Genomic DNA, 72089 nt, shown 5'->3' on the forward strand with positions numbered 1-72089 from the left:
GAAAGCTCCCTTTTGTTTGTTTATTTTGATTCATGTATATGTACATATTTGTAACTTATCAGAGATATCAATAAATAAGCTTTGCTTCATTTCAACGTATTGTGTTAATTACACCAAGGCCTTCTTCACTAAGTTCTTTGAATTTTTCTTTTGTTGAAGCTTGTATGTTGAGGCTTTGTGAGTGAAGCATGTAGGTTGAGGTAATGCTCCCTTAATTTCCCGAGTGAGGAAAACTTCTCGGTTGGAGACTTGAAAGATCCAAGTCACTGAGTAATCGTGAAACTTCCAAGTACCGAGGTGTAGTAGCATATGGTAGGAGTCTCCCAAGTCTCCGGTCGAGGAAGTTAACGAATGAGGTGTCTTGCTAGTAGCCAAGTTTCCAAAGTAACAAAACTTCACCACTTTCCTTTCTAAGTGGTAGCTCAAAACTCCTCTTTCATGTACATTTGTTATGAAAGTTGTTAGGCCCAAAGAAGGGGAGGCCTAGGCTCTCCTTTTTTCTTTTTTCTTTTTTTTTTTCGAAATTTTGAATATATATATATATATTTTTTTTGAAGCTTTGTAGGTGAAGCTTTTGTAGGTGAAGCTTTGGTGTTGAAGCTTTTGTAGGTGAAGCTTTGGAGTTGAAGCTTTGTAGGTGAACCTTTTGTGTTGAAACTTTGTAGGTGAAGCTTTTGTAGGTGAAGTTTTGGAGTTGAAGCTTTGTTGGTGAAGCTTTGATGTTGAAGCTTTGTAGGTGAAGCTTTGGTGTTGAAGCTTTGTAGGTGAAGCTTTGGTGTTGAAGCTTTTGTAGGTGAAGCTTTGATGTTGAAGCTTTTGTAGGTGAAGCTTTGTAGGTGAAGCTTTGATGTTGAAGCTTTGTATGTGAATTTAATGTTGAAGCGTTGTAGGTGAAGCTTTAGTGTTGAAGCTTTTGTAGGTGAAGCTTTGGAGTTGAAGCTTTGTAGCTTTGTAGTTGAAGCTTTTGTGTTGAAGCTTTGTAGGTGAAGCTTTGATGTTGAAGCTTTGTAGGTAAAGCTTTGAAGTTGAAGCTTTTGTAGGTGAAGCTTTGAAGTTGAAGCTTTTGTGTTGAAGCTTTTGTAGGTGAAGCTTTGGAGTTGAAGCTTTGTAGGTGAAGCTTTGATGTTGAAGCTTTGTAGGTGAAGCTTTGATGTTGAAGCTTTGTAGATGAAGCTTTGTTGACACCATAAATTGATTTTGCTTCACACTATCTTGATCAAGAGTGTGTGAAGCTTTTAGCATTTGTAGTTGCCCTCCATTTGTTGAAGCTTTTGTTGGTGAAGCTTTTGTGTTGAAGCTTTGTAGGTGAAGCTTTGTTAGGTACCATGAATTGATTTTGCTTCACACTATCTTGATCAAGTGTGTATGAAGCTTTTGGCATTTGTAGTTGCCCTCCATTTGTTGAAGCTTTTGTGGTGAAACTTTGTAGGTGAAACTTTGTAGTGAAGCTTTGTTGGGTACCATGAATTGATTTTGCTTCACATTATCTTGATCAAGAGTGTGTGAAACTTTTGGCATTTGTAGTTGCCCTCCATTTGTGGTGAAGTTTTGAAGTTGAAGCTTTTGTAGGTGAAGCTTTGGAGTTGAAGCTTTTGTGGTGAAGCTTTAATGTTGAAGCTTTGTAGGTGAAACTTTGAGGTTGAAGCTTTGTTGGGTGCCATGAATTGATTTTGCTTCACACTTGATCAAGAGTGTATGAAGCTTTTGGCATTTGTAGTTGCCCTCCATTTGTTGAAGCTTTTGTTGGTGAAGTTTTTGTGGTGAAGTTTTGTTGGGTACCATGAATAGATTTTGCTTCACACTATCTTGATTAAGAGTGTGTGAAGCTTTTGGTATTTGTAGTTGTCTTCCATTTGTTGAAGTTGTTGAATTTCCCAATTTCCATTTTTTTTTTGGGAAAACTAAAAATTTGAAAATGTGGGAGAGACAACATATACAAATTTTGCTTCCACACTGTTGAGCAAGAAATTGTGATGCAAGCCACACCTTGTAGTAGTCGAAGGTTTGGATGAACCATATAAATTGAATTTACTTCGAATAGTCTTAATCAAGAGTGTGTGAAGCTTTCTATGAGTTGTAGTGTTTGCATTGTTACAGAGGAGAAATGTCTGAAGCAGATGCAATAAGGCTGTAGAGCTTAATCTTCGTATACCATGCACTGAAGCCGTTATTGGCTTGCAATAAGACTTTATTGGATACTATAACTCTTGTTAGGTATAAGTGCTCCCCTAGTTAAGTTGTAAAGCTTGAGGGTTTTTGATTATTTGTGAATGCTAGGAGTTCACAGGTACAAGTTGTACCACTCGTCTTCTGGTTGGTGGAATGAATGATGAGTTGCTTTCATCACTTGGTTGATGGTACAAAAGTGAGTTCTTTTATCACCTTTCATCACATTTCATCACCTGGTTGGTGGCACGAAGATGAGTTCCTTCTTTACTTAGTTGGTGATAAGAGTGGCAAGTTGCCAAATAATATTAGAGTACGGGTTTTACATTTCATCACCTGATTGGTGGCACGAAGGTGAGTTCCTTCTTCACCTGGTTGGTGATAAGAGTGGCAAGTTGCCAAATAATGTTAGAGTACGGGTTGTACATTTCATCACATGTAAGGGCAAGGTGTCAAGGCACATTGTAGCAAGTGTCGAATGACACAAAGTATGTTGAACCCTTTTGAAGCACAGTTGGTTTATGTATGGATGTGTTGGAATGTATGATGTTTATGTATGAATGTGTTGGAATGTATGATGTTTATGTTGATTGACATGAGTGATGCTTATGAATGTTTTGCTATGCATGAAGGGATCCATGCTTTCGATATGTGAACCATGTTGGTTGTCACACTTAGTATCACATACTTTGTGTCAAAGTACACATGTTGAAGCTCTGAGTTGGAGTATAGAGGTAGGTTAGTGTAGACCAAGTATTCCAGTGCTAGGAATGCAAAAGACTCAGAAGAAGTTGTTTGAATTCCCTCTTCTTTAAATATTTGCCGAATGGCTTGTATGACAAAAGATCTCAAGCGGTTGAGGGTCAAAACATTTGTAATGTGTATGCCTTCTTATAATAGCATTTCCTTCAGTACCTAGTCCTCCACTTTGAAAGAGTGAGGCTTGGCCCCATAGTCATAATAGTCGACGGTACGTTCACCCTTGGTTGTCTTGATACGAACTTTTATCCCTCTTGTTGTAATGGGCTTGCTGAGAGTAAAAATCCTTCCTCTTACAAAGAGACAAATACGTTTGGTGACTTAGCGAGTAGCTAAATGAGGCAGAAGATGATGCAATGGGTGTCTGAATGGCCAAGATCTCCTCACTTAGTAGAACTTGACTTCCACTTCCCACTTGTTGATATGGGTTAACCATATGGGGGTTCCCTTGGTATGTCATCGCTTCGGCAGAGGCGTGGTTGTAAGCATGTGCCATCACCTCAGAGTAAGTCTTCCAAGTGTTGGCATTGATCATGTACTTGAAGAAACAATCACGTTGGCATGCCGTGAAGATTTTAAGGGCGGTATTGTCATCTGCCTCAGCGCAGCGAGAATACTCATAGCTGAAGCAACCGGCATACTCTCGTAGTGACTAGTGTACAAGTCATCTGCAGAATGTAAGCGATCGGTCTGAAATATGTGTTGAAAGACAAACAGTTTCCTTAGTTCCTCAAATAAGTATACTGTCTCGGGTGGAAGATGACAATACCAGTTTAGCGCTCCGCTAGAGTGGGTGGAAGGGAAAAGAAGACATCGCTCTTCGTCGGTGTGCATTTGATATGCCATGGTGGACTCAAAGAGGTTAAGGTGTTCAATCGGGTCATTCCTTCCAGTATAGAGTTGTAAACCAAGCTTTTTTTTTGTTTTCGCTTGAAGGGGGGGTGTCGAGGATCCTCCTTGTGAGAAGGCCAGGCCTGGGTTGGTTCTAATCAAGTATCTCGGCCTGACGTTCGGCCTTCAACTTGTTTACTTCCTCAAGGAACTGTAGGACAATGGGGTCTTGAGTGGAGTCATGTACCACTGGAATTTTCTTCCGTAAGTCTCCATCGCCTATTGGAAATAGGAAAGTTTGAACAAGAGAGTGTGGTTTTTCCTTGGACTCGCCGTACTGACTTTTATGGCATGTCTGTCAGAATACCTCAAAGTTCCATGTACATTCATGTTTCTCTGGGACCTGTCGTTCCTTCTTTAAATTGGTAGCTTGCCTGGGTCGTTGGAGGGGACCGAGTCTTTAAAAAACCCTTGGGTCATTGATCTTCGAGCTTATGTGGAAATGATTCTCTCGACATTGCTTTAGGAAGTGTCGGCAGTCACGATAAACGGCTTTTGATCCTTCTAACCCTTTTGCAAGGCGGTGTCTTCCTCCACTTCTCCTACTTCAGGTCGAAGCAGTTGAGTTGAGAGAAGTCTCATGTTAATCAATGTTTTGATGATTAGCTCGCTTCTCATTAGGGATACCCATGTCGAAGGAAGGTGACCCTTCGTGTTGGGGGGCACCCAGATGATGGTTGATGTTCACAGGGGCAACAAGCTTGTGTGTTTGAGAACGCTTAGTTTTGTGGAGTGTCTCGAAGAGTTTCTCATATTGTTCCTAAAGTATCTCATTCTTTATTGCTATCTTATTGTTCTGAGCCTTCAGCTCCTCAACTTTAGCTTGAAGAACGAGCTTCTTTCGTTGCTTCGTACTAGGTGTGATGGGGGTGTCGTTCTGCGTGCTGAGGCTTCCTTCGCTCCCCATGTTGGAGAGAGATGCCTGGTCAAAAGAGAGTGTACGAATGGTGGAAACCAGCTTAATAAAGCTGAAGAGAGTAGGAATAAGTGTGATTCCCATAGACGGCGCCAAATGTTGATGCACAAAATCAGTGATGACTTTGGTATAACAGAAAATGTCAAGTTTGTGACCTTCGCTAGATTGCTCCGGTCACTAGTGTGGATAAGTATGTAAATGGATAGAGACAGAGAAGCAAACACAAGATGTACGTGGTTCACCTAGACTGGCTACGTCCACGGAGTAGAGGAGTTCTCATTAATTGTGAAGGGCTTACACAAGTACATGGGTTCAAGCTCTCCTTTAGTGAGTACTAGTAAATGATTTAGTACAAATGACATTATGGATTATTGTTGGAGAATGATTTCTTTTTATAGAAGAGAGTTTCTAGCTTTGTTCTGGCCTTGACACGTGTCATGCTGTGATTGGCCTTTGATGTTGACACGTGTCGCCCTGTGATTGGCCTCTTGGTGTTGACACGTGTTGCACTGTGATTGGCCTTTTGGTTGGAGGGAAACTCTTCTAGGTCCTTGACGGTATAACGTTGACTGATGTTTGGTAGTTTCGGGATTGGTCAAGTATGGTACATGTTGATGCACAAAACCGGAGAGGTATTGGAACAACATAAATCCGACCGTGAATCTGCAAGAAAGTAAATAACACAAGATGTATCGTGGTTCACCCCAAGGTTTGGGCTACGTCTACACTGATATTGTATTTCTAAAAGGATTGTGAGGGAACGAGTGTGAGGATCCTCATGGCCTAGGAATTGGCCTCTGAAGGTGAGAGTGAGGCTCTCTTCAATTGTGAGGGTGAGGGGTCCTTTTATAGAATAAGGGCTCCTCACTTATTACATATTTGCCCTTTCCTTTATTACATAATTACATTTAAGTTCCCCGAGTATTTATATGAGATCTAAATACAGAGGCCCTAAGTATGGTACAAACAGTAGTCCCCCAAGTCTTCAGTCAAGAGAGTCTTTTGGCTGGAGACTTGAAATTCAGTTCATGTGTGGGCCGAAGTAACTAGATGTTGTCTTGAACTGATGCTCGATATGAGGCGATGCTCAATCTGAAATGATGCTTAACTAGAAGTAGCATATGATGCGAGGCTGCTCGGCTTGTGGCTTATGTTGCCTTGGTTGGATCGGCTTGTGGCGTCGAATGTGAGGGAGTCCTTTTTATAGAATAAGGGCTTGCTCCTTAATAAAAAAATGATGGGCTAAAGTTGGTGCTCGCGGCGAGGCAGTTGCTCAGCAGGCGGCGATGCTCTCTAATGATGGTGAGGGAGTCCCTTTTATAGAATAAAAGCTCGCTCCTCAATACATAAGTGATGGGTTAGGAGTGAAGCTCGCGGCGAGGCGGTTGCTTAGCTGGCGGTGATGCTCTCTAATGATGGTGATGGAGTCTCTTTTATAAAATAAGGGCTCGCTTCTCAGTACATGAATAATGGGTGCTCTCTAATGAAAGTGAGGGAGTCCCTTTTATAGAATAAGGGCTCGCTCATCAGTACATAAATAATGGGCTAAGTCTCCCAAGTATTTTTCATGAGGCCCAGTTGAGGCCCAATATATGGTACATAATGCAGTCCCCCAAGTCTTCGGTCAATAGAGTTTGTTGGCTGGAGACTTCAAATTAAATCCATGTATGGGCCGAAGTGGCGGTTGTTCGGAGGCGGTATTTGTATACCCAGCACTGAAGCTTTATAGGTGAAGCTTTGCAAGTGAAGCTTTTGAAGCTAGAGCTCTGTAAATGAAGCTTTTGAAGCTAGAGCTCTGTAAATGAAACTTTTGAAGCTATAGTTTTTGTAAATGAAACTTTCGAAGCTAGAGCTCTGTAAATGAAGCTTTTGAAGCTAGAGCTTTGTAAATGAAGCTTTTGAAGCTGATTGACATGAGTGATGCTCATGAATGTTTATGTTGATTGACATGAGTGATGCTCATGGATGTTGACATGAGTGATGCTCATGAATGTTAACATGAGTGATGCTCATGAATGTTTATGTCTGATTGATATGAGTGATGCTCATGAATGTTTATGTATGATTGACATGAGTAATGCTCATGTATAATTTGAAGTACTGGGCGTACTTTTGATCACCTGGTTGGTGATAATAGCGGCAGGCTGCCGAATAATTTGGAGTATTGGGCGTACTTTTGATCACCTGGTTGGCGATAATAGTGGCGGGGTGCCGATAATTTTTTGTAGTACTGGGCGTACTTTTGATCACCTGGTTGGTGATAATAGCGGCGGGATGCCGAATAATTTTTTGTAGTACTGGACGTACTTTTGGTCACCTGGTTGGTGCTATTTTGGGCTTATGGGCATTCGCTCTCCACACAATATTCCAGCCCATTTATTTTGGGCTTTGCCCTTTTTTTTTATTTTTTTTTATTTTTATTATTACCCTCTGATGGGGTTATACAGATGTCTCCGAAAGATAAGGAAAATAAATTACATCATTAAAAAATAAATTCGACCCTCTACTCAATGGGTCACGCCCATAATTCTCTTTTCTGCATGCCATTACCACCGCAATTATGTTTGCTTCTTTTTATCTTATTTCTGCTTTTACTTTCTACTTTTGTTTCCCACTCCATCTCCTGCAACTTTCAAAACTGCAGGGGTTGGATTATTTCTGCTTGCTGGGATGAAATAGTGAGGAAGCATGATAGGAAAGCCACAAAATTGCCTTACTGTCGCCAGCCTATTGCCTTTTACTTTTCCATTTTCTTTTCTGCTTTGCTTTTGCTTTTCTCCATGAGCGACTGCTTTGGATATGTCGCTTGATGACATGATTAAGAACAGCAGGGGTAATTGTGACAGAAATAGAGAATAACGTGGTAGGGGTTCTCGTGGCCTCGGTGGAGCACGTGGCTCCTTTACTACTGGAAGGATGGACGCTGGAAGAATTCCAGCTAGAAGAAAAGGACTTGAGAAGGTCGTAATCCCGCTCGAGCTGCTTGGTCTTCCACCTAGCGCGGCGGTTCTGGAACCACACGGCCACCTGGCTCGACTGCAGTCATAGCTTCTCTGCTAGTTGCGTCTTTCACTCCGGCTCCAATTTTCCCAGGTTCCAGTTGAGCTGGCACACGTGCGGATGGAGGTCCCCATCAATTGGGTGAACAGAAGGAGAGAGGTTAAACCTTATTCTTGATCTACATCTTTTTCTTCGCGGTCGAATCTAATTTTCCCAGATTTCTCCCCAAGAAGCAGAGCCATAAGATGGGTACATGAACCCGGGCTGGTGACCATGATGAATAGGGTGGTGGTAATCAGTTCATGGCTTCCAGAAAAGTGTGGCGAGCATGGCCCACCTTCTATGAATCAACTCGCACTCCCTAAACTTCTGCAATCCAAACACCTCCGTGTAAGGCTGAAACAGCGTCGACTGGACGTCCGGGGTTTCTGTTCGAGTCCCGATGATGTCACCTGCCAAGTTTTTGGCCAAATTTTGGTCCAACCCGTCGTAGTCGTACTGCAAATACTCCACGGGTTTGCCCAAACCAAATGGGTCGAACCCATAGTCGCCCACCAGGGTCCTGTCCAGCCATTCTGAAGCATTTGCACCCGGGTACTAGAACAGGCGGTCAGTCGAGAAAGTGGGTTTTGTTGATTTCTTGGGCGGCCTTTTCTTGGTCCTGAATCTAAACCGGCCCTAAACCCGACCCGAGTTCGAGTACACCTCGGACGAGAAGAGTGTCCCGATGAAGGAGGATGTAGCGGCGGCAACAACTGTAGTTATTGCCATGGCTCTGTGCTAACGTGCGCCGGGGGTGGAGGTAGGATCGAGATTATTGCGGTGTGTTTCGTGAGGATGGAGTGGTGGTGGTTTTTTTATTTGCCTGAGGTGGTATTCTCAGTGTTGTAGAGAGAGCAGAGAGAACTGACGAGAGGGAAAGCAGAGAGGTGACTTCAGTGTGGGTCAGTGAGAGGAGAGGGAGATGGGACTGGTTTCTTGGGTTTTTGTGATTTTGCAGATTCACGGCGGAGGTGAAAATTTGAGAGAGAACCGATATAGCTTTTTGTGTCGTTTCCCACAGACGGCGCCAAATGTTGATGCACAAAACCGGAGGGGTCTTGGAACAACGTAAATCCGACCGTGAATCTGCAAGAAAGTAAATAACACAAGATGTATCGTGGTTCACCCCAAGGTTTGGGCTACGTCCACACTGATATTGTATTTCTGAGATGATTGTGAGGGAGAGAGTGTGAGGATCCTCATGGCCTAGGAATTGGCCTCTAAGGGTGAGAGTGAGGCTCTCCTTAATTATGAGGGTGATGGATCCTTTTATAGAATAAGGGCTCCTCACTTATTACATATTTGCCCATTCCTTTATTACATAATTACATTTAAGTCCCCGGAATATTTATACGAGATCTAAATACGGAAGCCTTAAGTATGGTACAAACAGTACAAACAAGAGAAATTTATCTCTAATTATATATAGGGTTATTTTAGGAATAATAGTGGGTGGGAAAATAATATTTTAATTTTTTTAACTTTTTATTGTGGGTGTAAATATATCGGGGGTGGGTGGGGAAATAAGACAACGGGGTGGGTCTAGCAGCTCTCAAAAAATTTCTCCCACCAATTGCACATTTCTCTTTTTGTCCCTCTAGTAAATGAATTAATGATTCCAACTCTCCCAATTAGATCTAATAAACAAGTTGTGTTCGTGTCATATTCGTTATTTTAAAGGGTCGTGTCATGTCAAATTCGTTATTGTAATGAGTTCTTAACAGGTGACCCAATAACAACCCCGATTCGTCAGCTGGTTGTGTCGTTTCATGCCGGGTTAACGAATCATACAAAAATTATAATACCTAATGTCTAGATCTAACAAACAATATATTATTAGATTATTAACAAGTGACCTGATAACGATCTAACTCGTTAACAGTTTTTTAATAGATGACTCAACAACGACTCGATTTGTTAATAAGTTAACGCAAAACCAATTATTTTCGTGTCAAGTTAACAAATTATACGTACTAAGCAACGTGTGAAGTCCTAGATTTAACATAGATCTCGTACCAATTACCAAATGTTAAGTTCGAATGTCTGCTACTAAACTATATAAATACAATCTCACAAATAAAAAAAGGCACTAAAAAATAGAGGACATGGTACAAGTGATAAGTCCACCACTTGTTTACTAATATTTATTTAATTAAACTTATTTTATTTAATGGTTGAAAGTATATAATATAAGGTCTGATTGGATTGGGTGACAGACAGCTTTGGAAGTAAGCAGCCATGAAAAGTGCAAGTTAAGGAAGCAGCAGCAGCAGCAGCAGCAGCAGCACAAGACCCACTGATTCATCATGTGCAATTGTGCATTGTGAATAAACACCCCAACGATTTGGATTCTTCACCCACTAATCACCGCCAATCACGTGTTATCTTCAAATTTCATCAACTCACTGGGTCCCCTCCCGCCCCAACGATTCACCGGTCTATTTCTATTAGTAGTTAGAACCACCCATGAAATTCATTTTGATTATGGTATTCATGATTAACGATCATTTGATTTATATCAACGATTAAATGGTCTTCAAATTTAATGAAATATTTGAATGATGATCTTTAAATGATGATAAAGAAAATGAACGATTCTGATTTTATTATTATTTATTTTTACAGTAAAATGATGTTAGATCTTCATGTAAGTATGAATATTGAAGCAGTACTCTTTGTTTTTCTTTCTTTAATAAGAAGCACAAGGCTTTGATTGGTATGTCGTATTGAATTGAGTAAACTGTGTTATATTAGTATTGATTGTACTATATTGAATATTGTCAAGCTTTTGGGTTATGATTCTGACAATCCAATTGTTATTTTGATGCAGCGAGATATATGACAAGGGAAATCGAACGAAATTCTCAATCTAGAATCCACTAGCAAGCCTTAGAGTCCACTAGGAAAATAGAGAGAAACTCATGTTTATTGAACAATAGTCGAAACATTATAAACCCTTAGAGCCACTTTTGAGATACAAAAGTAGCATATAATCTATTAACACATAAATTATCAATTCTCCAATTAAGTAGAGGCAATAGGGTGATATTAATAATCGTTCATCAAAACATACTTCATTACTTAAAAGCCGCCATTCTTGCTTGTTTCACAAAATGCACCATAGAAATTGACTTTTAAGCCAACCAGGTTTTGAAGAGCTTAGCCACACCCGCTATTAAACTAAACATGGTAAATACCAAAAATATATATGACAATATTTGGGAATTTCTTATATATACATTAATCTCCAAAGTGGAGTATATATATGAGTTACAATTGGTATTACATATACACTTCATCAATGTGGAACAACAGACAACTATATACACTTTAACTAATATATAACTCGTAACACTCCCCTCAAGTTAAAGCAAAGATGTCATGCATGCCTAACTTGTCAAGCGAGTTGGAAAACACACCATTAGACATAGCCTTAGTAAGTACATCAGCGAGTTCATCTTCAGATCCCACAAACGGAAACATAATAATCCCAGCATCCAATTTTTCTTTGATGAAATGTCGATCAATCTCCACATGTTTTGTTCGATCATGTTGCACTGGATTATGAGCAATCTTAATAGCAGCCTTGTTATCACAATGAAGTTTCATAGCACCTTGGGTTTAAATCCAAGATCTCTCAACAATTTTTTCAACCACAACAACTCACATACACCATGAGACATACCACGAAACTCATTTTCAGCACTTGACCTAGCCACCACTTTTTGTTTCTTGCTTCTCCAAGTAACTGGATTACCACCCACAAACGTAAAGTATCCAGATGTAGATCGCCGATCAGTGATAAAACTTCCCAATCTGCATCTATATACCCTTCGACATTCAAATGACCATTCTCGGAGAAAACCAAGCCTTTGCCAGGAGCCATCTTTAAGTAACTCAAAATATGGATAACTGCATCCATATGAGCTTCACTAGGTGAGTGCATAAACTGACTTACCACATTAATTGCATAAGCAATGTCATGGCAAGTGTGAGACAAATAAATTAATCTCCCCACAAGCTTCTGATATTGTTCCTTATGAGTAGAAACTTGATTCGAAAATAAGCCCAGATGATGATTCTGCTCAATCAGAGTATCAACGGGTTTGCAATCTAACATACCTGTTTCAGCTAACAAATCAAGAACATACTTCCGTTGAGACAAAAAAAAATACCATGCTTGGATTGTGCAACCTTGATTCCAAGAAAATACTTCAATTCACCCAATTCTTTCATCTCGAATTCAGTAGCTAGGTACTTTTGAAGGCGTTGTATCTCCTTCTGATCATCACCAGTCACTATCATGTCATCAACATAAATAATCAATGTAGTTAGCTTACCATTTTGTCATTTTAGAAACAAAGTACGATCTGAATGACTCTGGACATACCCAAACTTCTTCATTGAACTTGTAAACCCCCTAAACCACGCTTTAGGAGATTGTTTCAAACCATACAAAGCCTTTTGCAACCTGCATATAACACCTTTTCCAAGAGATGGTCCGATACCAGGTGGAAGATCCATATAAACTTCTTCCTTGAGATCACCATGAAGGAAATCATTCTTAACATCAAATTGCAACATAGACCAATCCTAGTTTGCTGCTAAGGATAGAAGAATACGAACATTATTAAGTTTGGCAACAGGAGCAAAAGTCTCATGATAGCCCACTCCATAGGTTTGAGTATAACCCTTAGCAACTAATCTGACTTTATACCGGTCAACAGAACCATCTGCTTTGTACTTAATAGTGAACACCCATCTACATCCAACAACTTTCTTCCTGTTTGGTAAAGGAACTAAATCCCAAGTAGAATTCTTTTCCAATGCTTTTATCTCAACTCTCATGGCATTAACCTACTTAGGCTTAGATAAAGTATCGTGCAATTTTGTTGGAATTGATACACTAGATAGTTGCCATATATAAGATGTCACATCCCGGCCCGGGCCCCCATCACATCCCGGGCTCGACTCCACCGTAGCATGATATTATTTGCTTTGGGCCCTGACCACGCCCTCACGATTTTGTTTCTGGGAACTCACATGAGAACTTCCCAGTGGGTCACCCATCCTGGGATTGCTCTCACGTGAACTCGCTTAACTTCGGAGTTCCGATAGAATCAGAAGCCAGTAAGCTCCCAAAAGGCCTCGTGCTAGGTAGAGATGAGAATATACATATAAGGCTTACAGGATCCGCTCCCCTGGGCGACGTGTGATATTACATAAGATGCATATGGTTAGGACAAACAATGAGTAGACACATAATTGTTGATAGGATATTTGGCTTTGGCATGCATATCAGGCTCATATTGTACTTTAGGTTTTCCACGATTAGCTCGTGGAGGCAACTGATAAGTAGAAGAATCATCAGAATTTACCTCATGTATGTCACCATCTTGTACCAAATTTTTAGAAGAATCATCACTGGACGAACCATCATCAGGCAACTCGTTAGACATACCAAAAGCAAGCAACCGGTCATCATAAGGTAATTCATCAGACATACTAACATGCAACTCATTAGGCACATCTGATCTGTCATCAGTAGAAATATTTTCGGGAATAACAGGTGACTGATCACTATCTATAGCCGACTGATCAATATCACACAACATAATAGGTTCTGTCCCCAACTCTGCCTGTAACACATCATCCATACCATCTCTTCGAATCTGCACTTCACTCCCCCTCTCCCCTTGAAGTGGAGAGTTGGAAGAGAACTTCACAAAATACGAAACTTCCTCGTGGAATGTGACATCCATGGTAATATAAGTTTTATAAGTCGGAGGATAATAACACATATAGCCTTTCTGATTGTTAGCATACCCAATAAATACATATCGAATAGCACATGCATCAAGTTTACTTCGTTGATGAGAGTAGACATGCACATACGCAATGCACCCAAACACCTTTGGAGCAAGTTTTGATACAAAAATAAGAGAAACATGTTTTTGTAGCATATCAAGCGGTGTCTTAAAATCAAGAACCTACTTGGAACACAATTTATCAAATACACAGCAGCCAAAACTTCATGACCCCACAAATGATTAGGAACACATTTATCCAACATCAAGGAGCGAGTAACCTCCATTATTTGACGATTCTTCCGTTCAGACACACCATTTTGTTGGGGTGTAAACGAAGTAGTCGTTTGGTGAATAATACCCTGATCACTAAAAAAACATGTCAAAGTGTGATTCACATATTCTCCTCAGTTATCAGACCTGAAGACCTTAACTTTGGTCTGAAACTGAGTAGACACCATTGAACAAAATTCTTGAAGAAGCAAAGGAACATCACTCTTATTCTTCATCAAGAACATCCAAGTTAATCGAGTACAATCATAAATAAAAGTAACAAACCAACGAAATCCATTAGAAGTAACCTTCGACGGACCCCACACATCAGAATGTATTAAATCAAACGGGAAAGTAGCTTTAGAATCACTTATGGGAAAGGAGGCACGATGACTCTTAGCCATGACACATGTTTCACACTTGAACTCTGAATCACTACAAGTACAAAACAAAGAAGGAAATAGATGCTTCATATAATTGAATGATGGATGTCTCAATCGTTGATGCCACAATCAAATTTGATGTCTATCATCCACTTTAGCACTTAAAACTTGATGATTATTTGAACCGGAAACAACACTATCCTCCATAGTTAAGATGTACAAACCCCCTATTCTTTTACCATGACCAATTATTTTCTGAGTTTGAATGTCTTGAAAATAACAATACGTAGGGTAGAAGTGAGCATAACAATATAAGGTATCCAGTAGTTTTCCTACCGATAAAAGATTGCACTTAACATCAAGAACAAGTAAAGCATTGACCAATGATAAGGTCGGAGTAAGAGAGATAATGCCTTCACCCTTCACAGGGGAAGGTGCTTCATTTGCACTAGTAATATACGGATCACGAACATAGTCACATACTCATCAAACACTCTAGGGTCACTAGTCATATGATCAGTGGCTCCAGTATTAATTATCCATGTATTTGTTCCAACAAGATGCATAATAACAGTATGATTATATTGAGCCATTGAACTAAATTATGAACAATAAAGGCACAAAAGATACGCAGCGAAATGAAAACAATTTACCAGAACGATGTTCATGGTATTGTAGCAGATCACTGTTTATGATACTGTAACAGATTACTGTCCACAAACACTGTAGTAGACTACTGTTCACGGCATTGTACTGTAGCGTGGCACTATTCACTTTCTCCCTTTTTTTTTTCAACAAAGGGAATCACGACAAAGGTGGACACAAAAGTAAAGCACACATGTCACCAAGAGCGAACTGCTCTGATGCTATATTAAACTAAACATGGTAAATACCAAAAATATATGTGACAATATTTGGGAGTTACAATTGGTATTACATATGCACTTTATCAGTGTGAGACAATAGACTACTATTTACACTTTAACTAATATATAACTCGCAACACCCGCACTTTGTAGAATTAAGATTGAGATTGTTGCTACGAATCTTGGTCATGCCAAAATCCAACTCAAGGAGAAAAAAAAGTGCGATTAACACGTAATGTAATGTTGATAACGTGTTACAGAAGTAAAATCAAACTACAATGACAATTGACAATAGTAGGTTTGTTCAAGAAACTTGGTTACTTGACATCTGATTTAATTTTCTAGTGAATATAGTGTTACCTCCTACCAGCGCATCTAGGGTTCAAAACTCTGTATCAATTTGTAGTGCCGATCTTTAATTTTTCTTTTGATTTGGGGAAAAGCCCAACTATAATTGCTTCCTTAAAAAGTCACCAAATATGATGAATTAGGTACCCAAAAAGAAAAAAAAAGCCGTAAAAAAGCCGATCTACAAGTTTGAATTAATGTTTTGCCTCATGAAAGCTTTATATGCCTGGCAGTTTGGCTCAGTAATCAGTATTTAAGTAGATGAAAGTTTTATTTTTTAAGTGACTTTCTATTTGTATAATGATATATGGTGTATCATTATATACTTCAGACGCGTTGACAAATCTCTTTTTTAGTGGAGTTTGTTGTCGTGGCTTTTCGTTTTCTTTCGAAAGAAAATTATAACCTCACCAACCACCCTAAACTTTCATTTTCTTGTCATTCACTAAGAAACAAGTAGAGAGGATTCTTCTCATAAGAAACAGGTAGAGGATTCTCCGCCCTACATACACCATCTCTGCCTCAAATAAAAGTTAAAACACTGCGTAATACGATAAGGTTCGTTGCAGCAGCAGAATTAAGCAGTCGCCGGTGGAGGCTTTCCTTGTCATCTGGGTCGGGTCATACTAGATGAGGAAAGGCCCAAACCCGAGTCCATATCCAATCATTAACCCTTTTCTTTGGGGAATGGTTGGGAGGGAACGAAAATTAGTGTCGGCTCTCGGGTTCGCTGCTCCAAAAACTCAATAGAAATCTCTCTCTCTCTCCCTCTCTCTCCCTCTCTCTCTCTCTCTCTCTGCATATATATACGAAAACTTTGCAAACGAACTCTCATCACTCTCTCCATCCTTTTCCTTTGGCTACCATTGCATCACTCCTCCAACCCATCAATTTCGATCTTTCATTTCAGGTACATTATGCTGTTTCTGGTTTTGCCATAATAGTAAGCTATTTTGTTTCTGTTGTAAACAACATTTTTTTTTTCATAAATTTGGATCCACTTTTTTCTTGTTTGTATGCTTAACAACATCAACAACCCACATTATACATTTATATATGTCTTTCTGTGTGTGTATATATATATTCATTAATGTCAGTCAGCACATTGGCGTTGCCGTCTTTATTTTTTCAGTTAGCACTCTCCTTTTTAAGAGAGTGTTTAAGTGAGCTATTAATATTTCCTCTGTCTGTATATCAAAATATATGTATATTTCTTTGTGCGGTTGAAGTTGAACTGGGATTTTCCACTGAACCAAGGCCAAGGGTAAGTTGGGTACTTTGAAGCAATATCAAAGATGGTTTTTTTTTTTTTTTTTTTTTTTTCTGAGAAAAATCGATTTGTTTATGTCAGCCAATGGATTTCTGAATGATTTTGTTAGCATTTAGATTTGGAAATGTTTGCATATATAATATGATTGATGAGTCGGTTTTTATTATTTTTCTTTAATATAATTTATTATTATTTTGGTAACTTTTCCTTTTCTGAGTGTATAATGTTGGCTTGATGAAAAAGGAGCCACCTAGTTTTGAAAAGAACCAACTTTATGGCCTTGAAGTCTTGATACCTTGCAAAAGTTGGAAAAAGCTCTTTGTTGCTAATGCTCATCCTTGACCATTAAGGAATACGAAAGCTGAGAATTAAACTGGTTTGGATCATTCGAGGAGGATCGGCTCTAGTTAGATACTCTGGGATTTTTTTATTTTTTTGTTATGGTGGAAAACCTGCAAACTAGATTCCCTTTCTTTTACTTACGTATGTATGTATGTATGTATGTATGTATGTATGTATGTATGTATGTTGTAGACACGTTATATCGATGATTGTCCCAGTAGATGTAGATTCTTGATTGATTTTGTCAATTGGTTATGCCTCTAAATGAATTTCTCTGTTTTCGTTGGTGTTTTCTTTTTTCCTTCGGTTTTGTTTTTGGTATATTGATTTCTTTACTTCGTATAGGCAGATGGCTGGTGCAAGATTAGGCCAATGGTTGTCTGTTCTAGTATGTGCAGTCATGCTGCTGAAAGCGGCCGGATTACCTGTGGGAATAACTTACGTTCATAGTGCGGTTGCCAAAGGAGCCGGTGAGAAACTCTTGTGCAAATATGCTGATAAGAGTAATTTCCTTTTTTTCGAGTTTCGTTTTCAAAACAAATATTTGATTCAGAATTTGGAATTTGACATGTTGTGCAGTTTGCTTGGATGGGAGTCCCCCAGCTTACCACCTTGATAAGGGATATGGTTCAGGAATTAACAATTGGTTGGTTCACATTGAGGTTTGTCCTTTTCTCTCAGCTCCCAATACAGTTTATTTCACAAGATAAGAGAGAACAAAAAGAACAAGTTATATCGATAATTTTCATGAAAATCTGAATATTTGATAGTTCGTGAAGTTCTGATGCCGTAATTCTTCTTCTTTATGTTTTGATCTTAGGGAGGAGGATGGTGTAACAATATCACAACTTGTCTTGTCCGGAAAAACAACCGTTTAGGTTCATCTAAGAAAATGCTCAAGGAAATTGCATTTTCTGGGATTCTGAACAGCAGGCATATATTTAATCCGGGTTTGATATCTATTTTCGCTAATCAAGATTCAGTACTTCTTGCCATTGTTTGAACAATTTTCTTTTTTAAGATGAAAAGCTTAGTAGTATAGTTGATCAATATAGCTTTCATTCTTCTTTTGTCTGTTGAGTTCCTTGCTTTTTACCAGTAGAACTAAAAGTCCGTATTCCATGCCAGACTTTTACAACTGGAATAGAGTCAAAGTTAGGTACTGCGACGGGGCATCATTCACTGGTGATGTTGCAGCTGTAAACCTAGTAAGTTACCTTCAAGTAGCAGTCTGAGTTTGCAGACACCATTTGTCCTGAATCTGGGCCTCTCATTTCATTTCTGATTGTGGGATTATCAATGAAATAACAATTTGAGCAGGCTACGGGTCTTTTCTTCAGAGGAGCAAGGATTTTTCGTGCAGTCATTGAAGAACTATTAGCAAAAGGAATGGGGAAGGCTAAAAACGTATGACCCTTAACTGTCAACCATTTCAGCTCTGTTGTCGTCAGCTCTGATGACTTGCTAGCACATTTTACTGCAGGCTATTCTCTCTGGTTGTTCTGCTGGTGGATTGGCGTCCATTCTTCACTGTGACAACTTCCATGCCCTCTTACCTGTTGGAGCTAAAGTGAAATGCGTTTCAGACGCTGGTTACTTCATTAATGCGTAAGCTTACTCTTAGTACCTTGTATTCCGATTCCCAAACTACACGAGAGTTGCTTATCCACCTGGTAATGAATTGCAGGAAGGATGTTTCTGGAGCACGACACGTTGAACAGTTTTTTAGTCAAGTGGTTGCAACACATGTATTCCCTCTCTCCTTCTCTCTATATAAGACGCGAAAAGAGAGTTTCCCTTATTTGTCAGCCCTTCCTAATGTGGTTCAAATATTAATCCACGTTACTTCTCATTGTCAATCTTTGTGTAGGGTTCGGCGAAGAATTTGCCTCCATCTTGCACTTCAAAATTGAGTCCAGGTTTGGTAAGTATTTGACATTTGTAAAGATTTTCAATTGCAACTATATCCTTTTCATTTGTAAATTCTAATGATACTTTTGAAACAATAATCTAGTGCTTTTTCCCGCAATATTTTGCCTCACAAATCCGGACGCCAATGTTCTATGTAAATGCAGCCTACGATTCATGGCAGGTTAGCTTATTCTTTCTGTTACGAACTCTGCTAAGTTGCTTCCCTTGTATTTCAGTTCGTTGTCTATTTTTCCTTTTGATTTCCTCTTATTACTTGATCTGATTGTGTCCATCCAGATAAAGAACATCTTGGCACCTGGAGTTGCCGATCCCCATGGGACTTGGCAAAACTGCAAGCTTGACATAACGCATTGTAAACCCACTCAACTCAAAACCATGCAAGGTACGTAATTATAAACGCCAGAAAACTAAGCCAGTATCAACGGACAGGCCAATAGCTAGGCCATCCGGCCTTCAGAAGTTTTCAACCCGAAACAGAAATTAGTTGATCCTGGTTGAATGAATCTTTGTCCCGTTTTCAGATTTCAGGGCGCAGTTTTTAAGTGCAATTGGTGGTGTGAGCGGCTCTCGATCAAAAGGAATGTTCATAGACTCTTGCTATGCACACTGCCAAACTGAACTGCAGGAGACATGGTTAATGCCCGACTCTCCAGTACTGAACAAGACGGTAAACATTGAACACAGCTTTCATTCATGCATCTTCCATGACTTACTGCTATACATCAGTTCTAATTTGTTGTTAAAACTGTATTTTCATCTGCAGACGATTGCAAAGGCAGTTGGAGACTGGTTCTACGACCGAACTCCCTTTCAAAAGATTGATTGTCCTTACCCTTGCAATCCCACTTGCCATAACCGTAACTTTGATCCAAATCACCACCAACACAGTAATTTCGCCAAAATGTCGAGAAAGGTATATTAAACGGAGAAAATAGATTTATCAATTTGTGAGACACATATATATATTCATTTTTACTAGCTAGATTTATAGGTCAAGTTAATTATGTCAAATATGAAAGAAAAGAAAAATATCATTGATCAAGTAGTACGAAAATAATGGAAGGCCACCACGGCACAGAAGCTTGTGTGCCGGGTGTGTCTTCCCTCATTGTTTATGTAATTAGTCATTTAATCTCGATTGTATTCACATTCTTCCACCTTAATTCAGTTTCAGAAGACTATTTTAGAGAGCAATTCAATGAAATACGACTTAAGAGTGTACTTTTGCGGACCGTAAACAAGGTCATTTCTTTTAATTTTGGGCTTGAAATTTGTTCAAGGCCAGCCGCCAAAAGTAGGGTCTTTCACTTTCCGCCATTTCTAAGTGCGGACCACCTTTTCCGGACCTTGAGTGCGGACCAAATTCGGACCGTTGGATTTGATTTCAACGGCTGAAAACAAATCAATCAAAGCAAGCTTAGTGTGAAATCAGCTCACAATAAAACTAGGGTATGATATCTACCCATTTTTTTTTACTTCTCCCACCCCTCTTGTTAATTTCTGTAATTTGATGTTATTTAATTTATCCGATCTGACTGCCGAAAATTAAAAAAATGTGAAAAAAAGTAAAATTAGGTGTGTGTCCTAAAACTGAGTTCCGGGTCCTAAAAACCCATATAATTCACGGGTAAAACTTAAGAAATTTTGGGAAATCCCTCGTGTTCCTCTCGCGTCTCACTCTCTCGTCTCTGTCTCCTCTCTCTCTCTCTCTCTCTCAACTCTCTGCTCTACATCTCATCCTCAGAGTCACAGGTGGAGATCTCACATTTAATTGACGCCGCCGTCTGCGTCACCGACGGAAGCTAAGTCCAGCGTCATCCTCTCCTCAAATTGAATCAAAGATTTGAAATTGTAGTTGTTGTTAGGATTCGGGTATTGGGTTTTGGTGGCTTTGGATGAATTTGGCATCAATTAGATGGGTTCTTGGGCAGATTAAATTGTTTTTGGGGGGTTTTTGTTGTTAATACCAAATTAAAATTTAGTTGATATTAAGGGTAGGATTGAATTCGGTGGACAGGGCAGGATTGAATTAATTTTGAACTTGCTGCTGTTGTTAATTGCAGAAGGAATTTCCATGGCCGCTCCTGATTTTCGTGCACCTCCTTGGCTTTCCAAATTTCCATGGCTGCTGCTGGTCGTCGTTCGATTTTGGTGTATGAGCATAAATTGGTAGTTAATTGTAGTGTATGAGCATGAATTGATTGTTTCCATTGAATGGAATGTAGGTCATAGAATTTAGCTAGCTGATGTTAAATTATATGAACCAAATGGTTGTTTATGTGGTTAGTTGAAAAAAGATAAAAACTTGGAGGGTTTACAGTTTTTTCAAGGGGAATTGTTGAGATATGCAGAAATTGGAATTGGGTCACTGAAAAATTGTCACATTTTTCTTTCATAATAATTTTTTGATGGGAAACTTTATTTAACCTGCAATCTTATCTCTCCACCCATTGTTTTTTTTTTCAGTTATATTCCAATTTTGTCTTAAATAAAAAAAGAAAAACTGATGAAAATTGCTGGAAAACTTTGAGTTTTAACGATAAATACAAAATAAAGGGTAAAATGAATAGTACTAGAATTGACTTTTTAGTGTAAAATTTTGGTTTTTCGTTAAAGTGATCAGTACAGAAGTTTTTCGTTAAAGTTTCCAAAAAAAAAAATGGGTGTAGAGAAAAAAAATTAACAATTGGCAAATGGGTCGGTCATAGGGGATCAAGAGGGTTTATGGGGTTTGGTTGCTGGTATAGGAGGAATGTAGCCATAGTTGGATTAGATTCGTAAGATAAAAGAGAGGGGTTTTAATGTTGTAGACTACAACAGCCTCCACCTCCTCCTCGTCGGCCACCATCGAGTAGCAGGTCACCACTCTTTCTCTCTCAATTTGATCTCTCGTTGTAACCATAAACCCTAATAGAAAAAGATTTGGTGCATACTCATATTCACCATTGCCACCCCAACCCAAATTCTGTATTGTTTCACTCTCCTCCATCATCAAACCCAAACTCTCAAGAAAAGCATAAACCCTATAACTAAAAGAGTAAATTGTACAAATGGTCCCTCAACTTTAATCAAATTGGAGCAATGGTCCCTCAACTAAAAATCAATTACCATTGGTCCCTCAACTTATCAAAATGTGTAGCTATAGTCATTTTCATTAATTTTGTCAAAATTTTGTCAAAATAAGCTATGTTGGAATGACCATTTATATAATTAGGGTCCCTTAACTCATCAAAGTGTATAATTATGGTTATTTTCGTCAACTATGTCAAAATTTTTGTCAAAACGAGTTATATTGAAAGGACCATTGCTACAATTGGGTTAAAGTTAAAGGACCATTTCTCCACTTGAATTAAAGTTCAGGGACCAATGGTAATGGATTTTTAGTTGAGGGACCATAGCTGCACGTTTTGATAAGTTGAGGGACCAAAGGTAATGGATTTTTAATTGAGGGACCATTGCTCCAATTTGATTAAAGTTGAGGGACCATTTGTACAATTTACTCTAACTAAAAAAACCAGCTTAATCCACAATTTTTTTTTTCTCTCTCTCTCTCTCTCCCCCTCTCCCCCCCCCCAAAACAACAATCGGCGAGCTTAATTATTAGTTCATTGAAGAAAAGAAAATAAATCGGAACAAGATCCAGCCCTATGGAGGTTGCTCAGAAAAACTGAACAACAATGAGAGAGGATAGAAGGTCGACGGGAGGTTGTTGCTATCATGCTCAGTGGGTTTCTTTGTCTGTGTTTCTTAAAGTTACATTTTCGGGTAAAATGAGAAGTTTAAGAGGCACACTTTTAAGTTGAGATAATATTTGAGTTCAAATCAAAGAATCCGAATCCTTGTCGGATCCTCTTTGTGAGGATTCCGGAGATCCGTGAATCATATCCGTTCATCGTACATCATGCGATAAAAAATCATTTTAAATATTTTTATTTAAAATTAAATATAAACAGTACCTGACAAAAAATTGATCGCATGATGTACAATGAATGGACATGATTTACGGATTCCCAGGATCCTCACCAAAAGGATCCAGAGAGGATCCTATTGGCAACAAATTGATAAAAAAAAAACTTATGAATTTTGAGCAACAAATTGATCAAAAAAACAAGAAGTTTTATTTGCCAATAGGATCCTCTATGGATCCTTTTGGTGAGGATCCTATTGGCAAATAAAACTTCTTGTTTTTTTGATCAATTTGTTGTTCAAAATTCATAAGTTTTTTTTTTCTTAAAAAGGGGGACAACTGGTGGCAAATTATGGTTATCCACCTCTTCCGAGGGCCGGGAAGACTCATAGAAGCATTTCAGCCTCCCCTGACCACAAGTCTGGCTTCCACACCAACAACGGGTTTTGAACCCAAGACCTCCAGGCTTTAGTTTTAAGGAAGCCTCATAATCTGCCATTTATCACTAGACCACTAGTTCGTGGTTAAAATTCGTAAGTTTTTAGTTCTTTTACACCTTGAACAGGCTTTTTAACCATGGCACTGTCGTGTCGCACAATTGTTGGACCTTAATTTTTTGCGAGCCATATGGCTTTTGATGTGATTAGTTGGGAGTGTTTGACGGCTGAGTATGTCTATTTTACCATCATCATCATCACCATCATCAATACTGCTTAGTTTTCTAAAATCAGTTTAGAAGTCCTACGAATTTGTTGCTCGAATATGTCCCGCGAGTCTTGTGGTTATTTGGACAGGATATGCTGAAGCTTTTTTGAGTTGTGGATAAGGCCACACCATTTTTTTTAAACAAACGAGGCTTAGCCTCACAATGAGCTAGCAATAATGTGGTTCAAATTTGTCTTTGGTAAGAATCGAACATAAGACCTCTCACTTACTAGTGAAGATAAATATCACTAGACCGTAGTACTAAGAAGAATACCAAATTCGTCTTTGGCCACATCATTTTAGTTTCTAACATTGTCTGTTCTTTAAAGATGGTTCTCTATCTTGTTTTTTTCAATCTTCATGGCAAAGAAATTCTGGCCCAAAGAAGGCGGCCGCCGACATATAGAAGAGTAAGAGACTCTAGGAGAAAGTTTGTGTTTTACATAGAGAGAGAGACCTAATATTTCTTTGGCTATTAACATCTATTAAGGTCCCCATACCCCTCTCCATTTGATACTTTGTAACTATTTATAGCTTTTCAGTTGACGTATCCCCCATTTTTAGGCGAATCACTTAATCTTTTAGTGCTAAATTTCTCGTTTACAACGATCACATAACAATATTTGACCATCATAATCTTTTGATAACCATAATAGTTTTTAGCGTCAACATTAGCAAAGTTTGTGTAGGGTGTCACATGGACACGAGTAGTGTTTAGTGGTAATATGGTGGTGTTTGAGAATGAATGATTACTTGTAAAAAGATAATGCTAGAGAGACTAAATTTGCAAACCAAATGATGTGTCACTAATTAGAGATAAGTATGTTAACCAACACTTAATTAATTGGACATCATATGGTTTGCATATTTAGTTTGAAAAATTTGGTCCCCCAGCGTTACCCCCTATAAAAATGAGTTTTCAGTTCCTTTTATAAAGGGTAATGTTAAGGAGACCAAATTTCTAAACCAAATTTTGTGAATTAAATGATGTGGATGTTGATGATTGAACTATTACTTAAGTGTTGATTAACGTGTTTATTTCTTATTGGTGACACATCATTTGGTTTGTAAATTTGATTTCAAAATTTGGTATCCTTATGTTGAAGCGAAAAAATTCGGTTCCTCCAATCCTCCAACAAGTAAATCTTATAACCATGTTGATAAGCTTTAGACACCATCTTCGCTCGCCATCAAGTCAATCTTTATTCAAAATGGTTGTAGTACATTGTAAAGCGATATGATACTTTCCTCCTCCCTCGTCCATGTTGGTGGAGTTGTTGGCCTTTTATAGGCATTCAAGCCTTGGGCTTGAAGTCCCACTTTGCTTATATTTCTCCATGTTCCACAGTCATGGATGTATTTGATCGTGCTCATTTACTTTGCCCCCACTCCCCATGTTTAGCATGCTAGTCGCTTGTTTAGTGGAAGAGTAATTTTTGGCTCCCACACCCTTGATCACACTCATTTACTTTAGCCCAACTTTGTAGAGTTGGTCAATGTGGGATTGAAATTTAATGTATTGTTGGCACTTATCACGTCATGAACGTAAGGAAGAGTATAAATTTTAGGAGATCAAATTGGTGCACGTGTCTTTTTGTTCCTTCTATTTCTTGATTTTCACGTTTGAGTTTTAGATGGATGGTTTTTGAAAAATATAAGAGAAAGAAGTCGGGCTGGACCCAAGGCCCAAGGCCGAAAAGCCCAAGGACGAAGAAGAAGTATCCAATCCAGTTGGGACGAAAACCAATTTTGAATCCCGCAAAAAGAGGCAGAGGGAACGCCACTCTCTCTGCTTTCATGTCGTCCTCTCAAAAAGACGAGTCAGTGTCGTCAGTCACTCACACCAAAAAAGAGCCAGAAACCTCCATTTCCACATCTGCCATCTCTCTCTCTCTCTCTCTCTCTCTCTCCCTCCCCTGCAAGTAAGTAACTTCTTCTTCTTCTCTCTCTCTCTCTCTCTAAATTTATCACTTTTTTTTATATCGATAAAAAGGTGAAAATGTTATTGAAAACCCAATCTTCTCCTCCCTGCAGCTTCCCCCGCTCCATGATTCCAGATCTCAAATGCGTGGTTCATGATGTAATTTGAATCACATTTGAAGGGTCAAGTCTTAAGGGCATTGGACTAGTGGACCCTGCCTGGCCGGACGGAGGGAGGAAGATGGGATCGAGTGGCAGCAAAGCGACGTCGTCGTCGGCGGCGGCATTATCTTCCTCGACGTTGTCGTTTGGTGGAAATGGCCGGAGCCGGAGGCGTCGATCCAAATCCAAATGCCGCAGACTGTTCAAGTCGTATTCTTGTTTGGGACTCGGAACCAAATCTCGATCTCACGACAGCGATGATGAACACCAGGTTCCTCCTCTTTGTTTTTCTATTTAAATTTGATTCCTATTTTACCCCTGCATTTGAATTTTTATTTAATTTTCTTTGAGTTTGAGCATCAATGTCTGAATTTTCATTTTGGAGCACAATCTTTAATTTTACTTCTATTTTATTAGCAACAGAAGAAAAAAAAAAAATTCTTTTGTTCTTGGTTTGTAAAATGCTGCCTGAAAGTACTAGTTTTTGAACTTTACAAAAAAAAAAAAATTATATACATGTTAATTAAATAAAGCTTTAGTTATACTTTTGGTTCTGGACATTAAGTATTTAGGTGTCAAGGTTTGTATAAGAGTGTTTAAATGGTGGAAAAGAAGATCGGAGAGTTGCGTTTCGCTCTAAGAAATGTATTCCACTGTTATTGTTAAACCATTTTTGGTTTTGTTTTGGTATAAAGTCAAAATATGGAAGTAAAAGGAGGTTTTTTTTTTTTTTTTTTTTTTTTTTACCTTCTAATTTGGCCTTGTTATGTTGCCTCAGCTCCTGTAAAGTTGAATTAACTTTTCCCATGTAGAAAGTTCCTTCCAGAATCAATAATGTAGCAATCTCGTCCAAGGCTGCGTTGTGAAAGGTGGCTACTTTTTTTAGCAACGTTCCATTCTTGTAGTAAGAAAACACATCTACTCTCGGATTTATTTAGGTCTCGTGATGGAGTGGTTCTCTCATGTAGCCAATTTACCATGTGTCAATTGTCTAGGGTAGTGCATATGTTTGAACACTTGTTTGCATGAGAGATTCTCTCCTCGTGATGAGAATCTGTATAGAACCTAGCAGTCCTTTCTATTCCAACCTGGGTCATCCTTCCTCCCCACCACCGTCCCTGTCAACAACCCGTGTAAGAACTTACAGTTATCTCCTTAACCTCACCTGTTATAAACAATCTGAGAACAGTTCTTATAGGTTGTACTCAACCTCAGGAATCAAGATATTTGAATTTATTTTCTGAAGTATAAGTTAGGATTGTGAGGAAAAATTTAATAGCTCACCAATGCTAACCCAGACCTTAAAGAATAAATTTGTAGTTAGTAACCTTCAAATGTGATGATTGGAAATCTATTAAACGTTACACCTCCAAACCCTTAAATAAAGTTCACTGAAATCAGAGCTTTTAGCTTTTCTATCTTGTTAGCAAGCGAAGAAACTATGGAATATAATCCAACTACATGTTGAATCCTAATATCCATGTATACCATGTAAAGTTTCTCACCAAAGTTGTATTTCAAAGAGGAGCATGCCTGCCGTACATGTAGGGTATATTATAAACCAGCAGCAATCACATTTTACCTGTAAACCTTTAACTGTTAAAAAAAGTAGCTGACTTTTCACGTGGGACTTTCTTTTTTCATGGTTACTTCTGTTTTCCTATACAAGACTTCTATCTTTTCCCTGCTACCAAACATTGGTATTTGGAAATATTTCTGATACGTTGTCATTTGAAATTTTTATATTTTTAAATGGCTGGTGTTAATTGGCCACAAATTATTTAAGGAACTAAAGTGGACTCATGCTTTAGGTTTCTGATCATCGGAACAAAGAAATCAGGGATAATGCTCCATGTGGAAGCCTGAATGGCACAGTGCCAGATCATGCAAACATTGAATGTTTCAGAAAGGTTAAAGTTGAACAACCTGATGAAATGCCTTGTATATCTCCAAATGTTCGGCTGACTGAATGGGGTCAGGCTAGTATCACTGATACTGCTTCCAGAACTGCTAGCAGCTCTGCCCAACCTTCTGCCTCTTCAACTATCAACCCTTCAAGTCGTTTCCTTTCTCGCTTTAGCTTCATTCCAGGTAATGTAAGCTTCAGGTTAAGCCGGGCAACAAGTATAGGGTCATCCAGGTCTTATCCTCTATCTTCGACAAGTGTCACGAACAATGAGGATGAGCTTCATTTACATGCAAGGCCTGTTAGCAGTTTGATAGATACAGATGAAAGCCAACAAACCAATGACTTTCTTCCAGAATCACAGGTTAATAGGATGCCAGCACATATTTATGACGACACTTCTGGTAATGCACGATTAAATACTCTGGGATCTGGTTTTTCTGGTCTCTTGCAAGATAACCAAACAAATTCTTCGAGACGTGATGCTGGTAGAAATGCTAACGGTTCAATAATGGGCGTTGGTGTAAACTTGCGTTCTCCTAGAATTCATAATGAAACGGGGAGCAGCAGAACTAGACCTTCTGATAGACGTTCAGGGGCTCGGGAACCTGTTGAACGGAATGTTCGTTTCAGCAGAACCTTAAGTGTTGGAAGACTTCGTGACAGGGTACTTCGTCGATCATCATTATCTGATTTAACATTTTCTTCTTTGCAACAAGAAATGAGAGATACAAATCAGGGAGATGATACAAGAAGTTTGGAACCTGAAGGTAATGTTGTAAACTCCGAAAATGGGTCTGGTTATTCTCCATCTAATATGCCTAGTTCATTGTTTGGCATTCAAGACTATGGAGTGGAATCATCAAGACCAAGACAGGCTAGGTATCATGATCTACTTGAACACAGATCAAATTTCCTAGAGCGTAGGAGAAGAATACGATCGCAGGTTTGTTTCTTTTTCACAGTCATTTTTGGTGCTTTGAGTGAGATTCAATGGAACAATAAATAGCACTTGGGTTCATGATCTTCTAAACGGATATTTAATAATTGCAACCTTACGCTTATTGCTAATCCAATGCACCAACCAGTTGGCTGCCTTTTTATGGACATTATTATGCCCAATGTTTTTTATACCCAATGTTCCTAATGGTTAGTTTATAGGTCTAACTTGTGCAGAACTTTGTTAAGGGGACCATATAAACTTCTTACAATCTGTTCTTGATACATTTTCCTCACTCTTTTATTTTTTGTGTAACATTTTGGTTTGCTGATGCACATGTGTATTTTATAGGTTCGTGCACTTCAGCGGTTGGGGAGCCGCTTTGAAAACATGCCTGGACATGAGAGGTCTTGTATCTTATCTGGTCAACAGAGAACAGGTCGTTGTACATGTCGTATGAGTAATCAAGATGCCCGTCCAAATGATGACAACAGTGCTAGGGCTAGCATATCAAGAATAGTTATGTTAGCTGAGGCTTTGTTTGAGGTAATGTTAATGTGTGATTACCTTTTTGTCATTGTGTTTCCTTACTAATTATATAACTTGAACCGTTTGAACTTAATTTAATTAGGTTCTGGATGAAATTCACCAGCAATCTGTGGTTTTATCTTCCCGACCTTCTGTATCTTCAATTGGATCTGTTCCTGCTCCTAATGAAGTTGTGGAATCTTTGCCTGTCAAATTGTTTTCGAAGTTGCAAAAAAATGAGTACGAGGAGGCTGCACAGTAAGTATCTAAGTCTATCTGATATTCAACATTCAGTTCACCTTATATCTTTGAAGGATGTGGCTGACCTGATTCAGTATGTTGCCAGAGTAAAAGAATCTATCTGCTTCCGTTTTTGAGATGCAAGTGAATGTTTAGCTAAGGAAATCTGTTCCACTACTTTCTTTAATCACTGAACAAAATATTTGAGAATTTAACATCGATTTTCGTAGTGCTAGTTAATAAGAGTAGAGCTTGTGTATATATAAAAATAAAAAATTAACGTCCCCCTTCTGCCATTTTAATCACTGAAATAGACAAATCCAGTGTTTTGGTTTTTGTTTGTGATGCAAACATTAAGTGAATTAGGTATCGCTTGTAGGTGCATTCTAAAGTTTTGGGTTGTCTAGCACAATTGTGCAAGTTTCATGCTTCAGAGAGTTCAGTTCAACCAAAAATACCTAAGGTTATTATCTCAGTTTTTTATTCATGGATTTGGAACAAAGCATGAAAAACAGCTATTTTCACAGCATTATTCAGTGCTGAGCGGCTCTTACGTGCCCAACCATATGTAGAACCTCAGTACTTTGTATCCATATTTGAAAAGCATTCTAAATCACTAGAAGCATGAAAACGGCTATTATCACAGCATTGTTTAGTGCTGAGCGGCTCCTGAGTGCCTAACAATATATCGAATCTCAGTATATGTCCATTTGAAAAAGCATTCTAAATCACAAGAAGCATATTGTCTTGCAATTAATACTTGAACCTCCTGAGTCGAGTTCTACTTCCTTGTTTTAGATTGTTCTCATTTTTTTACAAGAAATAAACTGCCATAATGGATAAGCTTTTCAAGCAACCCAAAAATAGTACAAATTCATTTGCAATCCCTATGGAGCATCCAGATGACTGTCAATTAGTGGATTGAGATGATGTTCCTAATGTAATGGTTTATATATTTTAGGTTACGAACATATCTTTATCTTTCCTTGCTCATCTCTACTTGACTTAACATTAGTTTCAAGAAAATGGTACCAAAAAATAGTTAGTAACTTGTGTAAACATGTTGATGTTATATAAATGCATGTTGGTATTACATTTATAATCTGATATGTGTGTTGTTGTAGGTACATTATCTCTCTCTTGTTAGCAAAATGAAGTGTCTTTAGAAAGACGATTTTTATGGGCTGATTATAACATGGTTTTGATATCTCTACTTGATTTTTTTGTATCCGAAATGGCATTTTTTAGGTTCTGAAAAGGAATGTAAGTTGCATCCCTTTAATATAGAAAGAGTTTAATAACTTTTGCTTTGCGTATCCTTTAATGCAACAGATGCTACATATGCCTTGTGGAGTATGAAGAAGGAGACAGAATGAGAATACTGCCTTGCCATCATGAATTTCATAAAACTTGTATTGACAAGTGGCTCAAGGAGATTCACAGGTTCAATTACATTTTCTGCTTTTGAATATTCTAATATGACCAGTTTAAACCGACATGTACTTTATATGTTCTGGCCATGATAATGTTGAAAGGGGTTTTGCTAAATTTAGTATCTAGTTGGGTTGGAAAAGAATAAATCATTGGATAAATTGTCCTTCTGGCTTTTTTGCATGTTTAGTAAATTAGTAGTGCTTGCATGGTAGTTGGTGCTTGGTGGTCTGATACATGCTGGTCTTGGTAACATAAGCTTGAATTTGGAAATGTTTGGTATTCATGGTAATATGTTGAAGTTAACCTGATAGATGATGAGAACGCATATTATGCCCAAGACCTTTAGCTCAAGTGGAATTGGGAGGATGGGGAAATGTTTAGGTCCTAGGTTCAAATCTTGTCGTAATAAAAATGAAAATTCCTTTCAGTTGTTGCTGGAATGGCCATTTTGTTTGATTTGATATGTTCTCTTTTTTTTTTTTGAACAAATTGTTTTGATATGTTAAACTGACCAGTAACGCTCCAATTTTAGCTTACGTTAATCTATTCCGTCTTATCCTCCCTTACTGTGCATTTTTGGCTACCTTTCTTTATTCATTTGTGTGTCATTCCATACATTCCTTCAACCATTCTTCAACTTCTTCATTCATATTTTCTCCTCCATACTTTTCCCCTATCTATAGCCAAAAAAAAAAAAAAGAAAGAATACTACTGACTAAAAAACCAAATGGTTCAAACAGCCCTTAGCTCTTCTAGGTGAGTGTATTCTTCATCATGAGGTTTTAGGCTTTGCACAGCCAAATGGGTTTTTGACTTATCTTGTTGAGGAGCTGCCAGTGTTTTAAAAAGCGCGCCTTAAGATGCATCTAAGGAGGCTTCAGAGGCGGGTGACCATGAAAACCTCTGCCCGCGGGAGTAGGCTTAAACTCGCCTAGACGTGGTCGAGGTGTTTGATTGGGCGTCCTTTTTGTTTAAAAGTTGCCGAAAAGTTTTAGTTGCAAAGCCGTTGCACTTTGAAAAACATTAATTTCTTTAGCTGTTTTTTCATTTTCTCTATTATCTTTTTTTCTCTTTAAACTGTCGCATTGACAATTGTTCCTAGTTGTTCAGCATATTCCCCAGTATATTCCTTTTTCTTAGACTTTTTATTTTTAATATTATTTTATAGATCTCAAGAGACTCAGAATAAGACATTTCTATAAAATGATTTGATAACCTTATATTATTCTTTCCTTAAAAATGTGATGGATACTTATTTTTATCTAACGTTATATATTATTCTTTTTTTATTTTTAAAATGTTATATTATCCTTGTTATGTGGACTTAAAAAGAGAAATACAAGGATAATACAACTTAAAAAAGAAAGAATAATATATAGCTACAAAACAAAAATTAAAAACAAAAAGATATTTTTTTTGTCTTGTTGAACAATTGCGTTTTAAGGAAAGAATAATTTAGGGATATAAAATGCTTTTATAAAAATGTCTTATTTTGAGTTTGATCTATAAAATAATATTAAAAACAAAAATTCTAATGAAGGGAATATGCTGGACTACTGGGGAATAAGTGGGTTAGTTTAAAGAAAACCAAAAATTCAGCCAAAAAATAATAAAGAAAATGAAAAATCAGCAAAAAAAAAAAAACTCCAAACGAGGCCGTCTTCTTCATGTTCTTAAAGTGCAACGTGTTTGCAATTAAAACTTTTAGATTTCAGCAACTTTTAAACAAAAATGATACCCAGTCGACCGCCTCAGGTGCGCCTCGACCACGTCTAGGCAAGTTTAAGCCTACTCCCACTGGACATGCGTTTTCATTGTCGCCCCACCTCCAATGCTGCATAGGTGTGGTTTTTAAAACACTAGTTTGATCTGGCGGCTTTCTAATTAACATCTGTTTCCTTTCCAATGGGTCTCTCTTTCATATGTTTTATAGTTGGAGATAACTTCTTTCTTGATTTACTTTTTCATTTCCCTCTCTTAGCTGTACTTGAACTCGGCGCTGAAATAATTTTCTTGGAAACACAAGTCCTATGTAACTCCTTGCCACTGATTGTCTGATTGTTGATCGCAACTAATGAAACACTGATTAGCTGCATTATTTGGTTTCCATGATAAGTTTTGTAGTCCTCCCAATTTTGACAAACGATAGCGTTATTGAGTTAAATTATTAGTCGTTAGGGGGATAGGGCATAGGCATGATTGCTTTCTGCCATTGCGGTAAAGCGCCATCTGCCCAATTCTTGGTCATTGATTCTCATACATGTCACAGCAGCCAGTTTTCCTTGTTTGGCCTAACAATATAGAATGGAAGTTTAAATGTAGTACATTCAAAGGATGCCTTGGGATTGTATTTTATTTCTGCATTTGATTTTATTGAACACCATAGATATTACAAGAGCCATTTGTTTCTTCATGCCACCACTCTAACTCATACAAGTACGAACTGATAAGATAACTGATGGTGCCTGAAGTATCAGTGCCACTAGTTGCTGACATTTTCAGTTTGTATTCATATATTTTGGTGCTTCTTCTAATGGAAAAGTCTAACTTGTATGTTGTGTGCAGGGTATGCCCGCTGTGTCGCAGGGATATCTGTAGATCTGATGCATTGCCGGCAGAGAACTGAGACGGTGATTTTTCACTCTTCTTCTGGAGGCCTATGGACAAACAAATGCGGAGCAAAGCTTTCCGAGGCAACTTTAAGAAATGTTTGTTTGTATCATATTTTAGGAAGTTCAGTCCTTTTCTGCCCGCCATTAATTGCTCTCATTGCAAATGTAGAAATGGACTGAACTACTTGTAACCGGCATCACCTCTGGCAAGAGGGAAGGGGGAGGAAAGGAGAGTCCCCATTGTTGTATCCCAAATTCTGTGCATTCTGGTTGATTCCTGATTTTGTTATTGGTGAATTTTCAGTAGAAATATATCAGGCACATGAATTTATTTTCACCCTTGATATCGAATTCAACGGTGAATGACAATGCATTCCTTGGTCTCCAGATTTCCAAGAGAACATTGTTTTAGATCCACATTAGGTTTTAGGGTGTTCCGAGTTAACAAAACAGATATGAATAAGAGCGAGGACGAAAACCAAAAACTTCTTTGTAAAAATGGTAGCTACTTTCCTTGGAGGCTTAAATTAATAACTACTAAAAGATGCCAAGTTGCCCTCAATTGATATCGATTAGTTTCATGCTGCCGCATTTTAAGAGAAATTGTGGGACTCTGATTTTTTGGGACCATGACATGTGGCACCTTGGGTGGCTAGGAGGACCGGAATGCCCATGGCCTGTGGAACATAGTCCGACAGCCTAGGGTTAGCTCATTAAGGATATTATTTGTCTTTCAAATAAGAAAATTCTAATTCAAGTCAAATTAAGATATCATGGGATTAGGCAATGTAATTCTAAAATGATTGGATATCTTATCATTGATTCTCTCTTAGATAGTTTCTCGATTTAATTAGAATTACTCTCCCTACAAGGATTCTCAAGATCTCTAAAAAAACTCTTGCATGAGTATTTTCTCTCGATTCTTTAATCAATCACAACTGAACATACATCTCTCTTATATTCTCTCTACGTCTAATAGAGGATCATCTTCCATATGCGCCACGTCTACTCGTAGAACATCCATGGAGAAATCATCATCTTAACGCCTCGACATAAACTAATCGGTATCACATCAGGCAAGAGGGAAATGGAGGAAAGGAGAGTCCTCATTGTTGTATCATTAATATTTGTGCACTCCAGTTGTTTCCTGATTTTGTTAATGGTTAATTTTTAGTTCAAATATATCATGCACATGAATTTATCTCCACCCTTAATATCGAAGTTAATAATGAATCACAATTTGTTTTAGATTCAAATGTAAGTTTTAGGGTAGGAAAATTTTATTTAAACCCATCTAACATTTTTCTACACCCAACTTAAATTTTAAATATTAATTGTTTATTTTACTCTATTGCATAATTACTATTCAGTATAAAATGAAATTAATAATAAAAATCAAATTTATCAATAGACTCACATACTATAATTAAACCCTAGCATCACCCTTTGTTTATCCTACGTTCATTCTGACTAAAACCCTAATAGCTCTGATAGAGAAAAACAAGCTTTTCTATTGATGGATGGTGATTTTGAAGTTTTTAATTCTCCAACTAAGGCATGACTCAATTTATCGATATTTTGTTTGTTTGTTTGCTTTTTCTTTGGATTAAATTTTATACTTTTTATATTATATTGTATTTGTTTTTCTCTGCTGTCTGTATGCACTCCAAAACACCAATGCAAGGACTTTTGATTAGTACTGCAAAGACATAAAACTTGATTCTTGGTGCAAATAAATATTGCTCAACCTTAACCACGAACTAGCGGGTGGCATGTCTTGCACCTTTGTATTTCGAAATAGCTCCAATTTGTTTATTTGTTTATTAACATAGCAGCAAAACACCCAGCCCTATGTCACTTTAAAGTTTCTTAAAAAGTACATGAAAATGCTCGATTTAAAAAGGACTGAACTGGAGCTTGCATAACATTCTCTTGACAAATTCAAGTCTATGGAATGATCTCTTGGATCCCAAGTTCATGGATGGGTTGTGTTAGCAGAAAGAAAAAAAGTAGCCATGAGAATGCTAGTCCTATACGGCATATGCAATTATAGAGGGGCAAATGACACCTCTTTGAAAAAAAAAACATTCAATTAGAGATGTTATTTTATAAAGGAAATGGGTGTAAAGATACTTTTACATTTTGAATTGGGTTTGAGAGGGTATTTTAGGTAATAAATTTGGGTTTAAAGAGATATTAATTCTTTAATAAAAAAACAATATGGATGAATAGAATAAGTTGGGTATAGAAAGAGATTAGATGAGTTCAAATAAAATTTCCCTTTAGGTAGTTTTAAAAATAGATATGAATTAGAGAGAAATGACAAAATAAAAAAACTTCTTGAAAAGTGGCATTTGGATACTTAAATTAATTATTGCTAAAATACGTTTTAGTAGACTTGTTGCTACTATTGTTCGTAATCAATGATTGTGGGTTTTCAGAAAGACACAAAAAAGGACGGTTTCTAATGCCTTTAGTTATTTCTTCCAATATCTTATTGCTTTGAAAAGTTTAAATCACTTTAGTGTGAAACACTTAAGAATACAATTTGACTATTTGCTACCATTTTTCGAAATAGATATATGCTGATCGCACATCCCTTCTTTTCAGATCTTGCATCGTTGGACTAACTTGGTCTAACACCATTGTGGTGGAGCTAGTAATTCCGACAACAACACAACTGCTATGACGAATATAACAAAGTTCTAGCATGAGAAGAAATTCACTATGGGCAAAGCACTCATAGAAAAAGCACAAACATCAATTCAAAATAGAGTAACGAACATACTTCCAAGCCAAGAAGCAAAGTCTGGTTTCTACTTATGCTCGCCCAAAATATCATAGAAGAAGTTGTATTTATGTTATTTTTCAAAACAACTTCTGGCAACACCTTTTTTCATCGCCATATGACTTTTCCCTTTTTGCAAAGAAATTTCGAGGAGGTAGACATCAATGAAGCAAATAGGTGGAACACCCACAGCTTTGAGATAAAGAGTTCAAAATGTAGACCAACACCTCATCGCAAGTTCGACTTGTACACCTCTCATCTGAAGTCTACAATCAACTTTTCATGCAACCTATCCCAAGTCCTTCAAACACTTCGACTGGGTCAAGTGCTCGCAAAGCTCTTGAGCCAATGCATACTCGTCAAAATTGCATAGTTGTGGTGAAACGAAGATTTCTGAGCCTTCATGGTTTTTTCTAGTGACATGCCATATATACCTGGAAGGCTAAGAAGTAGAGCTATAATCTTCTTATTTTTACAAAATTTTCCAAGTGCCAGGCTAAACTGTACTTCCTTAGAGTGAGTTAGATTTTTTTTTCGTACACTATATTGAAGATACGCATGAAAACTTTATGTAGAATTTTGCGGAACTCAATTCTGAGTTATGTGAAAAATGTTAGGCCATCTCCAATCGAGGGTTGACTAGAGGGCTCGTTTTAACCATCTGGCCCTCTAAGATATTAATATTTTAATGAACAGTACATGGCCATATTTGCCTCTATCTCCAATCGTGGGCCAAGGGGCTTGTTTTAGCCCTGTCATAAAAAACTGTCTCCAACAGAGGGCCAAAGGGCCATAGGGTCAAACATAATTTATTATTTAAAAACTACAACTTAAATTCAAATCCAACGGCTAAGTGACGTCAGCTAGCCGTTGGTAGTTGACATTATGCTGATGTCAACTAGCCGTTGGATTTGAATTTTTTTTTGCTATAAATAGGGTGGATATTGGGCTATAATTCACACAACTTTGAATTCAATCTATTTCAATTCAATTTTTTCAATTCAAGTTTACAATGAATTCCAACTTTGGATCCTTTTCGGATTCCAACTGGGGGTCTTTATCCAATTGCAAATTGGAAGCAAAATGGGCACAAATGAGACGAGAAGATGAGAAGTCTGATGAAGAAGTTCAAGTAAGGCGCAACAAACAAAACAGAGCAGCAGCCATGGCTGCGGCCATGGTGTGTCAGCCAACTGAGGAACAACCTCAATGGGGTGGCTCTGTTGCTGGTCACTCTTACAAACCACGAAACAAAGTGATGTCGCATGCCAATCTGATGAACAACTATTTCAGCCCCAACGCGGTGTACACAAAAGAGGATTTCAAACGTTGCTTTTGGATGAGGCGTCATGTCTTCGAGCGTTTACTTCGTGATGTTCATCAGGTCAATCCATACTTTCGACAGAAGCGGGACGGAACAGGCCGCCCTGATTTCTCACCTCATCAAAAGGTTACTGTTGCACTCCGAATGATGGCCTATGGCTCCCCAACTGATTCGATGGATGAAACCTATGGTATGTCTGAGTTTACATGCCTTTATACTCTTGAACAATTCTGTGACGTAATTGTTCAGGTTTACAAAGACGAGTACCTCCGCGAGCCAAATCAAGAAGATTTGAATCGGCTCATTCGCAAAACTGAAGACCGTGGGTTTCCAGGCATGATAAGGTCATTAGACTGCATGCATTGGGATTGGAAGAACTGTCCTACTAGATGGCAATGAGGCTTTAGCAGAAGGTCGAGAAAGCCAACTGTTGTGTTAAAGGCGATTGCCTCATATGACAGATGGATCTGGCATGCTTTCTTTGGAGTCCATAGATCCCAAAATGACATTACAGTTCCTGGGCATTCACCCCTCTTCAATAACTTGACGGAAGGTAAAGCACCTTAACTTGACTACTACATCAACAACCGTCAATACAATATGGGGTATTAATTGGCATATGCCATCTACCCAAAGTGGGCGACACTTGTCCAAGCAATTCCAAACCCTAGGAATAATGCAGAAAAGTTGTTTACATTACACCAAGAGGCATACTGGAAAGATGTTGAGATAGCTTTTGGTATTCTACAAGTACAGTGGAAGATTATTACTAACCGGCAAGAGGGTGGAGTCGAGAAAATTTGGACTCCATCATGATGTCTTGCATCATATTACACAATATGATAGTGGAGAACGAGTGAGATGGGTATATTGATGGAGAGTCCAATGACGACAAGGAAGATCCAAATAGGTAAAGAATGGCTCGTGCAAAAATATATGATGGGCCTAATTTGCCTTTCAATCCAAGAATTGGTAGTATCTCTATAAATGAGTACATGAGGCGCTACAGAATGATACGTTCTCGTGCCACAAATAAGTACTTACAACAGGATCTTGTTGCACATCTTTGGGTCAAAAGAAGCATGGAGTAGATGTTTAAGTTTTATGTTGTTAAATGTTTTTTAAAATGTTGTTTAAGTTTCATGTTGTTAAATTTTTTTTTTTATGTTATATTTTGTATGTTGGTTAATGTTATTTAATGTTGTTTCATATTGTTTAATGTTGTTTCATATTACTTAATTTAATTTAATGTTGTATAATGGCTTAGGAAGTTATAGGAAAAAAAATATAATTTAAAAAAAATATAAAACAAATTTGGTGAAATAGAAGTTATAGGAAAAATATATAATTTAAAAAAAAAAATGAAAATAGAAGTTATAAGAAAAAAATAGAATTTAAAATAAAATGAAACAAATTTTGTAAATAGAAGTTATAGGAAAAAATGGAATTTAAAAAAAAATATGAAACAAATTTTGTAAAATAAAAGTTATAGAAAAAAAATAGAATTTAAAAAAAAACTGAACCAAATTTTGTAAAATAGAAGTTATAGGAAAAAAATAGAATTTAAAAAAAAATATGAAACAAATTTTGTAAAATAGAAGTTATAGGAAGTTATAGAAAAAAAAATAGAATTTAAAAATAGAAAAAAAAGGTTTAAATTCATAAAAAAAAAATTTGAATACAACAGTTAGCTGACTCAACTAGCCGTTGTATTCAAAATTTTCATACTATTCGTGTAGGTTATAACCAGCACGATTGCAATTAATCAAAAATATTCCTGTCTAGCCGTTACTATTCATGTCGGTTATAACCGACACTATTGCGAGAAACAAAATTATTCCTGTCGGTTATATCCGACAATTTTAAGCAAAATTATGGCCAGCTCCGGGCTGGCTGGAAGGTGCCAGCCCTTTGGCCCTTTCAGATTCCGTGGGGCCCACGATCCCTCTGGCCTAGCCCTCGATTGGAGATGATTTTCGGCCCTCTAGCCTTCTGGACCCTTCGGTTGGAGATGGCGTTATTGTCCTTTTACCACTCAGTGGAGATTGGAATTCTCTGCTAATTCCTCAAGTTGTTCCTTCTAACTCATATCAAATGAAGTCCAACACACCGTAACAACCTATGAATTCAAAATATACACAATCATGATCAAGTTAACAGTTAACCTAAGGGTTTCAACCAATGCAAGTCCACTCCGACAAGCTAAAAACTAATGTCACTCGCAAAACACTGTGTGACAACTCCACATTTGTCCTCCTCTACTACTAGCTTGTAAGGGAAAATGATAGAGGGCATGCTATCTAGAGTAAGAAGAAAAATTTCATGAATCCAAATGACTCATACACCACACGATGGTTATGGATCTGGATTCTTATACATGAAGAAGTTCGATTTGGATTCCCATGCAATATCTATTCCTAGATATCTTATGAGATTCTCGAATGTTTCATCAAAACTGAATGAGGAAAATAACTCGAAGGTCCATCTGACAGATGAAAAACCTTGGTCCAAACCATGGTAGTACTCCAAAAGATAAGTACTTTTGATTATTTTTAATTGTATATATGATTAAATGCATATTCTGGACATGATATTGCAATGATCTGTTTAGATTCTCGCATGACTTTGTGTATTCTTTCTTACACCATTCTTTTCGGTACATTGAATACCCTAAATTCTAGAATGACACACATCATAATTGAAAGTCCAATAATTCAAAGTGATCGTGTTAGAATAGTCTTATTTTGCCCATTCCCTAGTGTTTAGTTAACATCTTGGAAGTCTCAAGCTATATTAAGCGCGATTACGATAGGCGGGCTACGAACACAAGGACATGGGCACTGATTCTAGAAGTCCAACCTACCATTTGGCATCCGAAAAGTTTATACAACCTAAGGGTTGTGGCATCTAACATTCAAACCTGGACTCTACATAATTCAAGGGAATAATCAAAGGTGATCTAGAAATTATTTGAGGGGTGGCTCTAAACTCCTACCCTGATTAAAATTACTTCTATCTCTGACCAGTGCATTAAGTCAAGTACGTTTAGCGGCACCATGTGTCTAATGCAAGTCTGGAAGAGGCATCCAAACTAAGAAATCTTCAAGAAGATTTTATTCCAATGGAGCTCCGATACACGTAAATGTTTATGCAAGTTAGATAAGTGTAGTTTAATCGGAAATGCTTAGGTTCGACATATAAGATTCGACAAAAGGATTTCATAAGTGTTTCTGACCTGCATGCAGGTCACAAAGTCACGAACAAACTTTTGTTTAAGATTCACTAAGGACAGACACACATTTCGAACTGGGAAGGAAACCCCTTCTTGGTGACATGTAAAATACTTAGACCTATAATTGGGTAAGGTGAAAGAACAAACAAAATTAGAGTTATGTTCAATCTTTCGCAACACTTGATTAATCTTCTGAAAGTGTTATAAACAAACAAGGTAGCTCAAACATGTCAGACTGACATTGAGATGTGGAGGTCATTCTAGATATGATTCGTCACTTTCTCATCTTTTGTCCGATCAATACATAAAAGCAAACATGGGGCAAAATATTTCTCATGGGTTTTGTACAAGGTGCCGGAGTAAAGTGGTACTCCGATTACCCCATAAAATGTTTATAAACACTAAGTTTGGGAGGTGATGTTTTTTCGAATCAACATTACTAAGGGGTATTCGAGCTGTCCCAGGTGTACAATTCTACTTGTATTTCGCTCTAGTACTCTTTATTCCTAAGTTGGTTTACTTCGAAAAGATTGTCAGATTAAACTACATTTTGCGTTAAGGAAGTAAAGGATAAAAAATTCTAAGTGTTTGACTCTAGTAGGCTTAATGACTTGAGTAAAATACACTTAGCAAAACATTCCCTAAGGCATCTAAGTTCTTCTAAGAATATATATGCACGTTCCACCTCCCACCCAGCTTTTTAGTTATGCATCCAGAACTCCAACCAATGTTTACAATATGGTATGGAATTCTAAAAGATCGAATCTTTGAGAGACAAGAAAGTAGAATTAACCGAACTTGGCCATCTCCAGATCAACAAGAATTTTGAAGGTCATTCAAATGCGTATTTTAGAAAAGTTATTCTAGGATGTTTCACTCATGGTTCATTGGTAACTATCCATCTTCAAAGCGGAGTGCAATCTCAGAAGAATAGTTAAGGGCAACTATGGGACCATAATTTTTTGAGACCATAACACGTGGCACCTCGAGTGGCAAGAAGAACCAGAATGCCTAGAGCCCAAGAAGCATAGTCCGACTAGTTAGGCTTAAGTCCATTATAGATATTACTTGTTTCCCAAGTACGGAAACCCTAATTCAAGTCAAATTAGAATCTCTTGGAGATCAGACAATGTAATCCTAGGAAGATGGGATATCTTATCCTTATATCTCCTAGATAGTCTCCCAATTTAATTAGGATCACTCTCTCTATAAAGATTCTCAAGATCTCTATAAATACTTTCGCCTGAGTATCTATTAAGGGACACTCATCTGGATTCTTTGATCAATCACAACTAAAGATACATCTTTCTTATATTCACCATTGCCTAGCAGAGACTCGTCTCTCAGATACGCCGCCTTTTATGAATAAACACGTGTATGGAGAAGTCCTTAACGCCCTGTCATTGGTTATTTGTCAAGGATGGATCACAATTTATTTCACATCACACCATTATTTCTTAGAATTACACCAATGATTTGATTCTCCACTCAAGAGATGTGTTGGCAATCCAATTTGGATTCAATCACACCCTATAATCAACCCTATTCTCCCATCATCAGAGATCATAGGCAATTCCGACTGGATTTCGCCTTTGTCCGCAGATGTGCACAAATTAGATCTGATAGAAACGATTTTTTTTTTTGCAAATGCTATTAATAAAGAAAATGCTGGAGATACCAAATTTTTAGACCATCTTTTGTACACCATATGATGCGGCAATTGATGGTTGAGCTCATTTTTTAATAATTTAAGGAAGAATGGAGCCATTTACTATCACTTCATGTAGTCTACAAAAACTAGTCTAAAAAGTTGACCTCTCTAGCATTACTTTATTACTAATTTTGGTTAGTCAATTGGAAAGTTGTATTTTTTTAAAACCGTTCACATAAAAAATTGTCTTTATATTTATTCGTTCAAGGGATTAGATATGTTTTTGTGTTCAGGATTTCTCTTTATCATCGAACTCTCATCCTTATCAACAAGAAAAAGGGTGTCTGATTTTCCTTGTTAATGAGAACTACTAAAGTTAGACATAATAACTCTCTTTCAAATAATGAATTAGCCACGGAAAAAAAATTGTGTCCTAATGCGTGAATGTTCATGTACGCAAGAAAAATGTATAGGAAACCATTCTATATAAAACAAAGAGTGGATAAAATTAAATACTCATCCAACCAACTCACGGTTAACAAATTTTCTTAATTTAAATCAAAATATGCTAATCGACCCATTCCCTCAAATTCCACATTGTAAATTTGTTGGCCGTCATAAATTTTGCATCCAATGTATATGCATAACAAAATGTCCTATTGATTTTTTTATATACATTCTACAACCTATGAGCATTAAATTTCTGTTCTGGTCTAAATCTGAAAGCATTTATAAGAAGGTCCTTGCAAGTAATATAAATACTAGTTAGTGGGGTTGGGGTTAAAGCAAACAAGTTAGCAAGCAACCGTAGTGCTCTTCCTTACACCTTAGTTTGCAAACACCAGGGCTCCTCCTTGTGCCCTAGTTTACAGCGAGTCACAATGACTTGAGAAAAAGTGAAGCTTGCCTACATCCAAAATGACCAAACTCGAAAATTGACATTCAAGAAAAGGAAGAAGGGACTACTGAAGAAGATGTCTGAACTCACTATCCTTTGTGATGTTCAGGCATGTGCTATCATATATGGAAAACATGATACTCAAGATAAGGTTTGGCCATCCTCTGCAGGAGTCCAACGCACGTACACAAAGTTCAAGACAATGCCGTCAATGGAGCATACTAAGAAGCATCTAAACATGGAGACTCTTCTAAGGCAGCGGATCGAGAAGGAAAAAGACCAGTTGAGGAAACAGAAGAAGGAGAATCACGAAAAGGAGATGTCAATCATGATGAGCAAGTGTCTGACTGAGAGGTCCTTGCAGGGTTTTAACATGGAAGATCTGAATGACCTAGGTTGGATGATTAATCACAAGGTGGAGGAGATAAATAGAAAGATGAAGAAAGTGAATGACGAGCTGGCTTAGAACGAACAATCAAAGCCATGTAGTAAAAACATCACCGCCACCAGCGATCAGCGACAGAATGATGAACATGCAGCAAACTTAGGCATCACTTATGGAGATGATGACCCCACACGACCATTAGCAACATCAGCAGATGGTGGGGCTTGAAGCCAACACTTGGGATGAGTTTCTGCCGTTTGGGAACCATAACCACCCTGCTATATGGTCCAATACACCATTTTACCCTTGAACATTAGTAATTTGTTTTCTTTTGATATGACCACGTAAAGTTTCTACAATGTTTTAATAACTTTACATGGTGTTGGATGTTTTAATTTTAATAACTTTTATATTTCATGGATGTAACTTTCATTTGTCATTATTAATAAAATATGCAGTTCTTTCCCTTATATTATTTCCAATTTAAAATACTTTGAATTAAGAATTACTTCAAATAGGTGTTGGTCTAGAATCCAATAAAATTTTGAAAGATGAGTTTATATTTCTCATAGAAGTCTTAATCAACTTTATTTGATCTATATAGCAAAAGAATGTAAAAAAAGGTTTAAGAAAGAAATTGAATAATTTTAGTCATTGTTAGAAGTAAAATTTATTCAACAAAAAAGAAGAAGAAAGATATGATATATGATCAATTCTTTTATTGTATGCAAGTTTATCTTACACTGTCGGTTCTAAGCCTGAATAAATGAGGAGATGGAGTGCGCTGGGTAGTTGACAACCAACGTTTTGATCTTCACGTCGAATCCTTATGATATGAGTTCTAAACAAAATTGCGCTAAAACTTGGTTATCAACTGAAGTGATACGCTGTGTGGCTCGGGTACAGTGATAAATGAGCAAGGGTCATTGTATGTCCATCGACGCACGGATGCATTGTCAAACGAGAAAAGGCACTACAAAAACTACTTTTTGAATGACTCCACTCAAAGTTTGGAAGTACCTACTGGCATCAACTTTACCCAAGACACGCAAAAGAAGTATTTAATCTTATTGGATAGGTAAGGCCAAAGAAGTTAGGACATGAGGATAGGATTCAAGAGAGTAGAATGCGTTTAGGAACTTGAAATATAGGAATGTAAATGGGAAAATCTATGGAAGTAGTAGAAGTTATGGTTAGGAGAAGGAGAAGTATTATGTGTGGATGCAAATTTCCACATTCTTCTCATTTGACAAAAATGTACTTGCAAAATAATAACACCTAAGATTAAGGCCAAGAGCCTCACGCACCCACGATGAATGGGGAGCTTTGGCCGAAGAATCTCCGATGCCAAAGTTAGAATTTGAGAGAGAAAGTGTTTAGAGAATTTAGGGAGAAAATGAACTTAGCTTTTTGGAGAAAAATGAGACTATATATAGGGGGTGTGGCCAACCTTATTTGGAGAAATGGGGACCGGCCACTTATGGTGTTTTTTGAATATAATTGCAAGATATTATGTCAAATAATAATTGGCAATAAATTTGGTAATCAATCCCAAATAGAATAAGGAAATTAGGAGTTACCTTTTGAGTGGAGATTTGATGAGGAGTGATGAGAGGGTTTTGAATAAATATCATTTTGATCACCTTTAACTTTTCCTTAATTGAGCCATTATTGTCCACTGCTTGCGTGTGGGAATCCTGATGTGTCTCGAGGGTAATTTTGTCTTTCTACCCAAAAGTCCACGTGTCGCTCCATAATTTTCTTGATTATTTTTGACTCCACAAATGCCCTCACAACTATTGGGCTGCTCGCAGGAAAGGGCAACAAGTGTAGAGATCTTCCCTTGCTTTAGGAAATGTAAGATTGTTTCCTATTTTGATGTACATTCCCACATTAGTTGGAAATTAGATCCTTCTAGGAAAGGGAAATAAATCACTTCTAAAGTCTATTTAAGTCTACCTTAAGTAGATGATTAAATCAAATTCAGAGAGCAATTATTCTACCCTACAAGAGAGAGAAAGCTAGAGGATACTCCCCTAGCAATCTTCTACACTTGCCTGTGCAAATGACCGTCTTTCGTTGTTTTCTTTGTCTTCTTTGCGCCGCATCGAGGTAAGAAAAATTTAATTTTCTTTGTCTTCTTCTTGGATAGTGCTGTTGCGGGGCAATCGTCAGGATGTGTGGCATGTTGGCTAATAGAGGCCATGAGTTGGCTCGACATAGGCCGATGAGTGTTGTGGTAGAGGCCACTGCTTGGGCTGCTCGGCTTGGCTAGAGCCAAGGGAAGCTGTGCAGTTGGGGCCGTGGATTGAGGCGCTGTGGCACAGTGCTAGGTGGGCTGTATGGCTCATTGCTTGGAGAAGTGCTAGTGCTCGGCGTATGACCGTGTGGCTGCCTTATTTAATATCTTGCAATTAATTTGGTAATTAATCCCAATTAGAATAAAGAAATTGGGAGTTTCCTTTTGAAAGGGGATTTGATGAGGAGTGATGAGAGGGTTTTGAATGAATACCATTTTGATCACCTTTGACTCTTCCTTGATTGAGCCGTTATTATCCGCTGTTTGCGCGTGGAAATCCTAGTGTGTCTCAAGGGTAATTTTGTCTTTTTACCCAAAAGTTCACGTGTCGCCTCAATAATTTTCTTGATTATTTTTGGCTCCACATTATGTGCCTCGATGAAACTAAGTGAGTTGGTCTTAAGGCGAAGGATCTCGAATACAAACTTTGGTATTCGGGCACAAACATATTGAGAAACGATGTTCAACATCATCGTGGATAAAACTAACAAAAGATGTTGTAGATATTAAGAGGGTCAAGGATAGAATTATAGCAATTAAAATTATGTTAGGACAAGAACTCCTCAATGTAATTAGTTTGTATACACCTCAAGTGGGGTTGGATAAGAGTATGAAGGAGACATTTTGGTAAGATCTTGGAGAATTGGTCCAAGGAATCCCTTAGACAGAGAAGCTACTTGTTGAGTCAATTTTATATTATATATTTTACCATATTCTTATTATTTTTGGTAATTATTTTGGTGAGATTTTGATACTTTGAATTATTAAAATTTTGAAAATTTTAATTTGTGCCTTATTAAAAATATTAATTTAACTAATTCCTCACTATCACTAAACAAAAGTAACTTGTTATTTATGTTATTATATTTTATTAGTGTCTTTCATCATTAAAAAATGTCATTAATCCTTTCATACATAAACTTCATTAATTTGTTAAAATTTTATAGATAATTATATAAGAAAAAATGTATATAAAACTTATGCTACATTTGAAAATAAACGTGCCTTTTGGTACGTTAGATTTTAAATGTACCAATAAAGAAAATATATCAAAAATACAAATATATCATAAAATCAGATGTACCAATATTATAGGTAATTAAATGTACCAATATAAGCAAATATACCTCTAATAAAATTATCAAAAAAAAAAATGTTTAATTAAAGTCTTAAAATGAAGAAATGTTTAACCAACAAAATTAAAAAACGAGACGTTGAATAAAATGGCGCACTAATCAAATTTTGCTAGGTGCATTGACCAATTTTTTTTTCTTTACTGTGTGTATGTACTGCGTACGGATATTGATAACAGAAGTATTTCACAGAAACCATAGCTACGAAAGGAAGGTTCAAAGGAAATGCAAAACAGGAATTACAGAGAGAATAGAGAAGTTTGAGAAATAAGAAGAAAAGTGCTGATTATTGAATGAATCTGTAAAGCGTGATTACAAAGCTTTATAGAGTAACATTTCTTAAGGACTAAAATACCATTCCTTATCTAGACAATAGATCCTAACCATCAGATTCTGACCACCTACAACCAATTACAACTACCTCAACCACATTGGTTGACATGGCAGCAACCATTTCCAACCATATAAGCTGACATGGCAGCAGCCACTGATCTATGGCCATGTGTTTGATCTATTGCCATGTGTCTTCATCCATCATCCCCCCTCAATCTTGGCTGGGGAACCAAGGCGAAGAGTGCAACGGTGTTTAAAAAACACTGGACTGTGTAATCCTTTGGTCAGAATATCAGCTGTTTGCTCCTCTGTGGGGACATATTGAACAAGCATATCATTCTTCTGAACTTTTTCCCGAATGAAATGAAAATCTGTGTCGAGATGTTTGATTCGTGTGTGAAAGACATGATTGGAACACAAAGCCAAAGCAGACAAGTTATCATAATGGATGAGAGGAGGTTCCAGTAAGACCTGATGCAAATCGCGCAACAAATTCAGAATCCATGTAATATCTGCAGTACAATGAGCAAGAGACTTATATTCAGCTTCAGTGGAGCTCCTAGAAACTGAAGCTTGCTTCTTAGATTGCCAGGAAACTGGATTGTGGCCAAGATACACCACAAAACCTATGACGGATCTCCTAGTATTAGGATCAGCCGCCCAATCGGAATCAAAGAAAGCAACAAGTGAACTATCTGATGAAGATGAATAAGTGAGGCCATATGAAATTGTACCCTGCACATATCGGAGGATTCTTTTAACTAGTGGGAGTGTTCATATATTGGCATGCAGCATTGACAGCATATGCCAAGTCAGGTCTTGTAAAGGTGATATATTGTAAGGCACCAACCAAACTGCGATACAATGTAGGATCTGCCAAAGGAGTTCCATCAGAATAAAGAAATTGAGTATGAGGTCTACATGGTGTAGTTACAGATTTGCAATTATCCATCCCTGCCTTTTGTAACAAGTCTTTAGCATATTTCGACTGACTTAGAAAAATATCCCCATTCGACTTATACTCAATCTGCAGTCCCAAGAAATATGACAGTTTACCCATATCCTTAAGATCAAATACATCCCCTAATTCTTGAACGACCGCTTGGACCTTTGTAGAATTAGATCTAGTGAGAATGATGTCATCCACATAGAGTAATAATGCAATAACATCCACTCCATCATGCTTCACAAATAGACCAGTGTCGGATTGAGACATTATGAATCCCATTGCAGGTAAATAACCAGTGAACTTCGCATTCCATGCTCGAGGTGCTTGTTTAAGACCATACAGAGATTTGACTAACTTGCATACATGATTTGGATGCTGAGAATCAACAAACCCTCTTGGTTGTGTCATATAAACCTCATCTTCTAATTCACCATGCAAAAATGCATTTTTCACATCAAGTTGTCTCAATTCCCATCTGTGTTGTGCTGCAAGTGAAATAATGAGTCTGACTGTGGTGTGTCGAACAACCGGACTAAAAGTCTCAAAATAATCCAGACCATATTCTTGAGAATAGCACTGAGCAACCAATCAGGCCTTATATCTTGAAATGGAACCATCTGGATTCTTCTTCAGTTTGTAGACCCATTTACTTCCAATAACTGCTCTATGAGGAGGTGGGGGAACTAAAATCCAAGTACCTTGACTCCTCAATGCATCATACTCCTCTTGCATTGCATCCTGCCAATGTTTATTTGATGCAGCACTTCGAAAGGATTGTGGTTCAACAATATCATTACTATGAGCCAGAAAAGAAAATCCACCTTGACCAGTAGCTATATCATCCAATTTCAAAGTAGATAATTCGGGCAAAGAGGCAATATAACTAGAGTAATCTTTTCTAGAAATAGTACCAGTTTGTAACCTGGTTTGCATCCTGTGAGTGTGAGGAGCACTATGTGAATCATGAGCAATATTAGATGTATCAAGAGGGAGAAGTACCTCTAATTGTGCAGGATGAAGGACAGGTAACACAGAGGCTGGATTTGGAGAGGGGAAAGTTGGTTCAGATTGTTGAGATGATGGAGAGCTTGAGACTTGAACTTGTGACTGTAATACTGAAGATGCAGACTCAGAAATTGAATTAGGCACTGCATTACTAGAAAATGAATTCACTGTATCTGATACTGAACTAGCAGCTCTAGGATGCAAGGGAAGAACAAATGTTGCAGATGACCTGTTATCTGTAGCTTCATGAGAATTAGACTGATGTTTAGATTGATCTCTTGAAACTGTATAACTACTCTTATAGGGAAACATATCTTCATTGTGAACATGTCTAGAAATAATGAATTTTCGAGTCTATGGATGATAACATATGACACCTTTATATCCATGTGCATACCCAAGGAAAATACATTGTACAACTCTTGGTTGCAACTTATTTGCATTATATGGCTTAATATATGGATAGACTGCACTACCAAACACTTTCAGCTCTTGTAATCGAGGAATAAGCCCAAACAACAACTGATAAGGGGATTTGAAATCCAAAAGCTTACATGGCATTTTATTAATAAAAAAAACAGAATGAGCACATGCATGAAACCACAACTCCTGAGATAAACCAGCTGCAGTCATAAGGGTTATAGCTGTCTCCACAATGTGGTGATGTTTCCTCTCAGCAATTCCATTTTGCTGAGGGGTATATGGACAGGAAACTCTATGAACTATACCCTTATGTGCTAAGAAATTCTGAAATCTGTTGCTCATATATTCACCACATCCATCTGTTTGAATGCACTTAATACCAACTTGAAATTGAGTAGAGACAAAACTGTAGAACTTGAGAAAAACATCAAATACTTCTTATTTATTTACCAATGGAAATATCCAAACATATCTAGAAAATTCATCTACAAAGCTGACATAATATCTGAATCCTTCAACTGATTTAGTAGGTGAGGGACGCCAAAGATTCGAATGAACCTTTTGAAAAAGAAATACAGATTTGTCTTTCTTATCTAGAAAAGGTAGCCTAGTCATTTTTCCAGAAATACAATTTGAACACATATAGTGTGTGTCATCAACAATACTATGTATCTGAGATTGCTTCAACATTGTAGATAGAACTTCATTACTGGGATGCCCACATCTCTGATGCCAAACTAAATGCTTCACATTCTGACCAAGTAAACCTGTTGACCTGTGCTTAGACTTCACTGCTGTGCTTGTAAGTAACTTGGTAGGAATCTTGAACAACTTTCCCTCATGGCTCCTTCCTTGGTAAATCACAGCCTTGGTTACCTTGTTCTGCACAAAGAAATTATTCTCATCACATATGAACCAACAGAAGTTGTCTTTACACAGTTGTTTAACAGACAACAAACTAACTGCAATAGTAGGAACATGCAACACATTTCTCAAAATTAAAGTTCGAGGTAATGTGTATAATTTTGCAGATCCAATGTGATGAATTGGCAAATCTTCTCCATTGCCAATTGTAATTCGATCAGTACCATCATATGTATTAACTTGCTGAAGAGCATTCGCATCGGCAGTCATGTGATGTGACGCCCCTGTATCCACAATCCAGGAATCATTTGGTAAGAAATTAGGCTGAGCTTCAGCTTGCATTGCAGTTAACACTGGTGATGGTGCAGTACCCTGATAGGCAAAATTATTCCTGTGATAGCAGTCTAATGCACTGTGTCCCTTCTTCCCACAGATCTAACACTCAACTACCGAGCCACTTGAACTTGCATTGTTAGATCTTTTCCATCAATTTGGAGCAGTATGACCCCGTTTAAAAAAAATATGACATTCTTGAACAATGTTTGATCTGGTGTCAGTGTTACCGGACCACGAATTCCAAGTTCCGGTATTCTGTCGGTTACCCGAAGATTGACCTCTGCCATTGTTTGTAGTATTTCCTCCCTGTGAATACCTGAAACCACCATTTCCATTCATGTTGTTGTTAGGCCTGAAAGATCTAGAACCATTATTTGGATTTGAGTAAGGCCTTGGAGCACCGGCATTTCCCACAAAACCGTAGGCATTTGAGAACTCAGAATATTGTGGAAATGGATATGGAGAGGCACCATATGGATTTCCAGGAAGCAGAGGATAAGGCACTGGCATAGTAGGAGAAACTGGCATTGGCAACAATGGAAATGACGCAGAACCACCATTTGAGGGAGTGCCCTGTGATAGACCAGATGATTGCATTCCGAAAGATGATGTTCCTCTTGGCACTTGAGTAAGGACACCACCAGTGGTATACGAAACCCCTTGTGAATTACTAGTAGATCCCTGAGATGAGCTTTGTGATGACCCTTGCATATACAATCCTGAAAAACTCTAAGACACATTATTTAAGACAGATTCAGCTTCCCGTTCAGCACATAACAACTGTTCACGAAATTCTCTCAATGTGAGAGGAGTATCTTTAGTAAGAATTACTGTCCTTATTGTAGAATACTCTCGAGGTAACCCAGATAAAGCAGCCAAGATAAAATCATTATTCGAGATAGTCTCACCAGCATTAAGCAATTGTTCTTTGATATCCTTAAGTTTGGACAAGAACTGATCTATTGAATCTCCCCCTTTCTGCAAGATTTGGAATTCAGTTTTTAGAGTATGGCATAACTATCTTGTAAACTGGACCAAGCTTCATGTGCCGTTCTACATCCAAGAACATGCTCAATGGCCTCATCAGACAAAGTAGCAAGAAGCAGACTCAACAAAGCCATATCAACAGATTCCCACTCCAAGAAAGCTTCAGAAACTTGTGTGGTAACCCCATTTTCTGGATGAATGATATACCTTGAAGGACACACAACAGATCCATCAAAATGATCAAACAACTTGTACCCTTTCACAACTGACTTCAACTGAAAAACCCACTTAGAGAAATTCCTATCATTCAGTTTAATCGTCAACATCCCCAAAAGACCTTCAATTTTCACACCAGGAACCGTCATTTTCCTCAAATCCAAGAATTGTAGAAACACAGAGAATTTGCAAGAATGGCTTCGTGCCGCAGAAATCAACAAATCAGCAGGAAAAATGGCTTCGTGCCTTAACAAATTCACAAATTCGCAAGAAAAATGGCTTCGTGCCTCAACGAACAAATCAACAGAGAAATGGCTTCGTGCCTCAACAAATTCACAAATCAACAGAAAATGGCTTCGTGCCTCAACAAATTCACAAGATAAATGGCTTCGTGCCTCAACGAATCAACAAGAAATGGCTTCGTGCCTCGACAAACATAGCAAAAGAAAGAAACACCTCCAAACAGAAACTTATCACCTGAGATCCGCAGATACCAGAAGCTTAATCGACCGCTACAACTTCAGCCGAAGAGACCCAGAATTGCAGAACCCATGAACATTCGCCTACCCACAACGGATCGATGGCTTTGATACCATGATTACAAAAGTATTTCACAGAAACCATAGCTACGAAAGGAAGGTTCAAAGGAAATGCAAAACAGGAATTACAGAGAGAATAGAGAAGTTTGAGAAATAAGAAGAAAAATGCTGATTGTATTGAATGAATCTGTAAAGCATGATTACAAAGCTTTATAGAGTAACATTTCTTAAGGACTAAAATACCCTTCCTTATCTAGACAATAGATCCTAACCATCAGATTCTAACCACCTACAACCAACTACAACTACCTCAACCACATTGGTTGACATGGCAGCAACCATTTCCAACCATATAAGCTGACATGGCAGCAGCCACTGATCTACTGCCATGTGTCTGATCTACTGCCATGTGTCTTCATCCATCAGATATTACCCTGAAAAGAGGAGCAGGGCCGCCTCTCCTGGTCAAGGCCATCCAGATCATCCAATCATCCGACAACACGCCGACGGAGGAGTAGGAAAATAAACTTGTCCTCGCCCCCATTGTTCGCGTTGTGAGTGCTCGATCTCTTCTTTGTTTTCTATTATTGTGAGTGCTCTCTTCTTTGTTTTCTATCTTTCGCTTGAAATTCAGTGAAAAATTAACCTTCATTCATGTTATTTACTAGCTGCTGAATCTGAGGTGTCGCCTGCAGAGAACTGAGACGGTTATTTTTCACTCTTCTGAAGGCCTACGGACGAACAGACGAGGAGCAAAGCTTTGCACTGAGGTAACGATAACAAATGTTTCGTATGATCATGGCTGCCCGCCATTATTTGCTCTCATTGAAAAATGTAATATTTAACGACAGTAGAAATGGATTGAACTGCTTGCAATCGGCATTACCTCCGACAAGGGAAAGGTTTGATGAACAAATATATCATATTCATCCTAGTTTATTAGTTCGATTGAAATGTGCTTCGTATGTCTACTTTTGATCGATGTTAAGCATTTTACTATGTCTTCTGGTAATTAACTCGTGCTTCGTTGAGCTATTTAACATGCAAGTATACTGGTCACCATGTAACAACGGATTCATAATCATTAACCATTAGATTTTATATCATGGATTAATATTAAAACATGAAAAGAACGTCAATTTAACTCCACCCTTGAGATCAAATCCAATGTTTACCAAGAGAGTTTTTTTTTACTAAAAAAAAAAAAAAAAAAAAAAAAAAATCCAAAAATAGGTTTTAGGGTTTTCAGACTTAACAAAGGAGATATGCATTCGAGAGAAGACGCAGAACAAAAAAAAATTCTACAAAAGAACCGTCCGTACTCCATTCCCTTGAGGATTAAATTAATCATTTCTAACATTGGCTATTTTGCACTTACTATGTTTGGATGAGGGAAATAAAATTAGAATTTTGATAAAAGTTAGAATTTATGAAGACATGCACCAATTCTTTTGTTTGGATTTATAAACATAGAAATTTAGAATTTTCACGTGGAAAAAAATGTGGAATTTGGGACCTCCAATTAGTTTAAATTCCATGTAAATAGGTGTTATTTCTGAATTTCCATATATAAGTGAGAGTTTAAAAATATCAAATTCCGTTTCAAATTTCATTGTTCTTTTAGGTTAACCAAACAAGAAAATTTACAAAATCCTAAAAAAAAAAAAATTCCGTCATTTTAAAATTCCTTAGTAATCTTAAATTTCTTCATCCAAACATAGTGGTTTTTTATTAGTTTCATGCCTCCACATGTTTTGAGAATTAGATAATTTCCTTGTGGATGCTTTACTAATCTTGGCTGCTCAATTCACTGTATTTCACAGACCATTTGCATCAAAACATGTTTCTATATTTGTTTGTTTGTTGGGTACGTAGGTATGTTGTCGTGTTCTTTGTAACTGGACTTTCATCCTTATCAACAAGAAAGAGGGTGATAAATTTACCTTGTTAATGATAATTACCAAAGCTAAACATAATTAAATTCTTTCAATGAATGAATGAGCCACGAAAAAATTTGTGTCCAAATACATGAATGTTCATGCATGCATGGAAATTTATAGAAAAGCCTTCCATATAAAAACACGAGTGGATAATATCAAATACTCATCCAACAAACTCACGTTTTACAATTTTTTCTACAATTTGCTACTTTGCTAATATGATTCCTTCCACCAAATTCCACATTGTAAATTTGTTGGCGGTCATAAATTTCACATCCAATGTATACAGATATCAAAATGGTCTCTACTGATTTTTATATATCCTGCAACCTAAGAGTATTAACTTTCTGTTGTGGACTAAATCTGAAAAAATTTAGGAGGAGGGTCCTTGTAAGTAGTATAAATACCACTCAGTGGAGTTGGGGTTAAGCAAGCAAGTAAACTGTAAGGCTCCTCCTTAAGCAAACCCTAGGGAATCTCCTTGTGCCCTAGCTAACAACCATGTCCCGAAAGAAGGTGAAGCTTGCCTACATCCAAAACCACACGACTCGAAAACTAACATTCAAAAAAAGAAAGAAGGGTTTTATGAAGAAGATGAGCGAAATCACTACCCTTTGTGATGTTGAGGCATGTGCTATCGTTTATGGACAGAACGATACTCAGCCTGAGGTTTGGCCATCCCCTTCTGGAGTACAAGGCACTTACGCGAAGTTCAGGACAATGCCCTCAATGGAGCAAACCAAAAAGCAGCTGAACATGGAGACTTTTCTGAGGCAGCGGATTGACAAGGCAAAGGACCAGCTGAGGAAACAGAAGAAGGAGAACCGGGAGAAAGAAATGTCAATCCTGATGAGCCAGTGTCTAACAGGGAGGTCCCTACACGATCTGAGCATGGGGGATTTGACTGACTTAGGGTGGGTGGTTGACCACAAAGTGGAGGATATCAATAGAAAGGTGAAGAAAGTGCATGACGAGTTGGCTTGGAACGGGAGCAATCAAGTCCAAGTAGTACCAACACAGCCACCACCACCAGCGATCAGTGTTGGAACGATGAACATGCAACAAACTCAGTCTCAAGCTGCACCGATGGAGATGATGACCCTGCAAGACCAGCAGCCGCAACAGCAGATGGGAGCAATTGGAGCAAACACCGGGGACGACTTTCTGCCCTTTGGGGACCAGAACCACCAATCTCTGTGGTCTAATATTCCATATTACCCTTGAAACGTCGGCGACGTACTGTTTTGTTTTCGTATGATATGAACCATATGTTGTTTCCTCAGTGTTTTAATTTAATAATTATGAGATTTCATTTATCCAGTTTTTTTATTTTTTATTTTATTTTTTATCAACCACAAGGAGAGTTTTTTGTTTGATTTTTTAAGTAAGTAAACGAGAAAGAGGATGTTTTATTTTCAGTAATTTTTACATTATGGATGTAACTTTAATTTAGTCGCTATTAATAAAATCCATTGTTTTTTTTTCATTTTTATTTTTATTTTATATTTTATTTTCAGTTTAACATATGATAAGATTTGTACTATCTGCAAAAGTAGAGATAAAAAATACTTGCAAGAGTACAAAGTAATTGTAGTATAGTCGGCTCTAGCAAAGTTTAATTAATTATTTAAATCAAAGTTTCAGAAAAAAGGCGATTTTATGATTTAAAATGATAAAAACAAATTTAATAGAAATAATTAAATAAATCAACAAAATAAAATAAACTAAAAGAAAACGGTTTTTGAAAGTTAAATTGTAAATGCACTAGGCTTCTGCCGTCATCTTAACAATCCTACACAATTCTTCAAATTACTTATGACTTAACACACATATTTTGAAAGTTAGGTTTTCCTAATATGTGTCTACTTGGACCTCAACATGGAGCTTATATCAAACATGCAATCTCCGTTTGTGGTATTCAGATCAAATCTAAACATACATGACTCATTAAGTTTTGTGAAACTTTTTGAAAAACCATACAACCCTTAAGACGTGATATTTATTCTAAGTGAACTTGCACATATTAACCACAAGAAGCTTTCGTAAATTTCAGGGACTGACCTCCGACCAAAATTGCATCAAATTACTTTTCTAAATATCTTAATGGTGATCAAGCATTAAGACAATTAGATAGCTAGTTAAACATGGTGATTAATAATTCAAAACCTACATGCATAATATCATAAGCAAATTGAAAAGAAACTACATATTCTTGCTAAGGCTCGTGGCCTACGCCCTAGCAAACAAAAATTAGTTAGGAACAATCATAAAACAAAATATTATTAAAAATAAGGATAGAAAACACCTTGTAAATAGCCAAAAGCTCTCTAAGCTGAATTCTCTAAAATAATGCGTTCTTCTCCCCTTTTTAAAAACCCTAATGGCTAAAAAGCCTTATTTATACCACTACAAAATAACATCTGTACTAGAAAAGATCTTCTAAAAACTAGGAAACATAATAGAATAAGATAACTAGGAAATACATTCATATTCTAACTTTGGGAAATCTGCTAAGCCAAAAAGCAGTCACGTTTTTGGATCTTTAGGGCTCCAAAACAGCCCAAAATGAAAGCTTGAGATGTCCTGAACATAATTGCAGAAGGCATCGAACCCAAAAGACATCATCTTGGACACCAAAAAGCCCAAATAAGCAGGAAACATCACTTTGACAGCACTGCACGCTAAACCTTTATTTCATCGTCATAAACAAACCGCTTGGTAGAAAAATCTGAAACTTTGATACGATCAAGCTGAAAGGGAAGGAGAATATAAAAAGAATGTATACTATATATAATAAAAAAGATATTGGATTGTCTCTCAATATTACGGTCTGGTGATATTCCTCTTCACTTGGAAGTGAGAGGTCTTAAGTTCGAATATCATGGATGGTGAATTCGATACCAAATTAGGTTGCCCATTGTGTGGCTTTGCCGAACACTCCCTCTCTTTAGTGTAAAAAAATCGATGTACTAAAAAAAAATAAAGATATTGGATTAAGTTTTTAAAAATTCAACAAATGCTCTTACTTTAAGTAGATGTTAAGGGATCATAAATTTATTAAATGAGGTTAACATGGGAAATATGAGACACCTCGATCAAGCAAAAGTAACTATTCTTGTGTTCTATTAGATGGAAGTGAAGGTTTCTTATCTTATTTAGAGCAGAATTGGGCGACATGAGATTCGAGATGAATTAATGAGTAGCTTCATAATGAGACAAGTACATTATTATGTCGCATTAGTCAAAACCGACATGTAATTTGTTATAAAAATAAGTTCTACGCAGTTGAATGCTATGAAAGGCTTAACTGTAAAAAGCCCTAATATTTTGGACCAAATAAAACAATGAACAATATTTTGGATAAGAAGAAAATAATGAAATATAATTAAAAAAAATGAATAATTTTAGAAAACGAAGACAGTAATTAAGTTTGGTCCTGCGGATTCTCCGCAAATAGGAGCAGGGTCTCCTCTCCTGGTCAAGGCCATCCAGATCGGACAGAGATTCCAGCCGGATCTCCTCCACCAAGTTCTAAGGATTTAGAGATCCGGATCGTTGAAATTTGATCAAATGGCTACAATTATTATCACTTTTAGAGGGCTTCTATTTGTAGTCGTTAAATCAAATTTCTACGATCCGGATCTTTGGATCCTTAGGATTTGATGGGGTGAGATCTGGCTGGGATCTCTGTCCATCCAGATCATCCAATTATCCGACGGGGCCCACGAAGATGGAGTACGGCAACAAACTTGTCCTCGCCCCCATGGTTGGACAAGGATTGTCTGCCCTCCACTTCCGGTGCCCTTCCTGTGCCCTCCTGTTTTGTGTGGTCACGGTTAAGCCACGTCAACATTTTATATTGTTTTTTTTTTTATAGATATAATAAGACAAAAATGAATAGTAATATAAAATGTTGACGTGACTTAACCGTGATCACACAAATAGGAGGGCACGAGGAGGGCACCTGAAGTGGAGGGCAGACAATCCTTGTCCCCCATGGTTTGCGTTTTCAGTAGACCCTCTCTTCTTTCTTTTCTATTTTTTGCTTCAATTTCAGTGAAAAGTTAACCTTCTAATTCCTGTTATTTACGTACAAATTTCTTCAAAATTGATTAGGGGACTTTGCCGTTAATTTCAATTACTAGCTGCTGAATATGGAGCTGATATAACCTACGGTGAAGAAATTATCGACCATATATAAACTTGTCAAATGCCACAGCAAATTCAATGGTATGATACCTTTTTCATTTTTCTCACATGGTTTTGTCACAAGTTATATATTTATATATTTGTTTCCTGGAGATTTATGGAAGCAAAGAATTTGACCCATTTTAGTTGTAGAGTGCTTAAGTTTGGGAATTTTAATTTGTGTACTGTTTGTGCTTGTTTGTTGCTCAGAGAAATTAGGGATCCATTGATTTTGTGGAGAGAGGTACTGGAAGTGTTGTTTTCGGACGTGCGATGAGGAAAAGAATCGAGTGGTGTTTCAGATTGGTACTTCAAATGTCGTACGGGCTCTCAAATTAAGCTTCGTGTTAGTTGTTGTTCTCTTTTCCTTTTGAAGTTCATATTTTTATGTGTTTATCTTAAAAAAAAAAAAAGATGAGGATCATGCAACCGGTATGGAAGTGACTGCATGCACTTGTGCTCTCCATACACTCGATCAATGTTGACTTGATTTGCTATTTTGATCAATGTTACCCGTGTTACTATGTCTTTTGTTAATTAACTCATGTTTCGTTGTGATATTTAATTTTATGAATATTTTAAACTAAAAATATTTAGATTCTGATAAATATTAAAAAATTACTAAACTTACATCATGATACTCGTGGAACACTATGACAAAATATGATACACAAGAAATATTTTCTTTTTATTATTTTAGCCATTGGATTTAAATTTGAACCATTAAATTTTTTCTTTTTGCCATTGGATTGGATCAAATAAGATCTTAGTCGTTGGATTTGATGAATTATAAATACAAAAAAAAAAAAAAAAAATACACATATGGTGGCCCATCCCACTAATTCAGGAGGAATTTTTTCTTAAATTTGCCCTAGAAATGAGCTTTGGTTTAAAGCTCATATTTGGCCAAAAGGTTGGAGCAAGTTGGGATAGGTGTGGAACCTAAAATTTAAGTTTTAGTCCATGGGTTGGAGTAGGTCTAAAGGGGTGGGGGAGTGGGCTTAGACCTGACATTTGTGTCGTTTTCGTGTCATATTTGATATCTTAACAGGTGTAACACCTGTTAAAATAAACAGGTAAAATGACCAGACCCAAAATCGACATGACAATATTAACAGGTAATATGACCCGACCCGTTACTCATTAAGGAAAATATATTTTAAACCAATAAATAATCAAATGAAAAACATAATACTAAATAAGTATATACATATCATATTGTCAACGCAATTTTCTTTTAAGTATATATTTACATACCCAAAATAAGAGCATAATAAAAAAAACTTTAGAACATTACAAAATATCAAATGTTCAAAAGATTTGCAAAATTAAGGACATTGGAACATTAGAACATTGGAACCTTGCACATTTTCTTCCAATCAAACCCTTCAAATTTCCTCAATCACCATGGGAAACAGTATTGGAACTTTGGCTTGATATATTGTCTTCAAGAGTTATATTGATGATGTTTTCAGAGAGGCTTTCCACATTAGCACTCTCTTCCACATAAACTAAACATAGAAAAATCAAACATTGTAAACCATTCAAATTATGGGTACTAAAAATAATTATGAAAAGAAATAAAAATAGTTCAATACTATATAAATGATATACTACCTCTTTTTCCAAAAAGCCAATCTCGTGTACACAACAAAGCTTGAACCGTGTCTGGCAACAATGAAGTACGATATTGATTTAGCACTTTACCCCCAATACTAAAAGCAGATTCTGACTGAAATAGGAATTGTTAACACATCTCGTGCTAACTGAAAAAGTATTGGATAGTGAAAATGCTTCATTTGCCACCAAGAAAGAACATCTATATCTTGTTTTCTATCTAGTTTTTTTATCATCCAAATACTTTTGTAATTCACTTTTTTTCAACTGAATTTGGACCATTGTAATTATTATTAAAATCCTCCATCATAAAAAAAAAAAAAAAAAAAAACATCATAAAAATTATGCATAACCCAATTTCAAATATAATATTAATAGTTTTAAAGTACTATGTATAAAAAGGAAAATTCAAACTTTATGTTACCTCAAGAGAGCATCTTCACATTCTGTTTGATGATTAGGTGCCGAGTTCATTGGAATATTTGAATAATTAAGATGAGCAGATATTTCCTAGTACACATTAAAAAGAGCAGTCAATGTGCCATAAACATTTTTATATTCCATAGAATTCATGCCATGAAGCTTTGTGTAAGCCCAATCCACAAAATGTAGCTTATAACGAGGATCCAAGATGATTGCAATTGACATAATCAAACTGTAATCTAACCAATACTTCTGAAACTTCATGTGCATATAATCCCCCATCTTATTCATGAAACTATCACAGTCATCAATGGCTGCCTTAATTTGAAGCTGAATTACGAACACTTTAGGGAAGAATAAATTTGATGTGGGGTACTTTGTCCCAGAGAATAAGCATGTAACATCATAAAAGTACCCCAAAAACTTCAAAATCTTCACCATTTTATCCCACTCTTCAGAAGAAGGCCAACTTTCAAAATTTGAATCACTCAATCCTAAATTAATAAAAGCATATCGATAGAAAATGACACAATCTAGCATAAGATAGGTTGAGTTCCATCTAGTAGGGACATCTTGTCTCAAACCTCTCTTACTATCCAATATCCTTACTTGCCTAACACATTAATGAAACTTTAGTTTCCTAGCCTTAGAACCCTTTATATACTTGATGCATTCACGAATTTTTGCCACCAAAGAATCAATTTCTTTAAGTCCATCTTGGACTATCAAATTAAAAATATGAGCATAACAATGCACATGAAAGAAGTCACCATTCATCAAGTGAAGACCTCTAATATTTAATTGAATCTTCAAAATGTTAACAAAACAAATATGTGATGACCCGTCCCTAATTTTCCTATGTAATTTCTCCCCGAGTATGTGTATTGACGATTATGCCCTTATCGGCAAGTAACATGGACTTATTCTTATCGCTTTCCTTTTTATTTCTCGCTATCGCATTTAAATTGTACACGCTAGTACGAGTAGGCATAAATTTTAAAGTGTAAAAACATCTACTTCGGATAGATTTCGATTTCCTTTTACTGTAGGAAATCTAAAACGCTATCCTTGGATTCCTTTTAAATCATACCCGTGCACTTCCCTTCATCATTCAGTCTCACCTATTCCATTTTTTCTGTATGTTCTGTCCCCCCTCTATCAGAAAAAGCAAAGAAAATTTCAAAACCTCACTCTCTTCTTTCTCTCTCTCTTGTGAACTCTCTCTTCCTCTGCAAATCCATAAGCGAGCTCCAAAGCTTGTAGATCGAACAAACAAACTACATCATCATGCTCATCTCAGTCCCACGATCACAAGCATGTCCTTGAAATTTGGTGTGGACGAGTTTTGACTCACCAACTCGGAAGGTCGACTCGGCGAGTTCGACATATCGATTTTCAAGCCATGCATGGCTTAGGTAAGGCTTGAGAAACCCTTAGAACCTTCATTTCACTTCTATGGGTTGTTATTGATCCTTTGTTTGTGTTTTGAACGTGTGGTTTTACCCAGAAACTCGAGAAGAAGAACCTGCCATTTTTCACTCAAGAACCGTGGCCATTTGGTCACTTTCAAACCATTTTTTCTGGTCAACCTCGACCATAAATGGACTTCTTCTAGGTGCAAAATTGTTCTCTACATTTATAACTTCAAAATGGCTTTTGAATCACTGAGTTTGGTTAAGTAACGAGTTAGAAATCAACTTTGGAAGTTAGGAAGAAAATTTCAGTTTCTGGAAAATTTGTAACCGTGGTCGTTTGGCCACTTTCAGGCCAAATTTCCGATTAACTCAGACCATATCTGAACTTTCTGTAAATTGGGATTAGTAGAGAACATTCCTAGCTTTAATTTGGATTTTGTAGAAGTGAATTTGGTTGAGAATCGAGCTCGTTAGGGGCTTTGGAAGTTGGCCCAAAAATCTGCAAAACTGCAGATTTTCGCGAAGAAGGCGAGTACAGTGTACTCGCGTGGGCGCGCGTGGATAGCCCCTTTAGGCGGCACGTGGGGGTGCGTCCAGCCTCCGGCCGGCGTGTGGTTGACACGTGTGTGTTTGTGTCATCGAGTAGATCGATTTCATATATTTACACCCTAGGTTTGAGCAAACTATGGGGGTTTTATTTAGGTTTCCGTTATGTAATTTAATTAATTTTATTTAGTTATTTCACATATAGGGAAAACTTATTCCGAGGATTTTCGAGGCCAAGCTAGGCTCAGGGGCTACGACTCAGCGACGTACTTGTGAGTGGGCAGTTGTTTTATACCTATATATATTTATAGTTTCCATAAATGCGTATTTACTTCACTTTTACGCCTAACTTGCCTAGTATCATTATTGTGATATAAATTGTGATAAATGCTGCTATATGATTGTGATATTACTGTCATGGCATTCATATGTACATATGTACATGCTCATCTTGCTGCACTCGGTGTTAGTACTTGCCACAGGGCCAGGACCAGTCCTTCACGTGTATGTTCATATCTACACCGTTCGCTCACCTTGGATCCAAGTTTAGGTGCCAGTCTTGTCGGGTAGATTGCATTAGGTGATTCGACTTGTATGTGATGTGCTTTTGCACCGGTCTTCACGTGATCGTAGTACTAGAACATATTGATTACACCCAGTTCTGTTCGTGTCAGAAACCATATGTTCAAACTTGTGTGTTAGCTTAGATGGATGAGCACTTAATTATATTGATTATCACATGATTATTATTGTGGCATATGATACATCATTTACTTGGCATATTTCTAGTTATATGGCTTATATATTGGATTTCATACTTACGTAGTATGTTTTAGAAAACTATACTTGTTTTACGGCGAGGGGTTAGTATATTCAAAGATAAAGGTTTTCTTATAAGCATTGTTTTGTTGACTCACTCAACTTTGTTTTTCGCCCCTCCAGGACCTAGATAGATGTACTCTCTGTGGCACTCGAGGAATCACGGCAGTTCTGACATTTCCTTATGTTTAGACGTACGAACTTATCACTATTATGTAATAAGTGTACTTTGGTTGCTTTGACTACTCTTTCGTAGTCTCACAGTCTATTACGCTCTGAATAATTGTAGTGGGTTCAACCCACGAATTGCACACTCTTTCACTGTTGAGTTCTAATTAGTTTTAATTTTATTCACTTTTTGCATCACTTACCCTTATGGTTACGTCACCTCATGGTGACGGCCAACATGCTTCGACCTTTCCAGGTCGGGGTGTGTCAAATATTTGAAGAAGCATTATTCAAAGTAATAGAAAATAACTTCTTCTCAATCCCCCACTCAGTTACTAACACACTTATTTTCTCACATAATGCAACACTAGTATGCGGAGGAGGCATGTGACAAACACTTATCATTTTTTTATTCAATTTCCAATCCTTGTCTACAAAGTGAGCAGTAAGTGCAAGATACCCATCAGTGCACTGAGATGACCATAACTCTGATGTCAAACAAATTTTACCTTCAACTGAGCCTAACAAATTATGCGGTGCTTGTTTTTCAGTTTTGAACATCCTCAACACACAAGCTTTGATAATATTTCGACATGGTAGCTTAATATCAGGAGATACATATGCAAACAAAGCCTTAATTCCCTCATGTTCAACAAAACTAAAAAGAAGATTATGCTTGATGATTGCCTCTACTAATAAGCCACAGAATACCACTGGATCAAACTTTTGGGAACACAATTCAGATGCCGACGTTAACAATTCAACATTATTCTTTGCAGGGCATGTATTCAAATGTCTTTTCATATTACCTGTCCCATGATGATTATCATCTATCATTACTTTCTTACAATCTTTGCATTCAGCACGACTTTTACCATCTTAAAAAATAGTATCCAATTTTCTATTGTCTATACTTTCGCTTCCAAAATCTCGTTCTGGTCCCATTATAATCTCCACAGACTCCTCATCACTATGGTTTACTGAATCTGAATCTTTAGCATTCATTGCTTCTCAAACAAAATGAGTATAAATTAATTAATAGCTTTTTAAACAGGTAGAATTCTAGGAACACCCGAACTCAATCCAATTTATAGAAGCATGAACAAACAGTAACACACACCAATAATGGATATTACTAAGCAATGAAGTGAGTAATTAAACATGCCTAGTATAGACATTATTTTAGTACAACTTATAATTCAAATAACAACACTGATATAAGACAATGGTAATTTAAAAGAAATTGGCTGAAGAGTTGAGTAAGGGAGATCCACCTATAACCCAACCTCCAGGAAAAGTTTAGTGTTCAACTTCATGATGCATAGATCCACCCATCACTCTCTAATATATATAAACTAATAATTATATCAAAGAATTGTCACCAACGATGTAAATCAGATAGTCTACTTTGTAGAAATTTTGGAAATGAAACATTAAAAGCACCATTGTTACCTTAATCTACCTTCAGATATAAACTGGTAAATTTTATCCACATGTTGTTGCGAGAGCGAAAATATAACTATAGATTATGTTTTTCACATGTAAATATGCAAAGAGTGTTATAAATACTAAACAGAAAATGGATATATCAAAATTAATTTGAACGTATTATAAAAGTCCCTATGACAGTATCAAAGCAACTATAATCACAAAGAAGTTGAGAGATTACCTTCTGATTATCAAAACCATTACTGGATTTATGCAATATTATTACCACAGCTTTATGCATAATAATAACAACACTATAATCATCTGCCTACCAGAAATTAACTCTTCTACAACAGCAAGTTTAACATTATAATAAATTGAAAATATCAACTTTATGGTAAAGATATAAAACATGATCTAACTGCAAATGCCTGCCACAGAACAATTAATATGAATAAATGTTGACAGAAATTGATAGTAACTTAATATCCCCAAAAAAGTAATGAGAAAATATGAAAATCAACCCCAAGGTGATGCACAATCAGAGATTCAAAAAAGTCAGACAGAATGATAACAACAAATTTAAAAGATTAAAAAGAAGACAACCAACCAACTGAACAAAGAACACACAAACATAAAACATAAAATTAATAACAAATGGGGAAAATGAAGAACTTAAAAAGATGGAGAAAAGAGATGCAGAGATGTAGAGACAAAATCGAACATGAAGTGGAATCTGGAGAATGGAGATGCAGAGATGCAGAGCTGTAGAGACGATCAGAGATGACAAGGATGATTTCGTCCACTGCACGAGGGAGGAAAAAAGAGAGACTGCGAGAGCCTACTGGAAGAACTGAACATACGGCGGGAGAGAATGGCTAGGAAAAACAGACGGCGGGATCGGGAGAAAGAGTTACGGGAGTGGGGAGAGAGAAAGGGATTAGGGCTTTTGTTTTGATCAAATGGTAAAATTCGAAAATAATGGAATAGAGAAGGGTTTTTTTTTTGTCCAAAAAAGTTCTAATAATATAAGTGAAATAGAATCCAAGGTACATATTTAGTCTCATTTATCTTACGGTTGTTATTTAAGTAAAGTCTTTAATAGTTTTTTAATTAATGTAGAAGTGTAAAAAATATAGAAAAAAAATATATAAACGCTTGTAATGACAAGTTTTACAACTTTCGTGAAGAGCTTAACTTTGAAATTCGCCACTATAATCATATAAATCATATATCAAAATTTAATTGTTGATTGTTGTTTACATTTACGCTTTATTTTTCTCATCAAATTTTGTTTTTTTTTTTTCGGATTTTCTTATTTGAAAACATGATCTATTAGAGAATGCAGGAAGATGAATGGTTTGGATCGTTGATATTACGTTCAGAGTTTTACGGTTAGTGAAAATATTGCTTGATGTTTAAAAAGTTTCTACAAACTATATGACATCGACTCATATTTCAGTTAACCGTAAATATCGACACGTGATATCAAAGATTTGAACTGTTCATATTCTTACATCCGCCAGATGATCATGTTTTCAAAAAAGAAAATTTTAAAAATAAAATTCAGTAAGAAGAATAAAGCGTAAATGACAATCGACGGTTAAATATAAATTTAAGGCTTATGGATTATAGTGTTGGATTTCGAAGCCGACTATATTTTTGTTTACATTTTTTACACTTCTACAATAGTTATTATTAATTTTTCCGTCAAATAAAAAACATTATTCATGAGGGTTTGGAGGATTTTAAAAATCTAAACGATAATGTAAGTGTAACCATTATCTACTTGTGGAGGAATAATGATGAATCACGAGTGTTTATATATTCTTTCACATTTTTCATACTTGTATGTATGTCTGCTTAATTCTTGCCTATACAAATACTATACTAGTTTATTTTAATTTTGGACAACATGTTAAGTAAAAATTATCCTAGTAATGATAATAAGGAACTCTCATAATAAAAATAAATAATGACAAAAACTTTTTTTTTAACTCATATAGAATAATAATACAAAACTATATTTAATATATAATATATTGTATATATTAATATGGCTATTGTATTTTAAAATAAATCTTTTAGTAATTAAACTTTAAAATTATCAAAATATTTTTTTTAACGGGTCGAAACGGGTTACCCACGTGTTACCTGCATGTATACCCGTTAAGAACCTGTTATTAACGGGTCACTCGATAATGACCCGATTCGTTATCGTGTTGACTCGAAACCTGTTATTTTCGTGTCGTGTCAGAAACTGCCGGGTCTAGGGCTAAGCCTCACAATAGGCTAGCAATAATGTGGTTCAACTTGTCATTTGGTGAGAATCGAACCTAAGACCTTTCACTTACAAGTAAATAGGAATATACTAAACAGTAGTACTAAGTGGTCGGTCCTTATTCGATTCTTTTGACGCTTAAATTAATCATTTCTAACATAAGCTATTTTGTACTCAGTTTCTGATTGGCTTCATGCCACCACATTTTTTTAGAATTAGCCAATTTTATGATGGATGCTATTACTAATCTTGGCCACTCATCGACGAGGCTTTTGTTGGAAATGTGCCCTAAAACCAATCATATGATGATACTTTACGGACATTTCAAATGTTAAACTAATCTAGTTTAACATATAAAGGGCAAAGATTATTGTTTGAGCAGTCTCATATAAATGTTATATGCTTAAACGATAAAGTCCAAGGAATATGTGATTGGGAGAATGCAATCTAATGAAGTTAGATTAATGAGACCATTCTTTCGTAGACACTTCCTAAATGTTCCTGATCATAGGATTACCAATTGGGCATTGACAGTCCGTTAAGATCAGTACGTACTGTGTCTTCTCTCAGGGAGAGTGACTAGTCTCGAGTCATTGGTGTGTGTGACATCAAGACAAGTACGTAGGTGCTCAATAAGAGAATGAGTTCACTGAACGTGATCAACGAAGAGTTCTTATATTCCATGTCACATGAGAACTCATGGTTGGGATAATGCAAAGTAGTCCTTTTACCTGAGGCATCACAGTTGTCTTGTGGTTAAGTCCTTAATCTTTGATTATGTCTAATTCACCCCCTCGGGGTGTCACGGCATCGTTAGGGTTAAGACACTTAGCTATGGAGACAAGTGAATGCGCAACAAGGGATCTCTAACCTTCAAACAGTTGAGGGAGAATACTCTATGATATGATTTGGAATCTCTGGCCAGAGTATGAATGAGATTGGGGAATGCGTTCCAAATCACATTCAAGGAAATCATATAAGCAAACGATTCACATTGGATAGTAGACATGAGTAAATAAACTATCATACCAAACAATGTGGTCAAGAGTATTAGATTAGAGAAGGACCGTATTGCATTTGTAATCTCGAACTGAATAGGTTCTCCACCTCTTCTGATTAGCTTGGGTAACCATGATATGCTGCTAGGTGTCACTCATGGTTTGTGGAAGCCCTAAACGTGTGTAATCACTAAAGGGAGAATTGAAAATAGTTTCAATTCACAATCGATGTAAAATGGTTTTAATCGCCCACTACCTCGCTAAAAGGAACCTAATGGATCGCACACCGTAAAAGGTAGAGATTGGAGATTAAACGGAAATGAGTAAGAATGATTAAATGGTTTAATCATTTAATTATGGCAAGGATTAATTAATATGTTAATTAATCAAACGAATAAGTTCGTTAAAGACTTCGGGATAGTTTTGGACCTTAAGGCCCAATGGGCTTCGAACGTCAAGCCCATTAACTTAAATTGTATGACAATTTAATGAATAAAGATTCATTAAAGCCCAAAAGCCCAAACATCCCTAAATGGCCGGCCATATTAGATGAATTAGGGTTTTGGTTGTTTAGGTTACTTAAAGAAGTGACTATATAAATGACTTTATAGCCAAAATTCATTAAGGAAAAATTAAGGGTTTATTTTGGGGGAAAATTGGTGAGAATTGTCTCTCCATTTTCTCTCTAAAGAGGCCAACACCTTGGAGGGTACATCTAGCAATCCTACTACTCCAAGGTCACTCATTTCTTCTACAATCAAACCTTGGTGAAGAGACTTAGAGGTTCCCTATTTTGGGAACTTGGAGAAACCTATTTTTCCATCCAAATCCATGGATCTAAGAAGCAAGGAATGAAGGCCCTATCTCTTTGGGTGATTAGCCTTTGCTTATGCAAAGAGGAATCTACAAAGGTAATAATTTCAACTCACTTTGTTTTGAGTTGATTATTGGTTCACCAATCTACTAGGCTTTGAATTTCATGGTAATGTTTTGTTTTTGAGTGCATGCAAGCATGATTCCGCCTTTTAATTGTTAATTGCATGCTATATGATGTTGCTCAAATGAACATGTTTTTCAAAATAAATCCTTCAAGTGGTATCAGAGCCTAGGTCTAGTAGTTGGTGAATCCTTTTGGGTTTTGTAGTTCATAAGTTTATGATTTAAAAGTTGTAATTGTTACAAACTTTATTCTTGCTTCTTTGAATGTAAATTTTGTTTGAAAATTTGCCATCTCAAATGTTGTAGATGTAGTTCATATGAGGATGAATATTGGAGCTAAAATTTGGTGCCATGATTTTAGGGATTTTCGGCCAAATCCAAAGGGTGATTTTTTGGGTTCATGTTTGTCTTGTTAAAATGGTTTTAAGGTGACTTTTGGAACCCCTAAGTACCCTAGGATGTTAGCCTCATTTTGAATGATAAAAATTTGAGTTTTATTGCATGAAAACATTCATGGAGCTCTTATGGGTTTTCATGGATGTTCTTCATATGTTCTTGATGTTCTTGCCAAGAACACAAAGGTTTGTGTTTTGATTCAAAGTTTTGATTTATTTCATAAAGTTTATGATATATGTTTTTCAAATGATTTATCATGTATTTAAAGTGTTAAATATTTGTATAAATGATGATGGAAACATCAATCATCAAAACATATATTAATTTTATGAAAGTATTTAAAGTGTTAAATATTTGTATAAATGATGATGGAAACATCAATCATCAAAACATACATTATTTTTATGAAAGGTGAAAGCACTACTTGATTGTTTTTGACAAAACTAATAAATCAAAACACCCACCACTCCTTTTTATCCCTAAAAACCGGCCACCCTAATAAAATAGGGTATTTTTGGGGCTTTTATGCAATTACATAAAGTTTTGATACTTTTGTGTATTTGTACTTTGACCCGAAAGTTTACGTTTTGACGTTAAGGCCTAAAAACGCTAAAGGACAAATTGTTTTGCTCCTTTAATGAAGTTTTTGAATTTATTTAAATTTTGGGTTCTAGTTGTATTTACATGAAGTAGTGACTTTTGTGTTTTTACAAAGTGACCCCAAAAGTTTATGTTTTCGCAATATGACCCAAAAAGTTGTGGTTATTGCATGATGGCCCAAATAGGATGAGAACAAAATTGTTTTGTCTCTTTAAATGAGAATTGGATTTTCATTTTGTTTAGCTCCACTTAAATCAATTTTATGGATACAAAAACCAAATGAAAATGTTGCATTCAATTAATTAGTTAAATCGTTAATTAATTAAAGGATGATTATGAACCTAAGCCTAATATAATTGAGCTATGTGAAAGGCGTTTCAAATTTGTTTGAACCATGGGAATGTGTAGATTAGATTTTGGTTGTAATTTGATTTGATCAAATGTTGTAAAAGGGCATAAGTCCTTCTTTACTTTAAGGTAATTTGTTTTATGCAAATGTTGTAATGAGCATAAGCTCATCCTTTACTTTGAAGTATTTCTTTCTTGCTTTATATGATATGCATGAAAATGAAGTAATTGGGTCCAACGCCCCTAAGACAACACGCCTTAATGTGATTAAACGCGTAACTAAAATCAATCTCCATCCCTAGACCGAGATTCAACACAAAGCTCGTGTTGAATCTAAACAAAGGTTCATAGTCATCCTAAGGCCCTAAGGCAACTATATAGTCCATCAAATGAATGCAAACCTTATGTTAGTAGTAACATATACTCTTGCTTTAAAAACCGTTTTAAAAGCATAGTGGGAGTATTATGTACAACTAAAACAATCATATGGACCAATAGTTGTAATAGGACCAAAATAGTTTTAATAGAGATTAAAATGTATGTTTATATGTGATGAGACCTAAAACCCTCAACCAAACCATTATTAAGTTGATAAGCGTGAGAGTGCTTAGAACACTCTTTCGTGGCCTTCCACCGTGGTGGGCTTCAATCGTTTGTGACTCGTACAATGTATTCGTCCAGTTCTGGGGTTGCAAAGTATGTGCTTACATTCAGGAGAAGCCTATAAACATATGATGAAGTGAAAGGTAGGCAACGAGTGTGGCCAATATGGAGTTCTTCTGAGGCCATTCTTGAACCCCTACTTGAACTAGCATGGTGGGAATGACTTAACTAAGTGCAATGGTGCCAATATGGAGTTCTTCTGAGGCATCATTCTCTAGAGGCCAAACGAGATGGGTACTTGCATTAGTTGCAAATGAGTAAGCGTACTCTCTCATTATTATTGTTGCTAGCCAATATGGAGTTCTTCTGAGGTGGGCTTGGTAATAGTGAGCCTCCCATAACCTACTAGGAGTTTCATCCAAAACTCTCGAATTCCAATGAGGGATATGGAATTTGCCAAAAAAAAATAGTGGGTGGTGCTATTTTGATTTAAAGACCCGAATCAAATGGCTTAAAATCAATCAATTTATATACGTTATGTATTTGTTTACCAATATATTTGCAAACGCTATCCAACACTTGACAAATAAAAGTCGAACGTTTAGTTTACGGACTTGGTACTACAAAACCATAGATTGTCTTTAATGGCTTGTAAATGTACCTAAGTAG

General features: G+C 36.9%; 4 protein-coding genes, 1 long non-coding RNA gene and 1 pseudogene across 8 annotated transcripts; all 6 read left to right on the forward strand.

Annotated features, from left to right (window-relative positions):
* Positions 1-15884: 15884 nt before the first annotated feature.
* On the forward strand, positions 15885-21324 carry LOC126625671 (pectin acetylesterase 8-like). 3 transcript variants are annotated; one of them, XM_050294705.1, is made up of 14 exons: positions 15885-16361; positions 17413-17533; positions 17643-17725; positions 17884-18013; positions 18192-18271; positions 18384-18470; positions 18547-18671; positions 18751-18811; positions 18934-18987; positions 19078-19155; positions 19272-19377; positions 19517-19662; positions 19759-19908; positions 21059-21324. In XM_050294705.1, exons 2-14 carry the CDS (start codon positions 17413-17415, stop codon positions 21152-21154), a joined length of 1317 nt encoding a protein of 438 aa, XP_050150662.1. In that variant the 5' UTR covers positions 15885-16361; the 3' UTR covers positions 21155-21324. The 3 variants fall into 3 exon arrangements, with proteins under 3 accessions (XP_050150662.1, XP_050150660.1, XP_050150661.1); XM_050294703.1 differs by having other exon boundaries at positions 15886-16361; positions 17409-17533; XM_050294704.1 differs by lacking the exon at positions 15885-16361 and adding an exon at positions 16561-16715 and having other exon boundaries at positions 17409-17533.
* Positions 21325-25387: 4063 nt separating this feature from the next.
* Positions 25388-33686, forward strand: LOC126625670 (uncharacterized). 2 transcript variants are annotated; one of them, XM_050294701.1, is made up of 7 exons: positions 25388-25529; positions 25642-25960; positions 27501-28541; positions 28887-29081; positions 29167-29321; positions 30636-30746; positions 33303-33686. In XM_050294701.1, exons 2-7 carry the CDS (start codon positions 25769-25771, stop codon positions 33361-33363), a joined length of 1755 nt encoding a protein of 584 aa, XP_050150658.1. In that variant the 5' UTR covers positions 25388-25529; positions 25642-25768; the 3' UTR covers positions 33364-33686. The 2 variants fall into 2 exon arrangements, with proteins under 2 accessions (XP_050150658.1, XP_050150659.1); XM_050294702.1 differs by having other exon boundaries at positions 29188-29321.
* A 3709-nt stretch (positions 33687-37395) lies between these two features.
* On the forward strand, positions 37396-37860 carry LOC126626759 (uncharacterized). The gene has a single exon (XM_050296156.1). It carries the CDS (start codon positions 37396-37398, stop codon positions 37858-37860), a length of 465 nt encoding a protein of 154 aa, XP_050152113.1.
* Positions 37861-43225: 5365 nt separating this feature from the next.
* Positions 43226-43708, forward strand: LOC126625683 (agamous-like MADS-box protein AGL80; annotated as a pseudogene).
* Positions 43709-55133: 11425 nt separating this feature from the next.
* Positions 55134-56247, forward strand: LOC126627394 (agamous-like MADS-box protein AGL80). Its single transcript, XM_050296865.1, has one exon. It carries the CDS (start codon positions 55153-55155, stop codon positions 55873-55875), a length of 723 nt encoding a protein of 240 aa, XP_050152822.1. The 5' UTR covers positions 55134-55152; the 3' UTR covers positions 55876-56247.
* A 5756-nt stretch (positions 56248-62003) lies between these two features.
* LOC126626867 (uncharacterized) lies at positions 62004-64009 on the forward strand. Its single transcript, XR_007624795.1, has 4 exons — positions 62004-62294; positions 62387-62494; positions 63046-63112; positions 63783-64009. It is a non-coding gene; the product is annotated as an uncharacterized LOC126626867 (long non-coding RNA).
* The last annotated feature ends 8080 nt before the right edge of the window (positions 64010-72089 follow it).

The sequence above is a fragment of the Malus sylvestris genome, chromosome 6, assembly GCF_916048215.2.
Source record: "Malus sylvestris chromosome 6, drMalSylv7.2, whole genome shotgun sequence".
In the NCBI taxonomy this organism is placed as follows: Eukaryota; Viridiplantae; Streptophyta; class Magnoliopsida; order Rosales; family Rosaceae; genus Malus; species Malus sylvestris.

What these genes read in the sequence shown, in the direction of transcription:
- LOC126627394 (XM_050296865.1), top strand. Translation starts at nt 55,153, where the DNA reads ATGTCCCGAAAGAAGGTGAAGCTTGCCTACATCCAAAACCACACGACT.
- LOC126626759 (XM_050296156.1), top strand. Translation starts at nt 37,396, where the DNA reads ATGTCGCATGCCAATCTGATGAACAACTATTTCAGCCCCAACGCGGTG.
- LOC126625671 (XM_050294705.1), top strand. Translation starts at nt 17,413, where the DNA reads ATGGCTGGTGCAAGATTAGGCCAATGGTTGTCTGTTCTAGTATGTGCA. An exon ending in GTCAAGTGGTTGCAACACAT is followed by an intron (nt 18,812 to 18,933) that starts GTATTCCCTCTC and finishes ATCTTTGTGTAG; the next exon opens with GGTTCGGCGAAGAATTTGCC. An exon ending in CAAAATTGAGTCCAGGTTTG is followed by an intron (nt 18,988 to 19,077) that starts GTAAGTATTTGA and finishes ACAATAATCTAG; the next exon opens with TGCTTTTTCCCGCAATATTT.
- LOC126625670 (XM_050294701.1), top strand. Translation starts at nt 25,769, where the DNA reads ATGGGATCGAGTGGCAGCAAAGCGACGTCGTCGTCGGCGGCGGCATTA. An exon ending in ACAGCGATGATGAACACCAG is followed by an intron (nt 25,961 to 27,500) that starts GTTCCTCCTCTT and finishes CTCATGCTTTAG; the next exon opens with GTTTCTGATCATCGGAACAA. An exon ending in GAGTACGAGGAGGCTGCACA is followed by an intron (nt 29,322 to 30,635) that starts GTAAGTATCTAA and finishes TTAATGCAACAG; the next exon opens with ATGCTACATATGCCTTGTGG.